The following is a 62,996-nucleotide window of genomic DNA, read 5'->3' on the forward strand; positions in this document are numbered from 1 at the left end:
ACAATTCACACTGAGTTATAGCAGTCAGCAGTGATCGAAGAAAAAAAAAACCCAACAGACTGTTTTTAAAAAAAGGTGCTTGATAGACTGATTTGAGTACTACCAGTCTGCTCATAGATGGATCAAAATTTTGATAGTTCCTGCTGAACCGGCCGAATTCAGATCCATCTATGAACAGCTGTAGTCTGTGATAAAGTCTGTGTGAGTGTAGTCACCTTGCTGTATGTTAGTAAGTAAATCTATTTATTGCAATAGAGTTCATACACATCTCTTTTTAATTTTAGTTAACCCTGGTCTGGGATTCAATAGCTCAGGGTTTGGCAGCCAGTCAAACCCAATCTACCTGTCGACCACGGGTAGGTGACGAGTAGATCAGGTTTGAGTCCCTACCTTGCCAACCCTCAAGTGCTCTTTCTGAAGAGTGGCACAGGGAAACGTTGAGCATGCTCGTCACCTGGGCTCACAAGTCTGGAAGCTGTCAAAGAAGATCTCTACCCCCCAAAGGTTGCCTATCCCTGTTGTAGCTAGTTTTAGCTCAGGGCTCAATAACCAGCATAGGCTAGAGCCAGGTTAGGCATCCGACGGCCACGTCATACTTAGAGAAAGATTAGAAGCTAGCTACAAAGGACTAGTCGTGTTTTTCGCGATGTGAAAAATGTAATTTTTTGTCATGTAAAAACGATCGTGTGTGGGCTCCAGAGCATTTTTCACGACGTTAAAAACGGCCATTAAAAATTTGGAACAATCTCTAAATTTTCGCATAGTTTTTAACGTTGTCATTTTTAACGTCTTAAAAAATGGTCGAGTGTGGGCTTTAACGACGTGAAAATAATGCGCATGCTCAGAAGCAAGTTATGAGACAGGAGCGCTCATTCTGGTAAAACTAGCATTCGTAATGGAGATAGCACATTCATCACGCTGTAACAGACTGAAAAGCGCGAATCGTCTCTCACCAAAGTTTAACTAACATGAAATCAGCAAAAGCAGCCCCAAGGGTGGCGCCATCCGAATGGTACTTCCCCTTTATAATGCCGTTGTACGTGTTGTACGTCACCACGCTTTGCTAGAGCATTTTTTTTCACGATCGTGTGTAGGCAAGGCCGGCTTAACAATAAACGGGTTGAAAAAAACATTGTTTTTTCTAGACCATTAAAAATGGTCGTGTGTACGCGGCATAAGACACAGAGTAGACACAACATTAGTAGGCTGACTCTGAGTTCCAGTATCACACCATGGTTTCTGCTGGTGGGAAACTGTTTCAGGCTGGTCAGACAATGGCTGGAGGGTCTCCACATCACAGGTCATTTTCTCAGGTCTCCAACACCAAGACAAAAACTGCATCATGATCATCCTCAGGGGCCCCTGTAACTGAACTTTGCAGCAACAATTATCTGAAGGCATAGTTATTATTAACTATATATACCCAGGTATATGTGCACAAATCCATCAGGACTCTTGTTGGGCCCTTTGATGATAATACCTATTTGTACATTGGATGTATGTACTATTATTAAAGAAGAAGTAGGGCCCAAGTTCTGTAGGGGATCAAAGCAGTACACTTCCTTCTGCACTCCTGTGACCCATGTTCAGCTGACAGTGGGCTAAAGTCCGAGTGTCGGCAGACGTCACTCTGGAGGGATCCCGACTTTAATGACAGGTTACACCCAAATGCCTGACCATCAGCTGGCTCGACCTTTAAGCATGTGGTTAAGAGGCTGAGCCCATCGCTCCCACCCTCTCCACAGTTCAGCACTCCAGTGAGCACTGGAGGGACAGAGCAGAAAGCTGGTGACTGACTGACCCCCGAAGTATCTTTTCGATTCTCAAATGCTTAGCCGCTTTCTGTTTGTTGCAGAAATAATAATTAATCCAATCCACTTATGCTGATATTTATTTATATGTGTTTTTTGCACATTCCTCACATCAGTATTGCATATTGCATAACATGGATTTAGTGTCTTTAAGGTATATATCAGCAGGGAATTGTGCTGTATCACTGTGCATGCAAAGTGAAGAATCAGTAAGAGCACATCAATAGAGCTCAGGGATGATTCACTAGGGAAGAATGTGGCCGGCTTGTTTTCTTCTGTATACTGGAAGGGGAACGGCCAATTCTGTGCTCCAGGAGGCATGAATAATTCACACTAACCCCTTCTTCACTGATTATGTTTGACACGCATTGCCAGTCTTTAACTAGGAAAATATAGAAACTGTACTGTGCAATTATCAGCAAATAAACGATAATTTTTCACACTGTCGAGTGTAAGGTTGTTCAAAGAGCATAGGTGCGGAGAGCAGCACAATGCAGTAAGCAGCAATAATACACACAAAGAAGATCAACTGTCATTGGGTTTTTGGGTTGTTGTGTATCATCCTCGCCCTTTGCACTGCTTACATATGTTCAACAAAGACAGGGAAATCTCTAGACAAACTGGCAGGCTCTATAACCCTCCACACCTTGACTAACATTGTGGAAACTCTTGCATTTAAAGATAGAGCATCAGAGTATTCATCAGTCACTGTACGCTGCTCAGCCTAGATTAAAGAGACCCTGTCACCATTGTGCACCAGTGGCGGCTGGTCCGTCACCAGCATTGCACTTACCTGCATCTCCTCCTCCTCTGCGTCATAGTGGCTTCCCCTGTGTCTCCTCCCTCCACCTCCTCTGCAGCCAATAGGATTGTTTCTCCTCTCATGACCCACTTCCTGCTTGGCCAGGTGGAGAATATTGAATATCAGTGGCGTCACTAGGGTTGGTGTCACCTGGTGCGGTAAAACATGGTGTTTTTTTACCAAAAAACACTGCATATAATGGCAATAGTAGTGCTGTTAAAAACTATAAAGCAACTAGCCGATTTAAATAACAATATGAAAAAAATTATAAATTCCCCCAGGAAATAACAACCCATAGGATCAGTGCCAGTATCTGCAAACAAAAAATCCCCAGCATTACCATCAGTTTCCGCAATAATGATCCCCAACATTACTGTCAGTTTCAGCAATAATAATCCCCCAGCAGTGCCCATCAATTGCAGCCACTGTGCTCAACAAATGCAGCCACTGTGCTATCTAACGCAGCCACTGTGCCCATCAATTGCAACCACTGTGCCCATCAATTGCAGCCGCTGTGCCCATCAAATGCTGCCATTGTGCCTATCAAATGCCACCATTGTGCCCCCCACCTGCCTGCTGTCTGACCGGCACTTACCCCACCTTGGTGGTGGGTCAGGCAGTGGCAAGATGTGTCCTCCGTGTGTCTCATCTTCCTGCTAGGTGTCCAATAGCAGCGCCTGTCCTTACAGCCAATCAGGTGACAGATATTAGACCCGCGCTACCTGATTGGCGGAGAGGCGGTTCAGTATTAGAAAATCAAAAATTATTTTGCTTTTCTAACACACTTTGGTGGACTCTGAGTGCAAGTCTGCGCTCAGAGTCCACCTTTTTTGAAGCCTGATCAGGTGCTTAAAAAAAAAAAAAAAAAACCCCACTGTAATTCAGGCGCCCGGTGTCCTAAAAGGGGCCGGACGCTTGAATAGGGAGTGGTGGCGGCCAAAGATAGATTCATGCAATGCATGAATCTATCCATTTTACATGGAGGGAGTGGCTGGAGAGAGGGGGCAGTGTCCATGCGCCCTTAGGCTGGATTCACACCTATGCAGTTTTAGTGCTTTTTGCATTTTTCAGATTTGCACTACAGTTCATTTAACATGGTTTCCTATGGAACAAGTTCTGTAGTGCAAATCTGAAAAATGCAAAAAGCACTAAAACTGCATAGGTGTCAATCCAGCCTTAATGGACACGCCACTGTTGACCCCAGCACTGATGTCAGTTTCCACAATAATAACCCAACAGCATTTGTGCCAGTATCTGCAATGATCCCCAGCACTGGAGCAGTAGCTGCAATAATAGCCCCCAGCATAGATGGTCAGTGGCATTAGGCTATTTTAAATCCTGCAGCATGAAGGGGCTAATTAACACTGGCCACTAATTCGGCACAAGGGGGTTAAATAACACTGCCATTGATCATTAATGCAGTGGTGGCCAGTGTTAATTAGCCCCTTTGTGCTTTATTAGTTGTCAGCGTTAATTAACCACTTTGTATTACAGCATGAATGGGTTCATTAACACTGGCCACTAATGCAACACAAAGGGGTTAATTAACTGCTACTGGTCACTAATGCATTAGAGATCAATGGTAGTGTTCATTAACGCCTTGTGCTGAATTAGTGACCAGTGTCAGTACCTTAACCCCTTCATGCTACACATTACTGGCTAATGGCAGTGTTAGTTAATTAAACCCCACTGACAAAACCCACCACAGTTATCAAGACAGTAACCAGTCCAGTCAGTGCACTGGAAAAGTGCTGAGTCACTGCAACATTACACATACAACATATATTCTGCTCTTCCTGTCACTGCTCACTTACCTAATCCCAGCATCATGCACGCTCCCTCGCGGTGCCTCTCTCTCTTCCTGTCCCAGCCTCTGAATGACATCATGACAGAGGCGGGGACTAGAAATGATCTGTTCGGCAGAGTTCACTCCTGATAGAGAAGTGTATGTAATGGATGTCTACTAGTGCCGAGTGCAGGAGGCACACAGGGAGCTTTCCTGCACTCGGCACCTCTGCTGCAGCTCTGCAAGGGCACTTTGCAGGGTCTGACTTCGGCAGTGATTTGTGTACCGATGTACATGATGTTAAACGGCCATCGGGCAGACTTTAGCCGGCACTGCCCGCACACACTCATCTCTTCACGCCCCCCCCCCCGTCCTGCACTTGGTGTCACCCCTCTGGCGGGTGTCACCCAGGTGCGGCCCGCACTCCCCGCACCTAGTTAGCAACGCCTCTGGTGAAGATTAATTTGCTGTTGTCACACAACTGGGTAGTCTCAGGTCGCAGTGCCCTGCGCCCTGAGCCCACTCTTTTTTTAAACCAATTAGAGCCTCAAGCTTTAATCATGAGCTTCTAAAAGAAAAAAAAAGAAAAAACATTGGAATCCATGCATCCGGCATCCTGCATGTAGATTAGGGGCCGGGCGCATGGATTGGATTAGGGGGGCGGCGCCCCTGCGACCTGTATGAACGGGCCACCACTGATGTGCACCAAACTCACTACCTCACATTCTTTTTTTTTTTTTTTTTTTACAACTTTTTTTTTACACATTCTTAGCACACAGTACTCACCTACCTTCACAATGCTCTCTCTCTTTCTCTCAGTTTTTTCCTCTGTGGCAATAACTGCTATATAGTCGTCAACTCCATATCATCAATATCATATTATGCATTATCAGATACATGCGGCCTCTTCCCATCATGCAATGCTGACCAATCCCTAGTTCCATAATTCTACATATTTCAGCCAGGCTTGGATAAGTAGAAAGACCACAAAACCAATGTCCAAAGGTGGCAAAGTGTCATAGGATGGTGTGTCGTGTTATTTACAATTTTATATTTGTATAAGCTAAAAATGAATAAAGAACCGTGGTTCAAACGATAAAAACAGCGCTAAAAAAGTTTTAAGGTGATTAGCCCCAGATAAGAGCTTAAAGGAAGAAGCAGGGGTGATGTGTTTGGTGATCAGAAAACAAGGCGTCAGTGCACCCTATACCTTTATTTAAGATTCACCAATAGACGTGATAATGCTCCCTTATGGGGTGCAGGCTTACCACTACCAGCAAGAGAATAAATTATCCCCTTAGGCACATCTTCCACTGTTCTTACACTCTGCGACGGTCATTCATATTGGAGGTGCATGTAAGCAAAATGGAAACACTCAATGGTGAAATATTGTTAACCAATAGTAGCTAAGATGTAAAGGAGAACAATCCCCATATGCAAATGCCCGTACAGAAAATACACAAGGAATGAACAAAAATAGCAAGCCTGTAATTCCTGTCGTCACTGCCGTCCTCTGGACACCAGGGGCCGCACAAGTGCTTGTAACGCTGATGAAGCAATGGATGGCTGTGGAACGCAGGAAGGCTTCCGTGTTGCGCTGTTGTAGCCACGCCCTGACGCGTTTCGTCACTTCCGACTTCGACAGAGGGCGTGGCTACTCAGCGCTGTCACTATCCCTTTGTACCCCATCAGCTACAGCTATTGGATGTGAGCAATCCGCCCTTACGGTCATGATTGGTGCAAACCGGACCGAGAGGAGGGGCGGACGTCAGCTGTGCTGTTTGGGGCTAGCAGGGAAACGTAGACATGTAAAATGCTGCACTTTTAATCGAGAATTATATCTCTGAGGAACAAAACAAAACTGGATGCATCTGCCATCTGATAGCAGGGGGAATTGTTTGTAAACAATTCAAGCAATCCACGATATGTTATTCGATGACGTGTAAGTAAGGGAAAACTAAAAAAGAATAACACAAAAACTAGGGAATTCGACGTAGCAGCCAATCACGTAAGACCTGGGCGGGTAATATGTAAATCAATACACGGGCCGTGTACTACACATCCACAGACTGTGCATCCTGCAGCCAATCATTATAGACTAGGGCGGGGATTACTGCACAACAAAGAACAAGCTAAGGCCATAGATGTTATAGAAAACACAGACCCGACGCTGCAGGTATAGGTTTGTGCTGTTACTAATAATAGTAAAAGGACTAGTTCTGATTGACTCAAAACATCAAAGAAAAATGATAATTATGAACTCGCTCTGGAAAATCTGTATAAAAGCTATTAAAAATAGTGAAAATCTATATATATATCTAAAAGTTATATGCCTTAAAAAATGTCAGAAAACAGCGACCGACTTAGAGGTCATGTTCAATACACATGATATATAGGAGGATGGTTATGCGCACTCAGTGTTTGCGCATTGTCATGCAATTGGACCATAAACAAACGACTTCATATTATAGAGCGCTTGTCTGCATGCACATATGAGTTAATAGCTGACGGGTAGGTGTGGTTTCTTATATGCTATGTGTCTGGGTGCATTACTCCCCAGACATCTCACCCATGAATAAAAGCAAAATAAGCATATATAGAATCACCCAATAGGGATCAAGGGTGATATATGGGTTGATGAATGCCAACCATACAAGATATCATAAATGGGTAGATATGGTCGAATCGAGTATGATGGATTCGCCAGAGTACGAGAAGAAGGTGATGGGGCAGTAGAAGCGTACTGCAATAATGTATCAAAAAGGACCAACAAATAAATATATGTATATGTACATATATAAAATTAAAAATAAGGAGGAGAAGGATACAAACGATATCCATAAATATTAATAAATAAATGAATAGTAAAAAAACAGTCTATAGTGAGGACATTCTGTAATCTTATAGGTAAGACCAGAAAAGTGAGGGATATGGAGGACCCAAAAGGGACTGGCAAAGTGACCTTAAAATAATTAAAAACATGCCGAGATAAAAGTGGATTATATGGATCATCTAAAAAGATTAAAAATCACTAATAAAACAATTTATATCAAGCTCCACGTTCAGGCCTTTTGGCAACAACGTATCAACAATGTAGATCCACTCAGTTTCACGTTTTGAGAGTTCTCTAACAAGGTTAGAGCCTCTCCATGCTGGTTTGATGTGGTCAACTCCCCAAAACTTGAGGCCTGCCGGATTCTGGTTGTGATGCTGTTTGAAGTGGAGCGATACACTATGGTCTTTGTATCCAGACTTGATATTTGCCACATGCTCGGCAATTCTGACTTTCATGGCACGTTTAGTTCTCCCAATGTACATCAATTTGCACGGGCATTCTAACATGTAGACTACATGTGTGGTGTTACAGGTGATGAAGTCCTTTACACTGAATGTCAATCCATTTGATGTGGAAACAAAAGTTTCTACAGGTCCTCTCGACCTGTCTGCCTCTCTGCAGGGGAGACATTTCCTACATGGAAAGAAACAGTCCTTATCCCAAAATGAGGGAGGTTTCTTTGGGACATCAAGGACTTTCTTCACGATCTTATCACCAATGCTTACAGCCTTTCTGTAGATAAATCCAGGATTAGAAGGAAGTACTGTACTTAGTATACGGTCCAAAAACAGTACATGCCAGTGGGTTTTAAAAATTCTTTCCACTTCTTTGTACTGGCTATGGTACCCTGAAATAAAACTCCATTCATGTATGTTTCTAGTGTTTGTGAGCTTGGTCTTGAGAAGACAGTCTGCTCTTGGTATCAGAGATAGATCTCTGATAGTTTTTTGCAAATGAGCATCTTTATATCCTTTTTCCATGAATTTATCTTTTAAGATCAAGGCCTGTGAGATGAAGTCAGTGTCGTTTGTGCAATTCCGTTTGACCCTCATAAGTTGACCTTTCGGTATATTCCTGAGCCACATCGGATGATGTCCACTGTGTATTGGGAGGTAGCTATTTGAGTCAGTGGGTTTGAAGTAAACTTTGGTTCCCAATTTATTGCCATTCCTGAAAATATTCAAGTCTAAAAAGTGAATGCTCTGCTGGTTATATTCACTAGTTAAAACTATGTTGCAGGTATTGGTATTAAGATCACATAAAAATTTCTCCAACGTTAAAAGCGAGCCCACCCATATAAAAAACAAGTCATCGATGTATCTTCGATAAAATAGTAACTCCTTGGGTCTCGCATTAAAAATAGTCTTATCTTCCCACTCTGCCATGAATAAATTAGCTATACTGGGGGCAAACTTGGCCCCCATGGCAACGCCATTCTTCTGGGAGTAAAAGCATCCATCATACCAGAAATAATTATGGCTTAGGCAGAAATCAAGGCAGTTACGTAAAAAAATCTTCAGAGTATGCGTGATATCCTCTCTTACACAAAGTGCCCAATTTAGTGCTAAAAGTGCGTCATCGTGTTGTATCACCGTGTAAAGTGAAGACACATCCGCTGTAACCAAAAAAACGTCATCTTGTCCAGGGAGGTCTATACCCTCCAATTGGATGAGTAGGTCCTTTGTGTCTTTAAGATACGCTTTTGTGACCGTGACACTTTTTTGTAGGTAGTGATCAAGAAATTGGCCCAAGCGTGATGTTATGGAACCAATCCCGTTTACTATGGGCCTTCCAGGTGGATTTTTTATATCCTTGTGTATCTTGGGTAACGTATATATCGTTGGTATCCTACTACTGCTAGGTAGTAGGTATTTTCTTTCTTTATTTGAGATAGCGTGTGAACGGTACCCTGCCTGTACCAAGATCTGTAGATTACTTTCATATTGAGTTGTGGGGTCACACTTCAATTTTGTATAGGTTTCAATATCTAACAGCATACCCATCATTTGGTTGTGATAAAAATCTTTAGTTAAAATCACTACACCTCCCCCTTTGTCTGCTGGCCTTATTATGATGTCATTGTTCTTCTCAAGTAGCTCAATACCGTCTCTCACATATCTTGGGTTAACGTTCTTCTTTGGTTTTAAGGCTTCTAGATCACGTAGAAGTAACCCTTTAAAAACCTCGAGTGGTTGGTTTGAGCTAAGGGGAGGATTAAAGAGTGATTTATTTCTTAGGCCACTATCCGTTGGAGGCGCTGATGTTCTACTGCTAATGTTTAAATTCCTATTAAGGAAATATTTTTTGATATTAAGTTTCCTGATGTATTTATGGATATCGATGAACACATTAAATTTGTTTATTGGTCGATTAAGTCCACACTTCAGGCCTAGGTTTAAAATATTGGTCTCTTTATCGGTTAAAACAGTGTCTGTGAGGTTAAAAATGCCCCCTACTCGTAATCCCTGACTCTTCTTCTCTTGTTTCCTCTTGGTCCGTTTTCCTCCTCTACAACCTCTTGTTCTCTTCTCCAATGTCCCGTTTGAGGTGCCCTCTCTTGGTCCTGATAGGGTAGGTCTCTCCATTGAGGGTCCCTGTAAGGTGGTCCATGTTGAGGATCTCTGTATTGGACATTCTGTGGAGGGTATACTGGGGCTCTCCCCCTGTGCCCCCCTGTCCCTCTGCCCCTTTTCTGTCCTCCCCGGCCTCTCCCTAAAAAAGGACGGGGTGACTGGTATCTCATTCTGTTTTCTTCTTCTTGTAAGGATTCATATCTGTTGTGGACTGGAATTAGGTAATGTCCACTAGTAGTTGTTGGTCGTTGGTTATAGTTGTTTGGTGCATGGTTTCTGCTCCTACCCCTTGTTGGATAAGACTCACTTGTTCTCACAGGGGTGGAATAATTGGGTGGTATATAGGGAGGTCCCGAATTTCTACCATTCACTGGTTGTTGATTAGCACTGGCGGTTGGTTGTGTTCCATCAGTGGTGGTAGATTGTTGGGTTTCCATAATATCACCATCATTTACCCTTGTTTCAGTGTTCATGTCATCGAATAACATATCGTGGATTGCTTGAATTGTTTACAAACAATTCCCCCTGCTATCAGATGGCAGATGCATCCAGTTTTGTTTTGTTCCTCAGAGATATAATTCTCGATTAAAAGTGCAGCATTTTACATGTCTACGTTTCCCTGCTAGCCCCAAACAGCACAGCTGACGTCCGCCCCTCCTCTCGGTCCGGTTTGCACCAATCATGACCGTAAGGGCGGATTGCTCACATCCAATAGCTGTAGCTGATGGGGTACAAAGGGATAGTGACAGCGCTGAGTAGCCACGCCCTCTGTCGAAGTCGGAAGTGACGAAACGCGTCAGGGCGTGGCTACAACAGCGCAACACGGAAGCCTTCCTGCGTTCCACAGCCATCCATTGCTTCATCAGCGTTACAAGCACTTGTGCGGCCCCTGGTGTCCAGAGGACGGCAGTGACGACAGGAATTACAGGCTTGCTATTTTTGTTCATTCCTTGTGTATTTTCTGTACGGGCATTTGCATATGGGGATTGTTCTCCTTTACATCTTAGCTACTATTGGTTAACAATATTTCACCATTGAGTGTTTCCATTTTGCTTACATGCACCTCCAATATGAATGACCGTCGCAGAGTGTAAGAACAGTGGAAGATGTGCCTAAGGGGATAATTTATTCTCTTGCTGGTAGTGGTAAGCCTGCACCCCATAAGGGAGCATTATCACGTCTATTGGTGAATCTTAAATAAAGGTATAGGGTGCACTGACGCCTTGTTTTCTGATCACCAAACACATCACCCCTGCTTCTTCCTTTAAGCTCTTATCTGGGGCTAATCACCTTAAAACTTTTTTAGCGCTGTTTTTATCGTTTGAACCACGGTTCTTTATTTATGATACTTTGTTTTATATATCTTTTAGTGGGTTTCTTTCCCATTTTTTAAAATAGCTGCTTTTTTGGACTTTTTATCAATTTTAATTATTATTGATATTTCCACCACATCCCTTTTACATCTATTTCTTCACTTGGGATCAGTTGATTTATTGATCTCTGGCGCCGGAAGTGCATTGTAGGTTTCGTTTGTCTGGTTTATGCACCTCAAATTTTATAAGCTAAAAATGATGAAAATAATATTTCTTTGCTAGGGAATTGCATTTATGTATTTTATGAATGTGTACAATCAAACTGGTAAAGTTTTAAGGCTACCCAAAGATCTTAAGCTGACCATGATAGATGGATCAAAATTCAGCTGGTTCAACAGAGACTAGCCAAATGTTGATTCATGTGTGGCCGTCCCCACTCGAATGGGTATGTTGGAAAACTTTTGTCGTGTCATTGTCAATATCTTCTGAAAGTGGAGAGTCCCGCTGTTGGAATACATAGCCCCCGCAGTGGGGGATTCCTTCATCCAACTCGCTTGTTTGGCTGGAGGAATACGTTTTATAAAAAAAATGTTTAGAAAAGAAACAATCCATTTATAGCTAGCTTTAGGCACAATTGTCCTTAAAGGGTCAGTAAAGGAAAAAAAAAATTGGCTGAAATGACTGTTTACAGGGTATAGAGACATAAAAGTTAACTGATTCCTTTTAAAAATGATTAAAAGTAGATAAAAATCAATCATATAATGTGCCTCTAGTTTCACTTTCACTTTTAAACTGGCTTCATGTTTCTGTGAAGTAGAGAGACACACAGAACAAAAACAAACAAATCCAGGGCAGTGTTTTGTTTTTAAAATGAATCTGATTGGTTCTGGGAAGTTTTAGACACACAGTAATGACAGCTTAGACCACCGTGAGAAAGCTCCCAGTACTGTGGTTCTAAGGAGCCAGACAAGCAGGAAGTGTGGAGATCACAGCAGAATTACATCAACTTCAAAGCAAAAACAAACAATGAGGACATGAAACCAGTACTGCAGTAAGGTAAAGGAAGCTATTTAGCTAAAAAAAAAAATCCTTTAGTGACCCTTTAAAGCAAATAAAGAAAAAATAATATAGCATATACAATTGCAATGCAAGTCATATTGTAATTGAATGTTATTAAAAATGTCCTTTCCTTTTCAATCTGCAGCTCTGTAATTTTCTGAAAATCCAATGCAATATGGTAACCTAGAGGTTTTCTGTACACAGAATGTGAAGAGTTGCAATGTAAACGTTACGTACCATGTTACTACAAAACTTTGCTTGATGAATGTTGCATTTAGGAGGGACACCGTTGAGCCTATGCCCTCTCCACCAGTCCAGCATGCCTCTGCCACCTCACTCCCAGTGACAGACTGGGGTTCGGCCGCGCACAAAATGCGGACCTAATGCATGCACAAAATTAACTCCTTTAGCTCTTTTGTACCATGTGGCTAGGTACATGGGGTCTCCGTACCACAGATTTGGTCCATTTTACTTTTGGGGAATCAACCTCTAGGGAGGGAGCCAGAGCACAACCCCCTCACTACCAGAGGACCTGTCACCCATGCCCTCCTCACTATCTGGTTGCTGTTCACTCTCACCAGTTCATGGTTACCCGTGACAACTACAGGCATACCCCACTTTTAAGTACACAATGAGACCAGAGCATGTATGTAAAACGAAAATGTACTTAAAGTGAAGCAATACCTTTTTTCACTTCTGGGGTGTCAGGGGCTGTAGTGGGGGTGTCAGAGGCTGTTGAGGGGTGTCAGCGACTATAGTGGGGGTGTCAGGGACTGTAGTGGGGGGGGGGGGGTCAGGGATTTTTTTCCAAGTAGCAGGGAATCTGAACTATCCGTGCATGGATTACTCAGCTGCAGCTTTTAGCTTGAGAGCCACTTTACATACACTCACGGGTATGTCCTTACTAGCGAGTGTATGTAAAGTGAGTGTACTTAAAGTGGGGTATGTCTGTATTCTACTCCTCCTACTCTCTTACCGAGTTCACCCTTTGTGGTGGCTTTCCTTTTGTACCCAGTGTGTGGCTCTGTTCTGATACACCATATACTATCATGTACCCCTTTAAAGTAACTTCAGACCAGGCTCAAAAGTGGTTAATGAAACTTTACTAGAAGGCTTTGAAACAGTACAGTCCATGAACAATTAAGCCCCTAACTAGCTATTCTTAGGCTGCCCAGGCATACCTTTATAGGTAGAAGTCCATGCATGGCAAAGTCCTTAGAAGGTAGGCTTCCTAAGGCCTAGTACACACGAGAGGATTTATCCGCGGATACGGTCCACCGGACCGTATCCGCGGATAAATCCTCTCGAGGATTTCCACGGATTTGGATCCGATGGAGTGTACTCACCATCGGATCGAAATCCGCGCCGAAATCCCCTCGCGATGACGTGTCGCGCCGTCGCCGCGATGATGACGCGGCGACGTGCGCGACGCTGTCATAAAAGGAATTCCACGCATGCGTCGAATCATTACGACGCATGCGGGGGATCCCTTCGGACGGATCGATCCGGTGAGTCTGTACAGACCACCCGATCGATCCGTGGGAGCCAATTCAAGCGGATAGATTTGTAGACATGTCTACAAATTTTTATCTGCTGGAATTGGGAAATTTCCGCGGATAAATATCCACAGGAATGTACACACCATAGAATCTATCCGCTGAAACCGATCCGCTGAGATTTTTCAGCGGATGGATTCTATCGTGTGTACGGGGCCTTAGCGTGATAGAGATCGTAGGTTACTACTGCTTATAGCCTCTTGTTGTACCTTCTCCTCTTTACCATGTGGTCCTTCCCCGACTCCCACCTTCCTCCCTTTTTATAACACCACAGGAAGAAAAGCAGAGTCCAGAAAAACCCAGGAAACCGGCAGACCTATAACTAACCCTTCCCCACCTGGGTAGCTCAGACTCCCTATCTAACAACATTACAACATGTAGGTACGTGCCTACAAGCATGTTGCTTTCATGAGGCATCGACACTTGTCAGCCGCCTTCATTAATTTAATTGAGAATACTCTGTAACCACACTTTAACAGCACCTATAGCATTTACGCATGTTAGTGAAGCATTTGTAAAATGTTAGCTGAGCATTGGGGGAGAGGCCTTTGAGGTTACTGTATCCCAGAATGCACTGGAAAATAAGAGAAAGCTAAGACAGAGCAGCTCCAGTCACTTCCTCTTTGCAAAGAGAAGCCATGTGGTAACACCATTTTCTTCTGTGTGCGGGCAAACGCATTAGGTCAGCCACCAATGCTGACAGTGCCAGGCAGAAGCAGAGCATTGAGCATTATTGCCAGTGGCAAAGCTTTGTGTTTCAGCAAAGTTGAGCTGGACCAAGTCAAGCGTCAAAGAGATCAAAGTATACAAATCCATCTAGCAGACAATTCACAAAAATGTCTGCTATCATACCACCATACATACCTAAACACACCTCAAAGAAGATAATTTCCTCTACATAAATTCCCCTTTAAGCAATTCACACTAGAAAAGCAACACTTTTAATGTTGATAAATGTAAAGTTATGCACTTGGGAGCTAAGAATATGGATGCATCATACATACTAGGGGGCATACAACTTGGGAAATCAATGATGGAGAAGGATCTGGGTGTACTGGTAGATCATACGCTTAAAGTGATTGTAAAGCTTTGTGGTTTTTTTTTTTAAATAACAAACATGTCATACTTTCCTCCACTGTGCAGTTCGTTTTACACAGAGTGGCCCCAGTCCTCCTCTTCTGGGATCCCCTGGCGACTCTCGCGGCTCCTCTCCACATCGTATAACCCCCTAGGAGAAGCGCTCTTCTGGGGGGCTACCTTGCACTCCCGAGTCCAGCAGACGCCGAATGTAGGACTCTGTCCCGGTCTCCGGCACCCGCATCATTGAATTTGATTGACAGCAGCGGGAGCCAATGGCTGCGCTGCTATCAATCTATCCAATCAAGAGCTGAGAACCCCGGGCAGAGAGGTAGCACGTCTTCACCGAGGGATGGAAGGGGGTCAGGTGAGTAAAATGGGGGGCTGGAGGGGCATAGGATGCATTAATGTGTAAAAACACAAGAGTTTACAACCGCTTTAATAATAGTATGCAATGCCAAGCTGCAGTTTCCAAAGCAATCAAGGTCCTTTCTTGCATTAAGAGAGGTATGGACTGCAGAGAGAGAGACACACATTAATTTGCCCCTGTAAAAATCATTAGTAAGACCTCATGTGGAATATGCATTTTGGTTTTGGGCACCAGTTCACAAAAAGGCTATTGGGGAACTGGAGAAAAAGCAGAGACGGGCAACCAAACTGCTAGGAGGCATGGAGGAGCTCAGCTATGAGGAAAGATTGTAGGAACTGAATTTATTCTCTCTTGGGAAGATAGATTAACCACTTCAGCCCCGGAAGGATTTAACTTTAACTGACAATTGTGCGGTCGTGCGATGTTGTACCAAAACAAAATTAGTTATAACAAGGGGATAGATTTATGGCATTTGTATTAATATTTTACTAGTAATGGTGGTGATCAGCGATTTTTAGTGGGACTGCAACATTGCAGCAGACAGATCGGACACTTTTGACACTTTTTTGGGACCAGTGACATTTATACAGCGATCACTGCTATAAAAAGTCCAGAGAGATTGCTGTTCCTAATCACTAGAAACAGACGATCACACTGTACTCCCCTGACAGAACGGGGATCTGCTTTGTTTACATTGGCAGATCCCCGTTCTACCTCTCTGCGGAGCAATCACGGGTAGCTGGCAGACATCGCAGCCACTGGCCACGCGCATCGGCTCCGGTGCCAGGCCCACTGTATCTAGTACACGAAGCTCCGTTCTGGTACGACGATTCACGCAATAGAGCCACCCTATAACTATAACTGTGGCGACTGGGGGGATATGATCAACATGTACAAATACATAAGGGGTCCATATAGTAAACTTGGTGTTGAGTTATTCACTTAAAGGTCATCACAGAGGACAAGGGGGCACTCTTTATGCCTAGAGAAAAATATATTTAATCTTCAAATATGAAAAGGTTTCTTCACAGTAAGAGCTGTGAAAATGTGGAATAAACTCCCTCCGGGTGGTTCTGACCAGTTTAGTAGATTGTTTTAAAAAAAGGCCTGGATTCTTTCCTAAATCTACATAATGTAACTGGATGCTAACATGTATAGGTTAAGTTGATCCAGGGAATATCCGATTGCCTCCTGGGGGCTGTAGTGAATAGGATCATACTTTGCTTGTTTTTTCCCTACCGATAATGGCCACTACCCTACTTTTATACATTCAAAAAGTTAACATGCACTACGTTTAAAAGAAAAAGGACCTCTAAAAATGTATCCTGCTTATTTTATCCAAACAAACTCAGTAGGTGGCAAAAGCACCATAACTATCAAGACATATAGTTTTTACCAACCAATCTATTCACCCCACAGAGAGAAGAGCCTTCAAATAACTTTCAATTCAATTGTCCCTGCTGCCTAAGTGGTGGGACCTGGAGAACTTGTATTCAAATCGCCGGGAGCCATAGGCCCCGTACACACGTCGGAGGAACTTGATGGGCAAAACACATAGTTTTGCTCGTCGAGTTCATTGTGAAGCCGCCGAGGATCTAGGCGAGCCAAGTTTCCCCGTTGACTAACGAGGAAATAGAGAACATGTTCTCTATTTGGCCCAACGAGATCCTCGTCGGTTTCCTCGGCCGAAAGTGTACACACGGCCAGGTTTCTTGGCAGAATACAGCTCCGATCGAGGTTCTGGCTGAATTCTGCTGAGAAACTCGGTCGTGTGTACGGGGCCATAGCCTGTGAAATTACTTTGCATAGTACCCAAAGGTAATCAAAGAGTCCCCTCAGGCCCCCTGCTGAAATGATGGGGCCCGGGTCCAGTACAGGAGGGATGAATCTACCCCCCCATCAGCAGCTCTGCATACATGCATTCCAACAACTGCTGCAGGTCAATTCTCAAAGTCAATGGCTTTATAGTTACAACATTGGAACACCCCTGTGTAATGTGTGTTGTAACCATTTGTAGTCTCCATTGGGAGGGCATTCAATAGAGTCACAAAGCAGGAGAACAATTGGTAGAAAGGGATAAAGTGGTGCCACCCTATAACAGCAAATGTCTGAACAAGGGCCTTCATGGCAGGATCACCTCAGCCCCGCTGACACACCAGGTTAAGCAAATGAATACTGCACTGCTAGTGGGAGCAGGTTCAATATCAAAATTTAATATTACGCTGGTTGGTGCTAAATGAACCAAATATATTGTCACGTGTTGTAATAAATAGCAGTATGCACATCAACGAGTAATTAAAGATTTAGTTTAATCAATAGGTTCACTAGGTTATTGCAGAATTGAATGAGGTTATATGCAGCTAAATTAGAGTAAAAAAATCACTGATCGCCGCCATTACTAGTAAAAAAAAAATATTAATAAAAATGCCATAAAACTATCCCCTAATTTGTGTGAAGCCTCGTACACACGATCAGTCCATATGGTCTGAAGGACCGTTGTCATAGGTTAACCGATGAAGCTGACTGATGGTCCGTCGTGCCTACACACCATCAGTTAAAAAAACGATTGTGTCAGAACGCGGTGACGTAAAACACAGCGACTTGCTGAAAAAAACGAAGTTCAATGCTTCCAAGCATGCGTCGACTTGATTCTGAGCATGCCTGGATTTTTAACCGATAGTTGTGCCTACTAACGATCGTTTTTTTCCCATCGGTTAGGAATCCATAGGTTAAATTAAAAGCAAGTTGGCTTTTTTTAACCGATGGTTAAATAACCTATGGGGCCCACACACGATCGGTTTGGACCGATGGAAACGGTCCATCAGACCGTTATCCTCTGGTTAAACGATCGTGTGTACGAGGCCTTAGACGATCGCGGGTATCCCCACGGCGATCGTGCTCGCGGGACCCGCGGTCGGGCTCCACAATGCTGCTTTCTTAAAGGGGACGTATATATATATATATATATATATGTCCTTCTTCCCAGGAGTGCCATTCTGTCGACGTATAAATGCGTGCGGCAGTCAGCAAGTTGTTAATTACCACCTTAATTAGCCAAAGAACCTGTGTCATTCATATGTGTTCGGTTTTAAAGGGATGAGGTGCCAACCCTAGTTCTAAGTCACATACTGTACAATGCTCAGTAATTTCAGGAAGTGCACAGATGGAAAAATGTGTTGAGAACCAACATTTAATCATACACTGTAGACATGTCATTCACAAAAACCTCTCCAAACCTTATCAAATCTGTTTGGCACCCCTCTGCTAGAATACAGGATGTAGCTTTATATAATGGTAGAGTTTTATAGAGCCTTCCTGGAGGAAACAGTAGAAGCTACAGGTTTTTTTCACGATAAGATAATAATTTTCCTAGTATAATAAAATAGCAAGGAGAGCAGGGTACGTATCACTTTCTTAGGAGCTAGAGAGTCCACCAGGCCCAGCAATCTGTTGTTGGTTACTGTGGGCTAGTGGGCTTTGGTCATTGCTTTTTAGTTAAATGTAATTTTATTAGGCCACACACAAACAAACAGAAAAGAATGAAAGGATGGGCCAGTACAAAAGGCTTTTCAGTCATTGAGTATCCAGAGCAGATTGTAAAATGAGCATACCAGACCATCAGAAATGTGCAAAACTGTATTTTTGTGCCAGAGGCAATATCGCTTCTACGGGGTTGGAATTTTCCAGTGTGACTGGTCCACCCAGCCTCTAGGGAACAGAAAACAATGCTGCTCAAAAATTAATTCCGCCACTTGTTGATTATCACATTTACGCAGATGCCATGGTCTGCTAATATGATGATGTTTTGCTGGAGGGGGTTTAAGGAGGGGCATCCTGAACAAATAAAGGCACATCACCACTGTCTCCTCTCAACAGAGAACAGTTTTTTTTTATTCCCAGAAGCATCGATTTAGATCTATTCAAAATTCGAAAATGTCTGGTTTTAAAAAAGGTGGAATTGATCTAAATACTTCCAACATAGGTAAGAAATGATATTTTTGTTATATTATATTATATTTAAACTCATATTCACTACTCACTAGATCCCTTACACCTGTCAACTAGGGTACGCGATGTACTAACAAATGTATAACAAGCAAATATTTGTTGATTTATTAACCTGTTACAGATACTGTCAAGTAAGACTGGCCATACACCTATAGATTATCTGCAGATTTTCTATGGTTAGATGGAAAAAAGTGCAACAGATTTCTCCATGTACACTAAACTGTGTGGATGGAGGAATCTCCCACTTTTTCCATCTGACCATAGAAAATCTGCAGATAATCTATAGGTGTATGGCCAGTCTTATTTTCATGGGTTTAAGTACACTTTTACTTTGTTAGACAAAGGCAAACCAATACACTAATCATGAGGGCTGTATTATGCATATAGGTAAAGAAATTTATAATTATGCTCTGGGCAGTACATACTGACCTTTGTTAAAGGTTTGTTTTTTATTTTCTAAATAGGTTCCTTTAAGCTAGTGCATTGTTGGTTCACTTATCTTTTCCTTCCATTTCTCTTCTAAATGTTTTTTTTCTATGTCTGAATTTCTCACTTCCTGTTCCTCCTCAAAAAGCCCACATCATCCTTGACGTTCTGGCTGGGGGTTAGTCAGCTTGCTCGCCCCCTGCTGCGAACGTTCACAACATCTCCCCGCAGTGATGTAGTTCCAAGGGAGGGGGCGAGCACGCTGACTAACCCCCAGCCAGAACAGCTCAGATAATGGGGGCAAGCTTACTGAGGAGAAACAGGAAGTGAGAAATTCAGACAAAGAAAAAAAACATTTAGAAGGGAAATCGAAGGAAAAGGTAAGTGAACCAACAATGCACTAGCTTAAGAGCCAGTTCACACAGGGGCGACTTGTCAGGCGACTTAGCCGCCTGAGAAGTCGCGCCCTGTTCTGTTCGCTCCGACTTAGAAAAAGGTTCCTGTACTAATTTGGGACGACTTCAGGGCGACTTGCATTGACTTCAATACAGAAGTCATTTTGCAAGTCGCCTCTGAAGTCGTGGGCAGATCGCCTTGCCGAGTCGCTCGGCATGTCGTGCTGTCCCTGTGTGAACCGGCTCTTGAAGGAACCTATTTAGAAAATAAAAAACAAACCTTTACAACCCCTTTAATTTAAGCCCCTTATCTTATAATTTAGCATTATTATGAAGGATACTGGAACATGGGAGAAGCTTGGAAAAATAAATCAAAGCCACATAAAAGGTGCATGTACTGTATTTGTAGAGGATTCACGTGTACAGTGTAGAAGTCTACGTAGTCACTCTTGTAATTGCTCACAGCTTTGTTCTGACTTCATCAAAGCATGCCAGAGCAGATCTGTTGGTTTCCCTTATGCACATGTAAAGGGGGGGTATACACTATGAGGAAATCAGAAGAAAAAATCCATACGAAGCACAATCATTCGATTTTCGTATAGTGTGTATACAACTTTTGGCATCCTATTCCGACTTTGCATACAAAAAGGAACAAACTTCAAAATGTTTCTTGTATGTTAACACAACAAACAATTTTCATTTCATGTGTACCGTTTTTGTCCGATTTACTTATTACAAGAAATATCAGATACAAAATACTTTGCATGATCAGAAACCAAATAAACTACAACAACAACAAAAAGTGCTGTCGTACGAGAATTTTCATACATTATTTCTATCCTTGGTTCAGGATTTTCTACGAGGGCCAATTCACACCATAGATTGCACAGGAACGCGCTGTGCGTTCCTATGCGATTCACATGCGATCCGGGTGCAGTGAAAGTTCAGCCCATTCATTTGAATGAAGAGAAATCATGCCAGAAGGCACAAAAAAATTTCCTTTATAGAAACATAGAAAAGTGACGGCAGAAAAATACTTTTTTTTTCTTTCTTTCGTTGACACCCACACTGACACTGACACCCACTGCAGATCTTAAGTGTTGTGCCTTTTGAACACAGTGCAGGAAATATGTATGGAACGGGTTTCCCGCATTGCATTCTGGTGTAAATTGGCCCTGAAGGAAGATCTTGGCAGCTTGCCATCAGTTTTTTTTACATCCATTACCAATGCAAAAATGGATAAAAAAAAACTGTTTGTCAGTTTACATCCGTTTTTCGTCCGATCAGTTTTTTTAACGGAAGAAAAATAGAGCTTTGATCAGTTTAAAAAAAATGGATGATCATCCATTTACATCTGTTTTCCATAGAGATGCATTGATGTGCATTTTTCATCCGTCAACAGATGGCTGAAAAACGGACAAACGGTCCACATGTGTGAAAGGGGCCTTAACAAAGAAAATGAGCCACTACACCTAATGATTGGTTTAATACCTCTTTAAATAATAGGTCTTCGATGCCATGAGTGATTTATGACTAAGACCCCTTTCACACATGCGGTCCATTCGTCCGTTTTTCATCTGCCCGTTGACGGAAAAACGAACATCAATGCATCTCTATGGAAAACCGAATGTAAGTGAATGATCATCTATTTACATCCGCTTCAGTCAACATGCATTTTTTTAACCACTTCCCATCCGCGCTATAGCCGAATGACATTCACGCACTCGCGCGCCACCCCAGCAGAGTGCGCCCGGCGTGCGCTGTGATCACTGGAGTCACTGAGACTCGGGTGACCACAGATCCGAGTAAGGGGCCGGTCCTCCTTTCCACATGATCAGCTGTCAGCCAATGACAGCTGATCACGTGATGTAAACAAAGCACGGTAATCATTTTTTTTTCTCCTCACGCCGACAGCGTGAGGAGAAAAAAAAGCCGATCACTGGCTTAAGTGCAAGGGACATCGGCCCTAAAGAGGAAGGAGGCACATCTGTCTCGTGTGCCAATGTAAACCCCCTGCTAGTGCTACCTACTAGAGCCACCTGCCAGTGTCCACAGTGCCCACCAGTGCCACCTATCAATGCCCACAAGTGCCACCTATCAATGCCCACCTCCATTGGTGCCAATCAGTGCCTCATCAGTGCCACCTAGCAGTGCTGCCTATCAGTGTCCATTATTGCCACCTATCAGTGCCCATTATTGCCACCTATCAGTGCCCATCACTGCCACCCATCTGTGCCCATTACTGCCACCCATCACTGCCAGCTATTAGTGCCACCTATCAATGCCACCTGTAAGTGCCATTTATTAGTGCCCACCAGTGCCGCCTATCAGTGCCCACCAGTGCCGCCTTATCAGTGCCCATCAGTGCAGCCCATCAGTGTCTATCAGTGCAGCCTCATCAGCGTACTTCAATGAAGGAGAAAATTTACCTGTTTGCAAACTTTTATAATAACATTTTAAAAAATATAATCTTTTTTTTAAATTCAGTCTTTTAATTTTTTTTAACAAAAAATAAAAACCGCAGAGGTGATCAAATACCACCAAAAGAAAGCTTGATTTGTGGGAAGAAATATGATAAAATGTAATTTGGGTACAGTGTTGTATGACCGCGCAATTGTCATTTAAAGTGCATTAGCGCTGTAAGCTGAAAATTGGTCTGGGCAGGAGGGGGGTCTAAGTGTCCAGTAAGCAAGTGATTAAACTGATCAAAGCCCTTTTTTTCTTCTGTTAAAAAAACAGATCAGGTGAAAGACGGATGAAAAATTATAAATGGTCCCTTTTCCATCCGTTTTTGCATTGGTAGTGGATGTAAATAAAATGATTAGAAACTGATAGAAAACCAATAAAAACGTAATCCGTTTTGACTGAACCAATTAAACGAATGGCTCGCATGTGTGAAAGGGGCCTAATTTTCAAGTTCTTCCAGGTCATATGATTCCTCACATTCAATTGTGGAAAGCAGAATGCACATCTAGAGGGACCTCCAATGTCGTTTTATTCTCAGTGTTGATCTGCCGACATGCTGCTGTTGAAACAATGCAGAGCAGACTGCAGACAGGCTGAATGCAAACAAAGAAATGTTTACAGTCATCTGGCTTTCAGTAAAATAAATTCAGAGGATCTAACAGCATGTGAAATTAATGTTCAAATAATATTCTTTATAGCTGCAACTAATGATTATTTTCATAATCGATTAGTTGGCCGATTATTGTTTTGATTATTCGATTAATCGGATAATAGCCTTAAAAAAAAATGCATTTTTAATTTTTTTTTGACCAATTTGTTGTTGGGCAGATTACAAAACACAAATTTGCCGCAAAAACACATTACATGCTTTTCTGCAGCTTCTCCATTGAAGTATATTGAACCAAAAAAAAACAAAATAGCAAAGTTTTGCGTTAAAAAGTCCTTGCCCTTTCCAAATACGCAGCAGCTGAAAAAAAAATCACGGATGTGAACGTGTCCCATAGAAAAACATGTAAATGAACTGTAGTGTGTTTCTGCAAAAAGCACCAAAAAACAGAGGTGTGAACCCAGGCCTGAGATGTTTAGTAACATAATGGGGTTAAAAAAAGAAAAATAAGTACAAAAAGAGCAAATAATCGCTACTGTAAGGGGTTCATTTTTTTTACTGTGGGACAGTGAAAGTAATATTTACAGTAGCGATTTGCTTTTTTGTACTATAAAAGGCTAATTTTAGTTTTTTTTAACCCCATTATGTTACTGGCCGATTAATCGATTATAAAAATTGTAATCAATTAGTTTCATAATCGATTAATTGATTAGTTGTTTCAGCCCTAATATTCTTTAAATATTAACAAAGGAAAAAGAAGTTGCGCTGATGATTAATTAATCTAAACAAGGATTGATAAATGTGAAAATTAAACCAGTGGACCCAAATTAATGGGAAGCTGTATGAAATAGTCTCAATATGTCTGCACCAAATAAAGTTCATATGAAGGTGAACAAATATTAAAAGGCAGATGAAACAGCCACCACCACGATATGATAAAAATTGGAGGCTTACCCCAAGGCAAGCAATAAATGCTTGCGGCTGCAAACCCCAGCCAGGGCCTTTAAACGATCCTCACGAAGGGGAAGGGGGGGGGAGAAGGATGTTGAACCCCCAACCGAGTCCACGATTCGTTGTAACGTGTTACAAAGAGAAACACTCAATGGTGAAGTATATCATGGAACAAACACATAAATAGTGACTTGAGAACCACCATCACCGACACCCTATAAATCGGAGGCTTACCAGAGTTTTAAGAAATAGTCAGCATGTGGCTAAAACCCTAGCCTGGGCCTTTAGGGTCCTGGGATATAGTGACAATCACTGGAAATCCTCCGTGTTCAACAGGTGTATAAAAAGAATAATAGAGCCCACATGGTGAAGTACATTTAGGCTAGAAATTTTAATGGATAAAAAATACACTTACAGAATCATAAGCAATTAAAAGCAGAGAGATAAGCCGGCCGGCTCGGAACAAACGCCCGTCCACTCTGAACACCACGTCCTGCGTCAGCACGCTACCTTCCCGACGCGCGTTTCGTCATAAAATGACGCCATCTGGGGCACGGGCGACGTGCTGACACATCGCATATATATACACCAGCTAAACCAAGCCTCGATCTGGATCTACGGGCTAATTGACCGCTCATGGTGGCCACGCTGGGACAATTTTAAAAGAGAAAATCCAAATGAAGATTAAAATAATAGAGGCCCTCTTGTGGTCAGATTGTAAAAAACAACCAGGGCCAGAATGGACATAAAATGTGTTAATACTATAGCGACATAGCAAATTCTTTAAATATTTTTAATTCTTTAAATATTATCACAGCAGATAATGAAGCAATCAGCACATCCAAAGTATTTCATTCTAAAAATCTTCTTTATTGATTTGCAACAATAAAATCAACAGTAATGCCGCGTACACACGATCATTTTTCGTGTTCTAAAAAAAACTAAGTTTTCAGGCTCTAGAAAAAACGTTGTGCTTTTCAACTTCATCATTAAAACGGCCTTGCCTACACACGATCATAAAAAAAAAAATGCTCTAGCAAAGCGCGGTGACGTACAACACGTACGACGGCACTATAAAGGGGAATTTCCATTCGGATGGCGTCACCCTTGGGGCTGCCTTAGCTGATTTTGTGTTAGTAAAAGACGATTTGCGTTTTTCAGTCTGTTACAGCGTGATGAATGTGCTTACTCCATTACGAACGGTAGTTTTACCAGAACGAGCGCTATCGTCTCATAACTTGCTTCTGAGCATGCGCAGATTTTTTTACGTCGTTAAAGCCCACACATGATCATTTTTTACAACCCAAAAAACGACAACGTTTAAAACGTCGTTAAAAAATAGAGCATGTTCGAATTTTTTTTGGCCGTTTTTCAGAACCCGAAAAAATGCTCTGAAGCCCACACACGATCATTTTACAACCCGAAAAATTATCGTGTGTGCGCGGCATAACACATTTCATCCTGCCTGGTTTTCATCGGTCAGGGCCTGGGGTAACAGTTTTTGAAGCACAAGCAAAAAGAACAGGTTTCCAACATTAGGTCTTATTCATGTAAGAAGTAGCGTAGCTCATTATGCTGCAGGCATGTACTTGTACTTCAGGAGCGCACACCTTATTCCATGCCTCTTTTGGCAACTCTGCGGAACCTCAAACATGAGTAAAATGTGCATACACACGCCTGTCCATTTCACTTTACTGCAAGAGCATTGTAGTACAAAACAGTAAAGCTCCCATTTCATAACAATGTTTCAGACCACATCTAGCCCTTTATTAACCACTTGCTTACTGGGCACATAAACCCCCTTCGTTCCCAGGCGAAATCTCAGCGTCCGGCACTGCGTCGCTTTAACTGACAATTGCGCGGTCGTGCGACGTGGCTCCCAAACAAAATTGGCGTCCTTTTTTCCCCACAAATAGAGCTTTCTTTTGGTGGTATTTGATCACCTCTGCGGTTTTTATTTTTTGCGCTATAAACAAAAAAAGAGCAACAATTTAAAAAAAATATATATTTTTTTTACTTGTTGCTATAATAAATATCCCAATTTTTTTTTTAAAAAACTATTTTTTTTCTCAGTTAAGGCCGATACGTATTTTTCGACGTATTTTTGTAAAAAAAAAAAAAAAAAATCGCAGTAAGCGACTGGTTTGCGCAAAAGTTATAGCGCCTACAAAATGGGGAACAGAATTATGATTTTTTTTATTATTTTTTTTTTTACTAGTAATGGCGGCGATCTGCGATTTTTATTGGGACTGGGATATTGCGGCGGACGTATCGGACACTTTTGACACAAATTTGGCGCCATTCACATTTATACGGCGATCAGTGCTATAAAAATGCACGAATTACTGTATAAATGTGACTGGCAGTGAAGGGGTTAACACTAGGGGGTGAGGAAGGGGTTAAATGTGTAGCCTGGGTGTGTTATAACTGTGTGGGGGGAGGGGGGTGACTGGGGGAGGGGACCGATGCTGTGTCTCTATGTACAAGAGACACAGATCGGTCTCCTCTCCTCTGACAGCACGTGGAGCTCTGTGTTTACACACAGAGCTCCACGTCCCTGCTGTCACCTGCCGTGTCACCGACGATCGCATGTACCCGGCGGACATCGCGGCCGCCAGGTACACGCATCGGGTCTTCGGCGATGCGTCGGGACAGTTTTTACCCGCCGCGCGCCACCCAGTGGCGCGCGCGGGTAATGCACATAAAGGCCGTTTTTAAACGGCCACTTGGCACTTGAGAGCCGCGCTGCGGACGTATTTCGTCTATAGCGCGGATCTCAAGTGGTTAAGCTAGGAGCAAACTGCCCACTAAAACGCAACCACCAGACACTCCCCGACCAAAGATCCATCGCAGTTTTCCTGTCGGGAAAACCGGCCGTGTGTAGGGGAAAGACTGCCCAAGCAGGTTCTCGGCTTTCCCCTCTGGATTTCCGACGGGAATTTTTCTCTACGGAAATCCTTCCCATCGGAATTCATGCACGTGTGTACGGGGCATTAGACCCCAAACACAGGATTAGATTTTCTGCAGATTTTTGTCTTCAGATTTACCAAAAATATGTAGTACAAGGCCTGCCTGATTGCACAAAAATTGAAACTCTTAGGCCCCGTACAGACGACCGAACATGTCTGCTGAAACTGGTCCGTCTGTACACCCGAGCGGACAGGATTCCAGCGTACATTTGCCCGCAGCGTACATTCCAGCGTACATTTGTTTAGAAACATGCCCGCTGGAATCCTGCCTGTCGGACATGTTCGGTCGTCTGTACAGACTTACCGTACATGTCCGAGCGGCCGCCTTCCCTCGCATGCGTCGAATGACTTTGACGCATGCGTGGAAGCATTGAACTGCCAGGGCCGCGCACGTCCCCGCGTCATCGGCGCGGCCTCGTCGCCGCGTATCGTGTACGCGCGGATTTCTGTATGATGGTGTGTACAGCCATCATACAGAAATCTCCGGGCGGGCATGTACGCTGAAAACGGTCCCGCGGACCGTTTTCGTCGTACATGTTTGCCCGTCTGTACGGGGCCTTAGGGGTAGATTCACGTAGAATGGCGCAACTTTGTGCGGGCGTAACGTATCCTATTTACGTTACGCCTCCGCAACTTTTACAGGCAAGTGCCGTATTCTCAAAAAAAAGTTGTGGCGGCGTAGCGTAAATAGGTCGGCGTAAGCCCGCCTAATTCAAATTGTGAAGAGGTGGGCGTGTGTTATGTAAATCAGGCTTGACCCGACATGATTGACGTTTTTCCCGAACACCGCATGCGCCGTCCGTAGAATTTCCCAGTGTGCATTGCTCCAAAGTACGCCGCAAAGACGTCATTAGTTTCGACGTGAACGTAAATGACGTCCAGCCCCATTCACGGACGACTTACGCAAACGATGTAACTTTTTCAAATTTCGACGCGGGAACGACGGCCATACTTAACATTGGTACGCCGCACTTACGCCACCATATAGCAGGGGTAACTATACGCCGGGAAAAGCCTAACGTAAACGGCGTAACTGTACTGCGTCGGCCGGGCATACGTTCGTGAATTTGCGTATCTAGCTGATTTACATATTTTGACATGTAAATCAGCGTACACGCCCCTAGCGGCCAGCGTAAATATGCAGTTACGATCCGACGGCGTAAGAGACTTACCTGTCGGATCTAATAGATATCTATGCGTAACTGATTCTAAGAATCAGGCGCATAGATACGACCGGCCGGACTCAGAGATACGACGGCGTATCTGGAAACACGCCATCGTATCTCCACTGAGAATCTGGCCCTTAAGGTTTTAAATCATATTATATGTTTTTGGTAAATCTGAAGACAAAAATCTGCAGAAAATCTAATATTGTGTATGGGGCTTTAGGCTTGGTGGTCAGTGGGAGGAAAGAATTGTGCCCCATCATTGATGTCAGTGGCAGGAATAGTGCCCCATCATTGATATTAGTGAGAGGAATAGTGCCCCGTAGTTATTATCAGTGGGAAGAACAGTACCCCATCATTGGTGTCAGTGGAAGAAATAGTGCCCCATCATTGGTGTCAGTGGAAGAAATAGTGCCCCATCATTGGTGTCAGTTAAAAAGATAATGCCCCATCGCTGGTGTCAGTGGAAGTAATGGTGCCCCATCATTGGTGTCAGAGAAAAAAATAATGCCCCATCGCTGGTGTCAGTGGAAGGAATAGTGCCCCATCATTGGTATCAGTAAAAAGGATAATGCCCCATCGCTGGTGTCAGTGGAAGGAATAGTGCCCCATCGTTGGTGTCAGAAAAAAAGATAATGCCCCATCGCTGGTGTCAGTGGAAGGAATAGTGCCCCATCATTGGTGTCAGTGGAAAGAACAGTGCGCTGTATCACTTGGAGACCACTGACATGAACAAAAGAGATGGGATTGGAAAATAATCAACAGAAAATGATCATTAGCCCTGTTTTGTATTGCCCTGCTTTAGTAATAAAGTGAGAGAGCTTGTAATACAAAGACTGGCATGCGGATGTTTTTGTGTACTTGTCAGAATCATTGTGGTTTGTTTCCATTCAGCTCGGTCCTTCACATCATAGGTAATAAAAACACATCTACAATGAACATTAACAAAAAACAAAGCAAATGGGTTGTGTGGGAATGTACAGTAGCTTAATGACATAAAACCAATGGCATTTTTAGCTCTATGCTGAAAAATAAACGTGAAACAGATGATAAAAGCAGCACAGCCTTTGCAAACAATAATGGATACAATGTCTTTTTTTGTGTATATCATTTAAAGGGGAGTTCCAGCCATTAGTATGTTTATTAAAAGTCAGCAGCAACAAAAAGTGTAGCTGCTGGCTTTTAATAAACAGGCACTTACCTGCTCCAGCGCTCCAGTGACGCGCCGGCCGGGGCTCCGCAATTCCCCCCCCCCCCTCCCCGGCCGGCGTCTTCATTTTCAGTGTGGGCACCCGTTCGTGACAGCTTTCGGCTTCACGGCCCGGGCACCCACTGCGCATGTGCGAGCGGCACTGCGCATGCGCGAGCGGCGAGTGTAATTGGCCAGGAGATCGCCTAGGACCTGTGACGTGTCCTAGGCGATCGCCTACAGCAGCCACTTCCTGAAGGCGATTAAGGATTAAGCTTAGTCGCCTACAGGAAGGAGGAAGTGGGACAGGAAGTCCCACTCGTGCTGAAACCCCCACTCCCCCCCAAAAAAAATTACATGCCAAATGTGGCATGTAAGGGGGAGAGGAGTGGGTTAAGAGGAAGTTCCAAATTTGGGTGGAACTCCTCTTTAATGCAGTTAATACAAATTACAAGTATAAATACACGAACATCACTTATCAGACTTTTGTAATCTGTATAGCAGTACTTAGACAGGGAGAAGGTGGGAAAACATGTGAACATTAATGGTATCCCAGTCTTAGTCCGTAGGGTTCAATATTGAGTTGGCCCTCCCTTTGCAGCTATAACAACTTCAACTCTTCTGGGAAGGCTGTCCACAAGGTTTAGGAGTGTGTCTATGGAAATGCTTGACCACTCTTCCAGAAGCACGTTTGTGAGGTCAGGCATTGATGTTGGATGAGAAGGTCTGGCTCACTCTATTTCATCCCAAAGGTGTTCTATCGAGTTGGGATCAGGACTCTGTGCAGGCCAGTCAAGTTTCTCCACCCCAAACTCGCTCATCCATGTCTTTATGCACCTTGCCTTGTGCACTGGTGCGCAGTCATGTTAATCAGAAAGTGGCCATCCCCAAACTGTTCCCACAAAGTTGGGAGAAGGAAATTGTGCAAAATGTCTTGGTATGCTGATGCCTTAAGAGTTCCCTTCACTGGAACTAAAGGTCCAACCTCTGAAAAACAACCCCACACCATAATCCCTTCTCCACCAAATGATTTGGACCAGTGCACATAGCAAGGTCCATAAAGACATGGATGAGTGAGTTTGGGGTGAAGGAACTTCACTGGCATAAATGGAATGAATTAGATGGAGACTGTAAGCCAGACCTTCTCATCCACATCAGTGCCTGACCTCACAAATGCGCTTCTGGAAGAATGGAAGGCGTCCCAATACTTTTCGTAATATAGTGTATGACCTGCATCCCGGGACGATCACTCACATGTAATCGCTAGTTGAGAGATTACATGCAAGTGGGCACGATTAGATGCTTTCAATGGGGCTTCCTACTCAATCGCAGAAACCCTTGCTGGGGTTCTCACAGATAATTACAGCCAGGGTATATTCCCAAGTGTGAATGCACCCTAAATCATTTCAACTGCCTGGCTGAGCTGTCTGCCAGGGGCATGTAAATCAGGACTTGGTGGAAAGAAATACATATCCTTTGATAAAAAAACTACTACCATATATGCATTTAGTTTGCGTATTTAGCTGTTTACAATATAATAAACAACACAAAATCTGCGCTTAAATCCACCTTAGATTGAAGAAACAATGTGAAATCCTTCAGCTACTAACACAATGTCCTGACACAAGACATACAAAATATAAATAGAAAAATGCAGCATGTACAATATGTATGTGATGCCCTAAACAGCTCCTATGTGATATATCAACATAATTGAAACATATATGAAATACATATATGTGACTTCACGTGTGACGAAACGCGTAGAGAGGAGCCTGGTCGTACATCACGACGGCAGCCATCTTGGATATTGGTGCATAGGAAATTTCTCACTGTATACAGTACTGTGGATTGCAATTTATGTAGTAAGTGTAACTTTCGGCAAATACAGTTTTTACATTTGTGGTTTTACACGATGGGGAGTCTGTCTATTCCCCTAAATGCCCTACATGTGAAACCAAGGTCTGGGAGTCGGTGATAACCTGGGTGTCAGGATTCACCAACTGGGAGACCAGATACACGTATACACACAGAAACTGGGACCAGACCATGTATGTATATCTTCAAAGTGAGATGATTTATTTACAGTGAGCAATAACCACACACCAACAACAATAAATAACCACACACCAACAACAATAAATAACCACACACCAACAATAAATAACCACACACCAACAACAATAAATAACCAACAACAATAAATAACCACACCAACAACAATAAATAACCACACACCAACCACAATAAATAACCACACACCAACAACAATAAATAACCATACATCAACAACAATAAATAACCACACATCAACAACAATAAATAACCACAAACCAACAGCAATAAACATAAGAATGTGTGAAAATCAAAACTGAACAGCCAAAATGCAGAAACCTAACAACTAACTAAATATACAAATATATACACAGGGCAGTGGCGGCTGGTGCTTAAATCTTTTGGGGGGGGGGGGGGTGCAAACAAACTGACAAAAAAAAACAATAACAAATGCCACCACTGTGCCCATTAAACACAGCCAATGTGCCCATCAAACGCCGCCAGTTTGTCCCCTCAAATGTAGACAGTTTGTGCCCCCAATTACAGCCAGTTTGTGCCCCCGAATGTAGCCAGTTTGTCACCCTAATTTCCGCCAGTTTGTGCCCCAATTTCCACAAGTTTGTGCTCATTGAGGCAAGGAGCCATAGCATGTGGAATTTAAGTACACTCCCAAGAGGTGTGGCCAGGTGGAGCTGAATATTGGAACCTGCTGATTGCTGGGAGACACCTGCTGGTGGACACTGGAACTGCAGCAATTGGCCCAGAGCACCACAGTGCCACCAGCAGGCGAACATTGGGAGATCTGGTGACACTTGCTGTATGGTGCTGGGAAACTAGAGGAGCTCAGAGCCAAGGAGGATTTGTGTAAAGAAAGATGTTTTTTATTTTTTTTGCTTGGATGCTTGTATCACAGCCTAGCGTAAACTGACAGTAGTGACAATATGAATAGGAACTTGTCAACGGTACACTCTGCTGCCTCTGTTTAGGGTGTGCCTTCAGGAATCGGGCTTTGCTATGTCTTGTGCCGTTCTCTCTGCAGGTGTGGCCGCACCCAGATCTAGGTGATGGCATTGGCTCTTCATCCTTCTACCCATGTCATACATGCTGGAACTCACACTGGCTCTCACCACACCTAGATGTACTACTAAAACGTTCATGATCTCACCTGTGCAAGCTTCACAGACAGCACCTGCACCGGTAAAAACTAGCAAGACAGTTAATACTGACATATTTGCTGAACTGTATGTCTTTTTTATAACACTGGTAAATTAAAAAAGAAAAAACAGAATATAGATTTAAAAAAAAAAAAATCTTTTTTCTGTAGCAAGGTCCCAGTGCCCCAAAGGCCTAATGGTGACCTCAAGGTTTAGGGAGAGCTGACATGCTTCCTTGTAGAGTGGGTTATCAGGCATGGTGGGTATGAGGCAAGAAGAAATGATGGGTGCCAGTCACTTTTGGATGCGAACAAGAGATTTATTGTCTCATAAAGTGATTGTAAACCCTATGAGGAAAAAAAAACCCGCAAGACAAAGTCATAATGAGCTAGTATGCATAGCTAATTATGAATTACTAACCTGAGATCAAAGCCCCTAAAGCCGTCCTTGTACACCGCTCCGGCTGCCGACATCGCTCCCGGAGTTACTTCCGGGTATCGCGGTAAACCTTATTATAGGCTTACCTGTAGCAAAAAGTGTGTTGTAAGGGTTTACAACCACTTTAATAGAACTGTGGGAGAGAGGGTTAGGGCCAGGACACCCTTGAGTAGATGTAATGGTAATTGTCAGACTCCAAAACTTCTATAGGTAGACAGCTATAGAGTGGAAAGCCTCAAGCCGGATAACACTTCTGTATAGGTAGGACTGCTTGCTCCTATGGCAACTAATCTTTTAACAGTTACTAACAGAAGTACATAACTCTTGGTAACAGAACAGTCCTTTACTTATCTCACAGTATCTCACTGTAGATCTTCATTTATTGAGCTCCCAGTCTCTTACTAGACTTCCAGATCCCAATAGTCACTGAGCTCTTCCACAACTATCCCACTGTATACTCCTCAAGCATTACCCCCAGTATCCTGCTGGGTCCCTGGTTTGGCACTTGCTGATGCTTTCCCACTTCTTTACCTACCCTGGCTGGTGAGAAGCCTGCTAAGGTACTTTCTTCAGCTTACTCACAGTAGTCTCCGGTAACAAGGTAGATGCTCCTTTAGTGGTGACAGCTTCCCCCCTACCTCCTACCATAACTGTCCCTGTCCAGCTGAACCTTCACAACTCCGTTGGACTACAATCCTGCAGTCTCAACCCTATGCTGCTTCTCCTGCTTCTAGATAGGCCTCAGGCAGACTAACAGCCAGATGTCCCGAGAATAGGCCTCAGGCTTCCGGCCTGGCAGCCCGGGGGAACATAACACAAGTCCACCCAAGCAGCCGTCCAGGTGGCACAGAACCCCGATAACCTGACTCCACCCAAATGATAGGCTCTCCCAGCAGGCCAAGGGACTTAAAGAAACACTTGCCTATTGGCTGAGACACCCCATTCATTTATAATCTTTCCTTGCTATGCCCTTGTCTTAACGAATGTCACCAGCTACAATGCCACATAGTGACAGAAGAGAGAAGTGCAGCAATTCCAAAATTAGGGCGATATCAGTAGATCTCCTAACAATTAGCCAGGACAATAACTACCTGGCAAACTAAATTAATTAGCAACCCTGCCTAAATACCAGGGTGCTACATTTCTATAACAATTGCCAGCTCCTAAACATCAACAAATTCTAGAATAATGCAAAAACAAATTTAAACTGAAGTTTCAGTGCACACATACATCATTCTACAGTCTTGACTTCAGTCCATGTGTGCATGGAGATTGCAGTGATCTGAAAGGATTGGTGGTCAGCAGAGTAAACCTGTCATAAAAGTCATTTTGGGACTCCCATCAGGGAGCTCCTGATAAAATTGGTTTAATTGATTCACTGAAGGTCAGCACAGCATCCAGGAAACTTGCATTTTCAAAGCAGGGGGTAGCAGGGCATTGTGTATGTTTGTATTACAACAGGTTTCCTTTTTCTTTTATAACTTGAGAACCAAACCCCAGTATAACAATGAATGCACCTAACAGAAGCTCTCTTTTTTATAGATAGCTATTACAGTCCTTATTTCGATTATGAAAAATGCCATAAAAACATGTTGTACATGTTAAATGCAGCTATAGCTTGATGCACACAGCTGTATTTAACAGAAAAAAATTGTAATTGTGTTCATTTTTACTTAAAATTGTATGTTTAAAGAAAAGTGAAATTATATTTGCATAAATGGTCCTTATATTCTTGTAGTGAAACAAGGAACAGATGCCGCAAAGGAAACTGCCCACCAGTGTGCAGAAGAGGGCCAAAAAATTGCTCAAGAAGGTAAGTTATTTCTAATATAACAACTTAAAATGATCTGAAAGTGGATTTCTGCATAAGCATATCAAAGTGGATGTAAACTCTCCATACACCCAGTGAAGTGAACAGCCTCAGATAATACACTGAGATGAAACAAATCTCCCTACATAGGTTTTACACTCATATCTTCACATTTATTTACTGTTTAGAAAGTTCAGATCGTGTTGGGACATTTTCTCTTCCTGTTTAACTGTGTGATGTCTGGGCAAACAGCCAAGACAGCTAAAATTGCTTATTGGAGGAAAGGCACACACCCCCTCTCATCATAGGCAGAGACTCTCAGAGGTGTTTTGTAACAGGGCCAGCTGCCTGCTAATCTATTTATAGCAAACTTCCAGGACAGAAATTTTTTAGGCTGCTTTTATCCGAAATGTCTGAGAATTTGTCAGAGTTATCTGGCTGCTAACAGAGGAACCGGTCAGGAGAGAGCTATGGGACTTAGCTCTTTGAAGAGAGATAACAAAACACTGCAGATATATGTGCCCAGCTCAAATTTCATGAATTGGGTTTACATCCACTTTAAACCTGTGTGTGTGTGTTTAAATTATTCCTAGAAACAATTTGTCTGTACCTACCCAAATATCTTGTACCCCCTCACTATCACCACCAAAAAAATAGCTAATAGCTCCTTTTACACGTACCCGTCATGGTCTCTACATTTTAAAGGGCAATTTTTGCCTTGTTTTATACCACAATTTAAGTCTTTAACATAAGTCTTTACCATATTACTTCTAGTAAATTGTAAATAGTAAATTGTTTTATACAACAATTTAAGTCTTTGCCATAGTACTTCTATACCAAAATGTTGTTTTATAATTCTATAGTTTCTAGTGTGTTGACACTTGACTAACATTCTGAAAACACTTCCTCCCGGTTTGTTAAAAAAAAAGAGAGAGTATGAAGTTAAGCTGCTCATGCACTAGTAGTTTTTTTTTTATTAAAAATTCTCATCATTCCATACAATGACCTGATGGATGTAATTTGAATGTTTGCTTTTAAGATTTGTTTTTAGAATTAAGTGGATTTTCCAGAAAGAAAACCATGTCCACTGTTAGAAAAGTGATCATTAAAAATAAATCCACAAAATGTATGGTTTGAATTCCCCATGACATAGTATATTCAGAGGTGTCTACTTGATTCCATAATCTTTTGCACATTTTTATTGCCCAATGTCCCTTGATATGGGTATGGGGGGGGGGGGGATTCAGTGTATGATAGTAGTCAGCATTTACCACTAGGTGGTACCTTTGGCCAAACTGAAACACCAGCATTAGTCTGCCAGCTGTGGGTAGAATTTAAAAAGAATTGATGGTATCTGGTACAAATCAGTGATGATTTTGTAATACCCATCTCCTGATATTTACTGCAGATAGATGCCTTATGGGTAAAAAACAAAACAAAAAAACATAAGCTCTGGATTTGGACACTAGTCAGAGCAGGCAATATTTTTCCAATCTTCTATTTCCCAAATTTGGTGAGCCTGTGCGAATTATAGCCTCAGTTTCCTGTTTTTAGCCAACAGAAGTGGCACCCGGTGTGGTCTTCTGCTGTTGTAGCCCATCTGCTTCAAGGTTCGATGTGTTGTGCATTCAAAGATGGTATTCTGCATACCTTGGTTGTAACATGTGGTTATTTTAGTTACTGTTGCCTTTCTATCATCTCAAACCCGTCTGCCCATTCTCCTCTGACCTCAACAATGATTTTTTTTGTCTACATAACTGCTGCTCACTGGATATTTTCTCTTTTTTGGACCATTCTCTGTAAACCCTAGAGATAATCCCAGTAGATCAGCAGTTTTTGAAATACACAGACCAGCCCATCTGGCACCAACAACCATGCCACATTCAAAGTCCCTTAAATCACCTTTCTTCCCCATTACAGTGCTTGGTTTGAACTTTAGAAAGCGTCTTCACCACATCTAGATGCCTAAATACATGGAGTTGTTGCCATGTAATTGGCTGATTAGCAATTTTTGTTATCAAGCAATTAAACAGGTGTACCTAATAAAGTGGTTGGTGAGTGTACTTTAAGGTACCTCGTCCTTAGTTTGTATGAACAAGCTAGGAAGCCACTTCTCGCAAATTAAAAGGCCCACGTGCACAAAGATTGCTGTTGTGTTTGTTCTGCCTTTGGTCACATATACATTGCACATGTCTGCCATTAGACAGATCAGGCAGAGCTTCCTGCTTACTGTCAGTAATACTGTCAAAAATAATGAGATCTTTGAAAGCCTTAGGGTGCTGGATGGAGGCCTAGAAAAGATTAACTAGGCCTAAAGTGTAATTCCACTGTTACAGCCAAATTGGAATAACACCTACTTTATATTTGTTACATGTTCCCATTCACATACTATAACATAACTTTTAAAAATTTATATTTAGATGCTCTATTTTGGACCCTCCAGCAAGGAAAACTCCCGGATAGTTCTCTTTGTTTATTAAGGGGGATGGCCAGCTGTGTTTGTCATAATTAACCCTGCCTGTACTGTGCAGGCAGATTGTCATTAACAATTGTAACTAGATTTGATTACTAACAACAGGCTAAAGGTTTAGCACTAGGCTTATTGCATAGTATGTTAATAAAGACAGACTTGGGACAGACTCTGGCCCAGATTCAAGAAGCTATTGCGCCCGTGCAACCATAGGTTGCGCGGCGCAATAGCTGTTTTGCTCCCGCGTAGCGAATGCCCCTGATTCAGGAACATCGCTACGCGGACTGCAGCCTAGGATATGACAGACATAAGCCTCCTTATGCCTTCATATCTCAGGCTGCATTCTTGCGTTGGCCGCTAGGGGGCGCGGCCATTGTGATCGGCGTATAGTATGCAAATTGCATACTACCACCGATTCACAAAAGTTGCGCGGGCCATGCGCACGCAAGGTACGGAGTTTCCGTACCGCGACTTTAGCGCAAGGTTGCTCCTGCTATAGCAGGGGCAGCCAATGCTAAAGTATAGCCGCCCTTCCCGCTCGTGAAATTTAAATTTCACGTCGTTTACGTAAGTGATTCGTGAATGGCGCTGGACGCCATTCACGTTCACTTAGAAGCAAATGACGTCCTTGCGACGTCATTTGCCGCAATGCACGTCGGGAAAGTTTCCCGACGGAGCATGCGCTGTTCGCTCGGCGCGGGAGCGCGCCTAATTTAAATGATTCCCGCCCCCGGCGGGATCATTTACATTAGGCGCCCTTACGCCGGGCTATTTAGCATATCGCTACTGCTCCGTGAATCGCGGGCATATCAAAATATTTGCGTGGGCGCAGAGCAAAAATCGTTGCCCTTTGCCCACGCAAATATTGCGCGGATCTAGCTGAATCTGGCCCTCTGACATTATTAAAAAAAAAAAAGACCTGCTGAGAAGGCTATGTTCCATGGACTGTAACAATACAATAGTGAAAACAAGACATTTCATCTTTTATATAGTAGCCAACAAAAGAATGGGGTAATGGGAAGGAGAAGAATAGGTTTGGGGGAAGGGAGGCAGTATCAAGGACTTAACAGGATAAGCTTGAGGAGAGGGGAGCCGACAACCTGTGTAGAGGAGAGTGAGGGAAAATAGGCATTGGAGACAAATAGAAAGAGAGAAAGGGGACTACTGAAAAAAAGGAAGGTGGCAGCTGTGAGAGTGTGCAGAATCTAAGCACTCAAAGAGGTTCCCAACAGCCCTTTCTGAGTTTATACATTGTTCAAATATTCTTGAGAGAGAGAGCGTGTTGGATTCGGATCCAATACTACCAAATTCTTGTGAATTACTCTGTTTTGCCCCTAAGGGTGGAAGTAAGGTTTAAGGAAGTAACATAATATCATTTACCATGGTAAAACATTGACCCAAAATTGGCATATTATCTTCCAGCTTTTGCTGCACATGGTAGATAAATATGTATTTTTTTTTGTCAGCTACAAAGAAATTTTTCCTGGGTATGTAGACGGGAATGTGTTGGTAAACTAGTGTATGATATTGGTCAGAATTCACCCCCAGGATGTATCTTTGGTCAAGTTGAAACGCCAGCATTGGCCTCCAAGCTGTGGGTTGATATTGAAAAGAATGGATGGAATCCTGTACAAATCAGTGATGATTTTGTAATCTTAATCTCCTGATATTTACTGCATATAGATGCCTTATGGGTAGAAAAAGTAGTGCCTTATTTTTTTAGTCATTTGTAAGAGTAATGTGCAGGTCTTTTTCCCACTATCAAAGGAATGAGGCCGCGTACACACGGTCGGTCCAAACCGATGAAAACGGACTGAAGGACCTTTTCATCGGTCCAAACCGATCGTGTGTGGGCCCCATCGGTCAGTTATCCTTCGGTCAAAAATTTTAGAACTTGCTTTAAAATTGAACCGATGGACGCCTAACCGATAGGTCTAAACGGATGGTTAGTATGCATGCTCAGAATCAATTTGACGCATGCTTGGAAGCATTGAACTTCATTTTTCTTTGCATGTTGTTGTGATTTACGTCACCGCGTTGGACTCGATCGTTTTTTTAACTGATGGTGTGTAGGCACATCAGACCATCAGTCCGCTTCATCGGTTAACCAATGAGAACGGTCCTTCGGACCATTCTCATCGGATGGACCGACCGTGTGTATGCGGCCTGAGAGTTCCAGCAAGAAGTTAGAGTGCAACAGAAGGTAGTAAAATGTAGAGAGTGACTTTTGTATGGAACCTCACACCTTGCACAGCTCCTCAAATATAAAGACAGTTCTAAGAAACTGGTAAAGTTTTGAGTGGGAGTGGAGCAAATGGGTTAACTGGGGTTGCCTCCAAAAAGTTAGAGAGGTCAGGGATGGTGAGGAGTTTATCTAAGGTTATCCAAGTACTGGTGGTAATGAATTTGTCTGCCCACATGTATCCTCTACATGTATCCTGTCTTTGATAGGAGGGTTCAACAATAAAACCTGATGTGGTTTCCAAATATTTTTCACTTCAAATGTTCAATTTTAATTCATTAATTTATTGGTTTTGTTTCGTTCCGCAACTCTGTTTGATTATATATTGGTAGTCACCCAGCCTCTGTTAACCCTGTTTTTTCTTTCCCTCTCTAGCTATAGACAAAGGATGTCAGGCTGCGAAAGATGCTGGTGATAAGGCAACAGCAAAAGTGAAATGTGGCTTCAAGAAGTGAATCTATGTACAGAGCTGGCATTTTGTTGTTTAAATGATTTATCAAATTAAACCATTTTAAATATATTTCCTTTGATTAAATGTACAAAATCCCAAATCAAGTATCATGATGACTTGCAAATAAAGCCTTAAGTCTATTATTTTTCTTGTGCGATTCTTTAAACCTGACCTTTAGCTTATACGTGATAGGTTGTAAGTCATACTTTAGCACTGTTTAAAAGCAGCATGGATGTAACTGGTGGGAGTAGCGTTATCAAGCAAATGTTTTACTTTAGGTCCGGTTCACACAGGGGCGACACGACTTTGGGGGCGATTTGCCAAGGCTATCTCAAGACGAGGCGACTTGCAAAATGACTTCTTTATTAAAGTCAATGCAAGTCGCCCCAAGTCACCTGCAAAGTCGTACAAGAACCTTTTTCTAAGTCGGAGCAACTTGAGTCGCTCTTATTAGAACGGTTCCTTTGAACAGAGCAGAGCGCGACTTGTCAGGCGGCTGAGTCGCCTGGCGAGTCGCCCCTGTGTGAACCGGCTCTTCCAACAAAAGGTTGACAGGCAGCTCAAAATGTTATACAAACATACATACAGTACATATAGTAAAATAAACTGAATCATTGTTTTCCTTTTTCTTTAACATCAGCAAAACTATATAAAATTGCATTAATTAATGAGATATGTAAAGTACATTCCAAAATACATACATGACATGCTGTAACAACATAGAAAACATCTAATGCCGCGTACACACGAACGTTATTCATGTCATGGAAAAAAACTACGTGATTCCTCTCAAGCCTGCCTTGCATACACACGGTCGTAATAAAAAATGCTCGAGCAAAGTGCGGTGACGTACAACACGTACAACGGCACTATAAAGGGGAAGTTCCATGCGAATGGCGCCACCCTTTGGGCTGCTTATGCTAATTTCCCTGGCCCATATTCTCTCTAAAAATCCGCGGGCTGCGCTTAAGGCACTTACACTCCGCTGTCCCAACTTACAGGAGCAAGTGTTGTATTCCCCAAACACTTGCTCCGTAAGTTGGGACGGCGGAGTGTAAATGCCCCGGCGTAGCCTGGCAGATCTCCAAGGGGGCGGCTTGTATTCAAATTAAGCGCGCCCCCGATTCTAATGAACTGCGCATGCGCCGGGCTTCAAAAAGCCCAGTGCGCATGCTCCAGTTCTCGGCGGAAAACATCAATGACGCTGACGTGTGCGTCATTGACGTAAAGTCGTATTCAAGAACGACTTACGTAAACGACGTACCTGACGAAAAAACACGACGCGGACCCGACGCCATCTGTAACATGGCCTACGTGGGACTTGCGGAAACTTACCCCTCATATAGCAGGGGTAAGTTTCCGCTTACGCAAACGACGTTAGCGACGGTTACGCGACGCGAACTCGTTCGGGAATCGGCGTAGAAGGCTCATTTGCATAAGCAAATGAGTCCTTCACGTAAATGCCATCTAGCGGCGGCCGGCGTCATTACATTTAAGATCCGCCAGTGTAAGTGACTTACACTCTTAAGTGTATCTATGCGAAAATGATTCTAAGAATCAGTCGCATAGATACACTGGCCAAAAAAGGGAGTTACGATGGAGTATCCTGAGATACTCCATCGTAACTTCACTGAGAATATGGGCCCCTGTCTCATAACTTGCTTCTGAGCATGCGCGGTTTTTCCCCCTCGTAAAAGCGTATACACAACCGTTTTTCACGACGTGAAAAACGGCAAGGAAAAATAGAGCAGGTTCTAAATTTTTAACGGACATTTTTCTCGTCGAGAAAAATGCTCTGGAGCCTACACACAACCGTTCTTCACAACCAATTTAAAAAATGCAATTTTTCTCGCAATGAAAAACGGTTGTGTGTACGCGGCATAAGGCACAATTTTTCCGATGTTATCACTAAAAATGATAGTCTCATCTGTACAAAATACTCAATATGTAAACTTTTAAACATAGTATGCACAAATCAAAAAAATCCCTTTATAATCTAGTCTACTGCAACATGAATCTGAAGATTGCTCTACTTGAGCAAATAGTTCATAGACCTGTAATTGCTGTGATAGGCCTGGAAATGGTAAAATACTGAAACTGTGAGCTGAGATAATAGAAAACGAAGTTTGGAGTCCTAAGCTCTGCTATCCTGGAACTGATGACCTTTCTACACATGACTGCAATATATTTTACCCTTGTGCCAGCTGTGTCCCAGGGACAAGTAGGTCTATGAACTACTAGAGGCTGAGGTTCAGCAACCACCGATTCTTCCCTGTTGCTGTAAAGCTAAGCATCCCAACATGTATGAAAAACGTTTCTTTTGTCTAGGTCAGTATTGAACGATTGGGTCGGAGTGTCTGTAGGGTGGTGGTCATTAAAAGTGAGCAAAGGAGAAAAGAACTAAAAGGTATCCAACTCCTTTTCTTTGGGCATATGAAATAAGTACAAATAACAAAACTTCAATTTAAAGCAGTTTCCAGCTTTGTCAGGGACAGTCTCTGAGTGCCCTAGGCCAGTGGTTCTCAACCTCAGTCCTCAAGTGCCCCCAACAGGCCGTGTTTTCAAGTTTTTCTTTACTTTGCACAGCTGCTTTAAATCAATATCAATGACATGGTATTAATAAGAGCTAAGGGAAGTTCCCAAAACATGGCCCGTTGGGGGCACTTGAGGATTGAGGTTGAAAACACTGCCCTAGATATCATAAAGACTTCATAGTTTAATTGAAAACAACTGTAAACAGATTGCAGATGGAAGCCCAAAAGAACAAAGTTCTCAGTTAACATCACACATGAGTTATGCACAACACATACTGTACATATACTATATACAAATGTGTTGTGGCATTTCTGATAACATGACAACCTTGGATTACTGGTTACTGGTTGGATTGGTGTGAATTCAGATTGTATAGTGAGTAAATAAATTATTGTATTAACCACTTAACCCCCGGACCATATTGCTGGTCAAACACCAGAGCACTTTTTGCGATTCGGCACTGCGTCGCTTTAACTGACAATTGCGCGGTCGTGCGTTGTGGCTCCCAAACAAAATTGGCGTCCTTTTTTTCCCACAAATAGAGCTTACTTTTGGTGGTATTTGATCACCTCAGCGGTTTTTAGTTTTAGCGCTATAAACAAAAATAGAACGACAATTTTGAAAAAAACATTTTTTTTACTTTTTACTATAATAAATATCCCCCAAAAATATATAAAAAAACAATTTCTTTCCTCAGTTTAGGCCGATACGTATTCTTCTACATATTTTTAGTAAAAAAAAAACGCAATAAGCGTTTATTGATTGGTTTGCGCAAAAGTTATATCGTTTACAAAATAGGGGGTCGTTTTATGGCATTTTTATTAATATATTTTTTTTACTAATTACTAGTAATGGCGGCGAACAGTGATTTTTTTTCGGTACTGCGACATTATGGCGAACACTTCGGACACTTTTGACACATTTTTGGGACCATTGGCATTTTTATAGCGATCAGTGCTAAAAAATGCATTGATTACTATAAAAATGCCACTGGCAGGGAAGGGGTTAACACTAGGGGGCGGGGAAGGGGTTAAGTATGTTCCCTGGGTGTGTTCTAACTGTAGGGGGGGTGGACTCACTAGGGGAAATGACTGATCGCTGTTCATACATTGTATGAACAGACGGTCGGGCATTTCTCCCCTGACAGGACCGGGAGCTGTGTGTTTACACACACAGCTCCCGGTTCTCGCTCTGTAACGAGCGATCGCGGGTGCCCGGCGATGATCGCGACCGGAGTCAGGAGCGAGCGGGGGGCGCGCTCGTGCCCCTAGTGCCCGCTTCGCCTGCCGACATAGAGCTACGGGCTCTCGCGGAGAGCCGACCTGCCGCCGTAGAACTGCGGCGGCTGGTCGGCAACCAGTTAATACAAAATGAATATAAAATAATACAATACTTGATCATATTAAAATGTATGATGATGAACAATCAATGTATATCACCAGCATAAAGGTCCCCAAAAGGAGAGGATTCACGGTAAACATGTCTCAACTAGTTTTGCGGCCTGAGAGCCGCGCCCTTAAGAGAATATCTGCAATTTGATTAACAAACAATCAAACAAACTCAAATTGATTGTTTGTTAATCAAATTGCAGATATTCTCCTGAGGAAGCGGCTGTAATGATACATCCATATCATAACAGCACAGTTACACAAATACAGCACAATTAAGATCACTATTCAAATAGAAAAAACTATTGTGGGGAGCTTTTTCGTTCCAGTACCTAACCTCAGGATTTTTTAATTAGCTTTGATGTGGCAAGACTGGAGACAGAGCAATGTTTTTTGGCTTCCTTAATGTATACCCTGTCGTATCTATTAGCCGCAAGCTGTGAATTGTAAATGTAGAGCTGTAACTCATGATGTGATGAAATGTGCTATTCTATGATTGTGTTATAATGTCTGTTAAAGATAAAGAATCATTCGTCGGGATCCTTTATATAAATTGTACAAAATTGCATGGTTTATTTATATTAACAAATCATGAACATGCTGCATAAGGTTAAACATCAGCGAATTTCCAGAGTACACTGATGTGACCTCCAAAAAAACGAAAAAATAATGCCAAACAGCTACCTATCCCTTTGATAGTAAAATAATGCTGGATAGGCATCTTGAATGACGTAGAAGCTTTATACAGGCAGCTTTTTACTACACCATAGTCATCATAACTAGGGATGGGCGAAACGATTTGGTCCGAGCATAAGTTCGGGCCGAACTTTCGTTGTTCAGGCGTTCAGCCAACATCTGAACAAATGGGCCTCGAAACGACCACAATGCATTACGACGCTGAACAGTGCATTGCAAGCCCCGATTGGCTGAAGCAGTAAAAGCTTCAGCCAATCAGAGCACAGAGCAATGTCAGAGTCATGATTGGACACTGTCATCATGACTTTATCCAATCATGGCTCATTCCTGCCCCACAGTATAAAAGTATTCTTTCAATGGCAGACATTTTTCGGCATTGAGAGAGATAGAACAGGGCTCTGTTCAGTGGTATTAGTTAGTGTGCTATATGGTGCTATTTTGCTTCAATTGTCAGTGTAGAATATTAGTTTAGTGTCAGTCTAGGGATAGTGTGAGTGTAGTGAGGAGGACCATCAGTCAGCTTTGCATTGTGTGCAGCTAGATTAGGGACAGCTCAGATAGTTTACTGTAGTATAGTGAGACCGTGTTATTCATACATACAGTAGTGTAGAGTAGGGACTGTAGTGAGACTATGTCAGTAATCTTTACATTAGTGTATAGCTAGAGTAGGGACAGTTCAGATAGCGTCAGTGTAGTGATGGCTGAACACTGTCTATTTGATTGTGTCACTGCCAGTTTAACGCCATTTACTTCTGTGGGCAGAACTGCCAGTTGAACACCATTTACTTCTGTGTGCGTTACTGCCAGTTTAAAATCATATAGCTCTGTGTGTGTTACTGCCAGTTTAACGCCATATAGTTTTGTGAGTTACTGCCAGTTTAACGCAATATAGTTCTGTGTGCGTTACTGCCAGTTTAACGCCATATGGTTTTGTGTGTTACTGCAAGTTTAACGCCATTTACTTCTGTGTGTGTTACTGACAGTTCAACGCCATATAGTTCTGTGTGTGTTACTGCAAGTTTAATGCCATATAGTTCTGTGTGTCACTGTACGTTTGGCACATTATATTGCAGTATTTTATAGTGTATCGGTGGAGTGTATCTGTGTAGTGTGAGTACTCAAATTAAAGTGCACCAAACACCTCTTTACATTGATTAAAGTGCATCTACGTAAAGATTTCCATCTTTTCTTTACATTTGCTTCTAAACACCGCCCCTCCCTCCCTCCCAATAATGTCTGGGAGGACAACAAGGAGCGGCAGCTGTTCCTTTGGCACTGTAAGGGGGCCAGCAACAAATGTATCCACAGGCAAAGTCATAATTTCCTCTGTTTAGTGAGTTTTCTCGTGCTATCCAGCCACAGCATGCAGAGGAGGTGGCGGACTGGCTTAATAAACCTTCCTTACCCTCTGTCACGCAAGCAGAGACAAGTGTGCAGTCCCCTGCATTACCAGAGTGGATAAACCTGTCTCCTTGTCCACATCTATTCCTGCCATAGCCCCAACATTAGCCATGGAGGAGTCACCTGAGTTATTTGACCACAGCGTCAGCCACTTGCTCCTTGATGATGCCCAGTCATTACTGGATTCAGATGTTGGTTCTGAGGTTGAGGACGACAAGAAAATGAACCTAGAGAGAGGGGAGAACACTGGTAGACAAATAGGCATTCATGTTCAATCAGCCGCAGCGTATTGCCAAGTTGTCTCCAGTGGTAATGATAATGATGAAGATAGAGGAGATGGAGATGATGATGATGATCACCTGCTACTCTTCAGCAAATTACACTCCCTTGACCTCCATGATTCTGTCGTATCCTGGTTCTCCTCCTACCTATCTCAGCGCACTTTCAGTGTTACTTACAACTCCATCTGCTCCGCTCCTCTTCCTCTTTCTGTTGGGGTACCCCAAGGCTCTGTCCTTGGGCCTCTCCTATTCTAACTCTATACCTCTTCCCTGGGCCAGTTGATAACCTCGGCTTCCAATAACCCCTCTATGTCGATGACACCCAGGTCTATCTCTCCACTCCTCAACTCACCCCCTCGATCTCCTCATGGATCTCAAACTTACTGAATGACATATCGGTATGGATGTCATACCACTTCCTCAATCTTTCTAAAACTGAGCTTGTTATATTTCCTCCTTCACGGTCACCCCCCCTGTGACTTCACCATTAATATCAACTACACAACCATTGGTCCCTTCAAGCATGCCAGGGTCCTGGTTGTAATCCTTGACTCTGACCTCTCCTTTAGCCCTCATATCCAATCACTGGCTAAATCCTGCCACCATAACCTCTGCAACATCTCCAGAATTCGACCCTGCCTGACTAATGACACCACAAAGCAACTTATTCACTCCTTGATTATTTCCCGCCTTGACTACTGCAACTCTCTCCTTAATGGCCTACCCTTAAGTAGGCTATCCCCTCTTCAGTCTATTATGAATTCTGCTGCTAGACTAATACTGCTGCTCTTCTCTGCCAATTCCTTCACTGGCTTCCTCTACCCCACCGTATAAAATTCTAAATGCTAACCATTATATACAAGGCCATTTACAGCATCGCAATCCATCTACATCACCAAACTCATCTGCAGATATCGCCCAAATCGCCCCCTCCGCTCCTCCCAGGACCTCCTGCTCTCTAGCTCCCTTGTTACCTCATCCCATGCTTGCCTTTAGGACTTCTCCAGAGCCTCTCCCATCCTCTGGAACTCCCTTCCCCAGTATGTCCGATCAGCCCCTACCCTGTCCACCTTTAGGATATCCCTGAAAACTCATTTATTCAGGGAAGCCTATGCTACACCCACCTAACAACTGTCCCCGAGACACCCCCATCAAATCATTCTCTGCAGCTATTACCTTTTGTACCACCTTCCCCTCCCTTTAGAATGTAAGCTCTACAAGCAGGGCCCTCCTGTACCTTTTGTATTTAAATGTACTATAATTGTGTTGTCCCCCTATACATTGTAAAGCACTGCGTAAACTGTTGGCGCTATATAAATTGTGTATAATAATAATAAATAATAATAATAATAATGATGATTATGATAAGGTCACTAATGCGACTTGGGTGACAGATAGAACAGAGGAGGTAACTAAAGGTGAGGCGGCACAACCCCAAGGAGGCCGCCAACCAGAAAAAGTAGAGAGCAGCCACCCTATTCCATCACATTCTGCAGCTGTTATCTCCCGGCCCACTCCCCAAAGCTCAGCTGTCTTGACCTTTTTCAGTACATCGGCAGCAGATCGCACTGTTGCAATCTGCAAACTGTGTCTCAGGCACATAAAACGTGGCAAAAACACCAGCTATTTGGGTACCAAGGCACATATAGGTAGATTCACACACATTTGCCTAACTTTAGGGCAGCCTAGCCTAGCCTGTTTAGGCTACACCGCCGTAAATTAGTTAGGCTAGTAGTGATTCACAATCTACTTACCTGCTAATCTACGGCGGTGTAGCCTAAAACGAGCGGGCGTAAGGGCGCCTAATTCAAATTGCTTGGAGGGGAGCGTGTTGTATGGAAATGAGGCTTGACCTCACGTTTTTTTACGTTTTTTGACACTGCGCATGCGCCGGGCGACTACATTTCCCAGTGCGCATTGCGGCTAAGTACGCCGTACAGGCCTATTGATTTTGACGTGGACGTAAACGACGTAACTCCCGATTCGCGGACGACTTACGCAAACGACGCAAACATTTCGAACCTCGCGGCGGGAACGGCGGCCATACTTTAACATTGTTATTCCACCTCATAGGTGGAATAACTTTAGGCTGCCTAAGGCCTTACGGAAACGACGTAATGCGACGGTGTAGGCCTGGCGTACGTTCGTGAATCGGTGTATCCCCTCATTTACATAATCTACGGCGGCCGCAATGGAAGCGCCATCTAGCGGCCATCAGAAACATTGCAAGCTAAGATAGAATGGCGCAAGCCGGCCTATCTTAGCTTTGTTTAAGTGTATCTCTGTTTGAGAATACACTTAAACAAACGCCGGCGTAGATTCAGAGTTAGGTCGGCTTATCTACTGATAAGCCGGCCTAACTCTTTGTGAATCTACCTATTAATGTCCAACCACTCAGCTTGTTGGCAAGAGCATCTGAAAGCCACACAAAAGGTGCACAAATCTGTCCCTCCTCTTCCTCCGCCTCCTCCTCACCCACTTCAGTCTGCCCCTGTTATACTGAGTCATTACCTCTCAGCAGCCTCCACTGACAGGAATAATGGTATAGCACAGGGTGTCCTAGGTTCTAGCAGCACATCTGACAGCAGCACACCACCAGCAAATTTCTCTGCCCCATCTGCTGCAACAGACAAAAAAAATAAAGTCCCTGCCACCCACATGCCCAGCGTCTAAATGCAAGCTTGTCAAAGCTGTTGGCTCTCCAACTTCTGCCTTTCAGCCTGGTGGATTCTGCCCCCTTCCGTGAATTCCCACAATGTGCTGTACCGCAATGGCAAGTTCCCAGACGCTACCACTGTTCACATAAGGCTGTTCCATCTCTCTACCATCCCGTGGAAGGAAATGTACTGCATCACTGGGCACGGCAGTCAGCCATAAAATCCACCTTACTGCTGTGCTGACACGTGGTCCAGAAAGCATGGGCAGGGACAATATATTTTGTTCACAGCACACTGGGTTGCGCTGCTTACAACTCAAAAGGATGCAGGACAGGGCTCAGTGCTGCAGCTTGATGTGCACCCACGTCTCCATACAGCTGGTGGTGGTGATGCCAGACCTGTGAGCTCTATCTCCTCCTCCTCTTCCTCCTGCTCCTCCTAAGCCACCTCCATGCCCTCCTCTGCAGAATTGTCCTATGAAAATCAGGTACCCCCTAAGTGTTCAAAGGGCTATTTCATGAGCTGGTGTGTTTAGGGGACAGAAACCACACCGGAGCAGAGATTCTTGCAGCTCTGCAGGGAAAAGCCCAGAGGTGATTCACACCATGCCAACTGGAGCCAGGAATGGTGGTGTGTGATATTGGCTTAAAACCTGTCCGCCCTTAGACAGGGAAAGTTGACACATGAGCCATGCCTGGCACATGTCCTCAATTTGGTGGTGAAGCGTTTCCTAAATACGTACCCAGGGTTGCAAGATTTGCTAAAGCTGGCCAGAGGAGTCTGTAGCCATTTCAGGCAGTCATACACAGCCAGTGCTCGGTAGGCTAAAATTCAAAGGGAATTCCAGCTGGCCGTAAACCGCCTGATTTGTGACATGCCCACCAGGTGGAACTTGACTTTGGCAATGCTGCAGCGGCTATACATGCAGCAAAGGGCCGTCAACGTGTACCTGTGCGAGTACGGCATGACAACACGCTCAGGCCGCCTCAGCTTTTTTTCCACATGCCAATACCTGATCATTAAGGATGCCTGCACTGTATTGTCACCATTTGAGGAGGCCACAAGGAAGGTGAGCTGTGACAGTGCATGCATCCGTGACACAATTCTTGTTGTGTTCCTGCTGGAGTAGACTCTGAGTGGCATTATGGACAGGGCATTGGAGGCAGAGCTGCAGGAGGAAGAGGAGGACGTCCTTTCCTTTCAAGGCCCACTTTATCTAGACACCATCATTCCTATGTCACAGAACATACAGGAGGAGAGAGGGGAGGCGGATGAGGAAGAGGATTCTGGCACTTTCATAGGCTTTGAAGAGGAAGACATGCGTCAATCTGTAAGCAATGGCATTCCAACCCTAGGACCCTTGGTAGTAGTACGTGGCTGGGAGAAGAAAGTTCCAGATGCTGTCATCCTTAGTGACCCAGAGGAGTCTGCTTCTCAAGCCTCAGCAAATTTGAGGAGCATGGGCAACCTCATGCTTCAAAACCTGCGAAAGGACCCAAGAATATGTGGCATAAAGGAGAAGGATGATTAATGGTTGGCAACCCTCCTTGACCACGGTTATAAGGGGAAGGTCTCAGAACTTATTCTGTCCCCACAGAGAGTGCAGAAGATAAAATCTCTCGAGGACACGTTAAAGAGGATTTTATTGAATATTTTTCCTGTCTCTAGTAGGTTACAGTGTTGTGGAAAACATAGTTTTGAGTCTTCTGTTTTCAAGAGAGGAGCATTGGAGAAGGCGTCCGCCTAAGTGAGGCATTTCAGAATTATTTGAGTCCTTGTCGCCCGGGGCTGTTAGCTTCCACATCTCAAGGGCAGCGTCTGCATCACATGGTGGACGATTACCTCAAGACCAAAACAGAGATGGAGAGCTTTCCAGCTCACGATCCACTGACTTACTGGGTCATGGGAATAGACCACTGGCCAGAACTTGCCCAGTATGCTATTGAGTTGTTGGGCTGCCCTGCATCCAGCGTGCTTTCAGAACTGGCATTCAGTGCTGCAGGAGCTTTTGTTACTGATCATAGAACAAGTCTGTCCATAGACTCCATGGACCGTTTGACTTTTATAAAAATGAATCAGTCCTGGATTACCAGCTATTAACACACAATTAACACCCAAAGACCGATTTTTCAGCACCTGTTTGACAGGTGCATATGATTGCAATTTTTTACAGCAAGGTCAATTCTTGCTTTCATCAAGAGTACCTCTATAGGGTTATGGTGGGAAGGCGCAACTGACACCCAAAGACCAATTTTTCTGCACCTGTTTGACAGGTGTATATCATTGCAATTTTTACAGCAAGGCCAATTCTTGCTTTTATCAAGATTACCTCTATAGGGTTACGGTGGGAAGGCGCCACCGACACCCAAAGACCAATTTTTACGTACCCGTTATTTCTCTTCAAAGCCAAAGTGACACCAGATTGTATCGAAACAATCTCTAATCTTGTTCCCAGTGCACTACATTGTGGCCTCATCATACACACTGGCTCCCCAGCTTTTCAGAAAAACAAAGGCAGCTTGCAGGGAAAATGTGTTTTTTTTGGGGGGTTATAAATGCAATTATTGCTGCAGCAGATTCTAGAAATGGTACAGATCTGCAACTTTACAGGTAGACTAAGGGGACCCCCCCAGACACTATATTGGGAGGAATTTTTCATTTTTATGCTTTCACTTTAAAAATAAAAATAAAACACGGCTCATTTAAAAATTAAGTTTTTCAAAAATGTATTGATACATCTCCCCCAGGGCAGGACCCGGACCCCTATAACCATTGAATGCCCAATTACTCGCATATAAGCCTTCAAAATGGGCACTTTTGATTTTTGATGTTCGGGTCTCTTGACTTTAATGAGGTTCGTTATTCGGGTCCGAACTTTTGTGGTGTTCGAAAGTTCTGGTGCAAACCGAACAGGGGTCCATTCGGTCTATCCCTAGTCATAACTAGGTCATTGGAATAATTACTGTACAGTTAATAGAAAATAGAGCACCAAAAAATATTTGGTTCAGAAATCTAGTCCACAAAGTTCATATAAAAATGCCAATGTGTTTTCATCAGGACTTGAGATTCCAAATCTGAGGATTATCTGGACACATATAGGTAGATTCAGAAAGAGTTAGGCCGGCTTATCTACAGATACGCGGCGTAGGTGTAAATATTCACCGGCACGCTTTTGTTCCGTACCCACAGAACAAGATACGCCTGAAAATAGGCTTTCTCCGACCGACGCAACTTTTCTAAGCCGGGCGCATATTTAGGCGTAACGCATCTTCCGCTTGCATTGATTTCCTATTTAAATATGCAAATTACGGAGATACGGCGATTCGCGAATGAAAGTGCGCCCGACGTAGGCTAAGCCCGGTGCGCGCAAGTGTTACGTCAGGCCTAAAGTTATTCCACCAAAAAGGTGGAATAACTTTGCACCAAACGGACACAGGTCAGCTGGAGAGCAGCTTCAGCAGCAGCGTTTCGGACGAGCTGAGCAAGCCGAGCACCCACACTTGCAGGACAACACATCTGTGTGCCAACATGCCAGGGGCAGGCGTGGTCCTAGCACTACTAATGGGTCCACAGACTCGTAGGAGGGCACGGGAGCGGATCTACCGAACGTGCATGAACGTCTTTGCCATGGGGGAATCAGAGGTGTATCGCATCTACAGATTCAGCCGTGAAGCCATCCTGGATTTAGCCAGAACCCTGCAGGATGACATCACCAGCAAGACACATCGTGCACATGCAGTGCAGCCACTGGTCAAGGTATTAGCAACACTGCATTTCCTTGCCAGTGGATCTTTTCAGCGCACAAGTGGAGCTGTGGCCGGGATGTCACAAACCACCATGAGCAGATGTGTGCACCAGGTTGTCCCCGCAATCCTCAGATGCATGTCCCACCACTTCATCAGACCCACCCAGTAGCATCTGCAGCAGAAGGCAATGGAGGATTTCTATAAAATTGACAGATTCCCACGCACCGTGGGGGCCATTGATTGCACACATGTGGCACTACGGCCCCCCCGTGAGACAGCACATATACCGCAATAGGAAGCACTGGCATTCAATCAATGTCCAGGTGATAGCCGATGCCCAATGCCTCATATGGCACGTCCGTGCCAAACACCCAGGATCCAGCCATGACAGCTTCTTATACCGTCAAAGCGACATCCCAACAGATTTTGACCAGAACATGTATGGGGACAGCTGGCTGGTTGGTGAGTGACATGGGTGTCAGGCAGGACTGTCCCCCCCCATGATGCAGACATCATGAGGGGCACATGCACGACTAACAACCTCCTGTCTTTTCCCTTCCAGGTGACTCTGCATATGCACTTGGACCCCATCTCATGACTCCATTCCGGAACCCCCAAACCCCAGGAGAGAGAAGATACAATGAAGCACATGCACGTACCCGTGGAGTGGTGGAACGCACATTTGGCCTCCTGAAGTCCTGTTTCCGATGCCTGGATAAGTCTGGGGGTACCCTGTTGTATGCCCCAAACTTTGTGTGCCAGATCATCGGGGCATGTTGCATTCTGCACAACTACGCCGTGAGAAAGGGCCTGCAGATTGATCTACGTGATGACCTGACCCCTGAGCCACACAATCCCCCCCTAACTGAGGATAACCCGTCTGCTGTGGGAGCCGCAATCAGAAGACGCCTCACAGAAGAGATATTTTCACATTAAAAACACACATTAATCATGGCACAAGTAGAATGCATGCATGCACACCACTGGGGTCCCTAGCACAGACACATTTCATCCTCATCTAATTGAATTAGACCAAAGTACACCGCACGGGACTTTGGAGCAGCAACGCCACGCCAAGGCTCCAATTATGTCACTGTACAATCATACACCTTTCACACGGCAGAGGGTGACACCTCTTTGCCAGCAGGAGTGACCCCCCCCCCCCCCCCATTCACACACCAGTCACACTGAAGCAGCACTCCTCACCGTGTGCTGGCAGAAATCAAAGGAACTCATCACCTGAGCAAAGAAATAAATAAAAAGCTCATCACCTGAGCAAAGAAATGAATAAAAAGCTCATCACCTGAGCAATAATAGAAAATAAAAAACTCATCACCTGAGCAAAAAAAAAAGGCTTTTATTTATCCTTCCTTTGGCTGCGCCTGGTGGCAGCTGATTGGCTCCTCAGCTGCCTGGGCGGAGCCTGGGGTGGTTGATCGGGAGGTGGCTCATCTGCAGGTGGCCCACTCCTGCCAGGTGATGGCTGCCTGGCCTCCAAGGCAGCGGCTATCCTGGTGAGGACCAGGTTTGTCTGGGCCTGCATCCTCAATTGTCTGGTGAGGTTAGCCCTCTCAGTCCGCTGCCTCCGTCTCCCCTCCTCCTGAACCGCAGTGGTGTTTGCCTTTACTGCCTCAATAAGGCAATCCACCTTGGTTACAAGGTTGGCCGTGGTGGCCTGCTGGTCAACCATGCAGGTGGCTACTGCCGAGCTGTTACAGCTCACCTCTTCAACTGCCTCCCTCAGATGACCAGCATCCTCAGAAATCTTCCGCAGATGGCCATCAATATCCCCCATATGCCGGGTCTGCATGGTTTGATCCTGGGCTATCTGGTCCTGGACATCGCCCACTACACCCCTGGTCTTCCTGGTTGCCTTCCTGGGGCCAGAAGAGGCGACTGAGCGGGTGTATGGGGAGGTCCTGGAGGTGGTTGCCCTGCTGGTGGGTGAGGGGCTTCCTATCATGGGGGTGGAGGTGGTAGAGGGCCCAACCATGAACATGGTCTCCTCGATAATCAGCCTGATCTGGGCAAGGTCCACTGATTCATCCAGCACCACCTCTATAGGCGTGGTGTGGACAGTCCCCTCCACCACAGTATCTTTGGGGTCTTCCTGTGGCTCCTCAGATGATGTGGTGGGCCGGCCACTGACACCAGATGTGCCCGCCCCTTCCTGCACATCTGTGGATGACATAAAGCAGTCACATGTTGGGGGACCCACACACTTGTCACCTTCCCTTCCCCCACCCACACATGCTACACACCAGATAGGAAATATAAAACACACTTACCTGTCCCCAAGCCCTCTTGCCGGGAATCAAACCCCTCAATACCCTCCACCTGCTCCCTGTGCAGACACCGGGCGATCCCCTCCTCCTCCGGGGTCAACTCGACATCACAGAGTGGTCCACCCCCAGTGCCAGTCCTGTGCTTATTAATTTTTGCGAGCTTCTCCTGCACCCGAAGCCGCATATCATTTATCTTTTTTAAGATGTGCTTGGCAAGGCAGGGGACATTGCCAAGGGCATTGACCCTAGTGGAAATGTTCTCAAGGATCTCCTGCCTCCTGGCACGTGTGGTATTCCGGCTTTCAGGGCCATGGAGGGACTCATGAAACTCCTCCATCCCTGTGATGATAATAGCCCTCTCCTGGGCAGTAAAAAAAAAAATTCTCTGGGTGACAGGAGCAGCCACGGGAGCAGCCATCATAAAGGGAAATTAAGAAGCCAAGGGCAAAATTACCAAGCTCAGGGGGGGGAAAGCAGGATGTAATTTTGCATCGGACGGACGCATGTCTGGGCGTATTTATACGCTCGACGCAAGCCAATAGGCCGGCGTACAACAGGAAGTTCGGCCGACCGAGATGCGCGCATGCGCACAAGAAAGTGCTCCGGCTAAAACATCACTGCGCATGCTCCGTTGAAGTTAGGCCAGGCGTAAACCACTGCACCACGCTCAGACAATCATTTGCATAAGTTCACTCCCACTTCCACTTACACCGGCTTAAGCCTCCAACTTTAGGTTCGGCCGGCGCACATTGGCGCGCAAATGCTTTGTGAATCATCAACTTTGCTCTCCGGATTATGCCGGCGTAGCACAAGTACGTTGCGTTACGCCGGCCCAAATATGCGCCCATCTACCTGAATCTACCTAATAGTAGACATTGTGAACAAATAGTATCAGAGGAACGTGTAACCTGTTTGGCTCACTAGTTTAGCAGCCACATTGGTGGTCAATGGTGAAAACCAGAGATCAAAACAGGTTACATGTCTTTCTGATATTACATGCTCAAGATTTCAACCCTGTAGCCTTGTACACACGGCTGGGAATCCCGCCAGGAAAAAAAAACATTGGTTTTCCTGATGGGATTCCTGGCAAGCTTGCCTTGCAAAGCCGTGTATACAGACGGCCACTCAAAAGAACCACCGTTCTTTTGAATGGCAAGAATGCGGTGATGCCATCGACTACGGCAAGCCAGTGTCTCGTCACATTCGATGCCATTGCGGCCATCTTGCTACACCCTACACCAGTGTTTCTCAATTCCAGTCCTCAGGCCCCCCCAACAGGTCAGGTTTTCAGGATTTCCATTATTTTGCACAGGTGACTTGATCAGTTTCACAGCCTTAGTAATCACCACAGCCTTTTTATCTGAGGGAAATCCTGAAAACCTGACCTGTTGGGGGGGCCTGAGGACTGGAATTGAGAAACACTGCCCTACACTAACCTTGTATGCTACCGCACATGCGTCAAAGTGTTATTGAGCATGTGTGGTTTTTCACCGCATACAGAAGACCGGTTTTCTCAGCTGGAAACACTCTGCTGGGAAACCCGACGAGAAAATAGAGAGCAGGGTTCTCTATTTTCCCGTCGGGATTCCCGTCTATTTTCCTGACGGGAAAACTGCTAGGAAGCATACACACGGCCGGGATTCCCGGCCAAAAGCTCTCCTGGCAGTTTTCCGGTCGTGTGTACGAGGCTTATGTCCAGATTCTCTTCAATTTTGGAGTCCCAAGCCCTGATGAAGGGGGGGAGGGGGCATAGAACCTTGGAATTTTAAACACATTTGTGTGATCAATAGTCTCTTTTTGGACTAAAAATATTTTGGCTATCCATCTCTGGCACTGATAACAGAGAAATGCTCTCTGCTATACACTACACCTACAATATTCAGAGTATATGAGTGAATCAAATGAAAAACCTGTGAGACCGCCAACTCAGACATTCTTTAGTGCAGATTCACATGTCAATACGCTAGTAGTCATTCCCATGTGGTCAACAGAAACATGCTAAAATCATGATAACCTTGCCAGTATTATTGCCACACTAAATGTGCTCAACAATTCACTCTCCATCTAATGTCCTGCAATGAAGCATGCTAGCACATTATGCTATTGGGAAAAGTTTTTTACTTTATACAGGGGGAAGTTTTTTTTTTTTTTTTTTTACTGCCACGGTTTACAGCCCCTTTAAATGATCAGAAGTGTATTCCGCCCCTTAGCAAAAGTTGAGTACCACATTAAAAAGTAATTATTTGCACTGTAGCGTCTTTGTTTCCCTCAAATCTTCCTTGGCAGAAGGATAATATTTTTGTTAACAATACAGATCAGGTACAGTGGTTTCTATATACAATGCAGCTGAAGGGCGTTTTCTACTTCAGAACCAGGTGTGGCAATGGGCTAGACCTTCATAAACAAGACATGAATTCTGTTGCTATTCATAATTAATTCATCTACATCTGAACAAACAGCCTTCGGGTACAACTAGCTTTTGTCACACATAAAGTCCTATTATCGGTGTCCATGAAACGTAATGCTACAGACTAGGAAACCACCAGAAGCCTAAAGAATTAGAACAATGGATGAGGTCAGATCAGATATTTTACATCTACTTCTAAATGAATACTGCAAAGATTTTATATATAAATACAGAGCTCAGCCAAACTACAAAAAATCCCAGAAAAGTGAAGATATATATATATATATATATATATATATATATATATATATATATATATATATATATATATATATATATATATATATATATATATATATACATATATACATATATATACAATATATACAGTATCTCACAATCGTGAGTACACCCCTCACATTTTTATAAATATTTTATTATATCTTTTCATGTGACAACACTGAAGAAATTACACGTTGCTACAATGTAAAGTAGTGTGTGTAAAGCTTGTATAACAGTGTAAATTGGCTGTCCCCTCAAAATAACTCAACACACAGCCATTAATGTCTAAACCCCTGGCAATAAAAGTGAGTACACCCCTAAGTGAAAATGTCCAAATTGGGCCCAAAGTATCAATATTTGTGTTGCCACCATTATTTCCCAGCATTGCCTTAACCATCTTGGGCATGGAGTTCATCAGAACTTCAAAGGTTGCCACTGGAGTCCTCTTCCACTCCTCCATGACGACATCACAGAGATGGTGGATGATAGAGACCTTGCACTCTTCCACCTTCCGTTTGAGGATGCCCCACAGATACTCAATAGGATTTAGGTCTGGAGACATGCTTGGCCAGTCCATCATCATTACTCTAAGCTTCTTTAGCAAGGCAGTGATCATCTTGGGGTCGTTATAATGTTGGAATACTGCCCTGCGGTCCAGTATCCGAAGGGAGGGGATCATGCTCTGCTTCAGTATGTCACATTACATGTTGGCATTCATGGTTCCCTCAATGAACTGTAATTCCCCCAGTGCCGGCAGCACTCATGCAGCCCCAGACCAGGACACTCCCACCACCATGCTGGACTGTAGGCAAGACACACTTGTCTTTGTACTCCTCACCTGGTTGCCGCCACACACACTTGACACCATCTGAACCAAAGAAGTTTATCTTGGTCTCATCAGACCACAGGACATGGTTCCAGTAATCCATGTCCTTAGTCTCCCTGTCTGCTATCTCTGGATAATTGAACACAGGAGGCACAGCAGACAGCAGCATTATCACTCCTGCCAGTGTTAAGTGGTTTTGTTCTCATCTGTGCAGGGCCGGACTGGGAATAAAAACCAGCCATGGAAATAATTTCATACCCGCCCCATAGCGTTATTATACCAGTCCAACAGCATAACGTCAATATTTTCTTGTTCATAAAAGGGAAAACCATGCATTTTAAAGCACATTTGAAGAGCGTATTATAAATAGATAAGACAGATATGAAAGCACATATGGCTATATATATATATATATATATATATATATATATATATATATATATATATATATATATATATATCAGCAAATTTAAGTTAAAAGTGATAAAAGTGGAGCAATCGTCAATGGGGACACCTGGGACTCTGGGAATGTGTGTGGGGGGATGCTGGTGACCAGAGACCACCTTCCGCAGAAAGAATACACTAAGGTGGGGGGATGGTCTACTGATATAGGGGGAAACCTTTATATCAGTACCCCCTTACATTATTGTATTTACTCCCCCCTTACATCAGTGACCCCCCCCCCCAGACTGGCCTGGCGACGCTGTCATTGGCCTCCTCTCCGGTGCACCATGCAGGGATCATTCAGTCGGGTCCAGCTTGGTGGCTCTGGTTTTCCTATAGTCTCCTCTCCACAGTCCACACACATCTGACTTCTTCCATGACCCCCATCCCAGTGGTGCTCCCACTCTTGACTCCTCTCCAGACTCCCTCAGAGACTGCAGACACCATATAAGACAAGAGATAGTCAGAGGTTGCGGACATGGTACAAGAGATGGTTAGAGGCTGCGGGCATGGTACAGGAGATGGCAGAGGCTGCGGGCATGGTACAGGAGATGTGAGAGGCTGGGGGTATGGTACAGGAGATGGTTAGAGACTGAGGACATGATACATAAGATGGTAAGAGAATGTAGACATGATACAAGAGATCAATGCAGTCTGACTGTGCCCACCATTGCAGCCTCAATGTGCCCAGCATTGAAGCTTCACTGTGCCCATCATTGCAGCCTCATCGTGCCCATCATTGCAGCTTCACCGTGCCCAACATTGTAGCTTCACCATGCTCATCATTGCAGCTTCACCATGCCATCATTGCAGCCTTATCGTGCCCATCATTGCAGCCCCACGTGGCAACCATTGCAGCCTTACCATGCCCATCATTGCAGCCTTACTGTTCCCACCATTGCAGTCTTACCGTGCCCACCATTGAAGCCTTACCGTGCCCTCCATTGCAGCCTTACCATGCCCACCATTGCAGCCTCGCCATGCCGACCATTGCAAACTTACCATGCCTACCATTGCAGCCTCACGTGCCCACCATTGAAGCCTTGGCTTACCCACCATTGCAGTCTTACTGTGCCCATCATTGCAGCCTTACCATGTTCATTATTTCAGGCTTACTGTGACCATTATTGTAGCGTCACTACACTGACTTTGCCCGTTCATGCAGGCAGCCTCAGTAGTCAGTGTCTGGATTATGCACAGCGGGCATCTCCCACTGTGTCACGGAGTTGAGTGTGTGAATCGTTCTGCCGCGCTGTGATAAAAGTCCCGCCCTTCTCCTAAACCAGCTTGTGTGATAGACGCGGTGTTCTGTCTATCACACAAGCTGGTCTAGGAGGACGGGACTTTTATCACAGCATGACCGAACGATTCACACACTCAGCTCCGTGACACAGCGGTCTGCCGCTGTGTGAAATTACACGAGAGGATGGAGTGGAGCGCTGCAGCCACAGCAACGCGGCCACAGGCAGGCAGCCTACCGGGAAATGTCCCGGTATTCCGGTAGGCCAGTCCGGCCCTGCATCTTTGTAAATTCATCATTTCTGCTCGAGAGGTTGTGCTTTTGAAAAACAACAGACTTGCTGGCTGGAACACCAGATAGATTGCTTTAAGAAAGGCCTGGATACTTTCCTAAATGTACATAATATAACTGAGTACTAAGATTTATAGGTAAATTTGATCCGGGGAATATCCGATTGCCTCTCGGGGGATCAGGAAGGAATTTTTTCCCCTGCTGTAGCAAATTGGATCATACTCTGCTGGGGTTTTTCACCTTCCTCTGGATCAACTGTGGGTATAGAATTGGGTATATGGGATTGTATGATATTATTTTTTTTTTTTTGTGGTTGAACTGGATGGACTTGTGTCTTTTTTCAACCTGACTAACTATGGGCCAGATTCAGGTACATTTACGTTACGCCGCGACGGCGTAACGTATCCCAGGTTTACAGCGTAAGTGCCTGATTTACAAAGCTCTTACCTGTAAACTTGCGGCGGTGTAACGTAAATCCGCTTTGCGCAAGCCCGCCTAATTAGGCGCGTTAATTTAAACTATTTAAATTTAAATTAGGCGCGTTCCCGCGCCGAACGTTCTGCGCATGCTTCGTTAGGAAATTTCCCGACGTGCTTTGCGCGAAATTTCGGCGCCCCAACGTTTTTTTTGAACGGCGACGTGCGTTACGTCGTTTCGTATTCCCGGACGTCTTACGCAAAAAAAAAAAAATTGAAATTCGACGTGGGAACGACGGCCATACTTTAACATGGCTGTTCTAAAGATAAGCCATGATAAAGCAGGCATAAGTTTGCGATGGGAAAAACAGACTAGCGACGACGGTGTAAGTCAATTACACCTGTCGGATCTTAGGGCTATCTATGCGTAACTGATTCTATGAATCAGCCGCATAGTTAGGACGGGCGGATCACAGAGATACGCCGTCGTATCTCTTTTGTAAATCTGGCCCTATGTAACTACCGTATTTATCGGCGTATACCGCGCACTTTTTTTTCCCTGAAAATCAGGGCAAAATCGTGGGTGCGCGATATACGCCGATACCCGCTTTCCCGCGCCGAGTTTGAATACTGCACCGGCATATACCGAGCACAGTACACTCGTGTATAGTCGGGCAGTATCGGCTCCTCCCGCGCTCACGTCCTGGACTACAGGACGTGAGCGCGACAGTAGCCGAGCCTGCCCGAGTGTACTGCGCTCGGTATATGCCGGCGCAGTATTCAAACTCGGCGCGGGAAAGCGGGAAACGAGCAAGGAGGACGCCGCAGAAGGACGCCGGACCCGACGAAGAGGACACCCGAAGCCGCAGACGGACGCCGGACCCGACAAAACCGCCGATGGACGCCACGCAAGACACCAAAACTGTAAGTACAAAATCCTTTTTTCCACAGGAATTTCTGGCCAACTTTAGGGGGGAGCGCGCTATACCATGATAAATACGGTATGTAGGAAATTGGTAAGCTGCAATATAATAAAAATGAGCTTTTGAGTTTAACACAGCTTTAAGTGCTTACCTAAACAATACATTCAGGGCCGGATTCAGAAAGGACTTGCGACGATTTATCTCCAGATACTCCGTCGTAAGTCCAAATGTGCGCCGTTGTATCTTTACGCGTATTCTGGAAACAAGATACGCCTGAATTTTGCCAAGATACGACCGACGTAAGTCTCCTACGCCGTCGTATCTTGGGTGCATATTTACACTGGCCGCAAGGGGCGCTTCCGTAGATTTACGCGTCGAATATGCAAATTACCTAGATACGCCGATTCACGAACGTACTTGCGCCCGTCGCATTTAGCTACGTCGTTTACATAAGGCTTACGTCCGACGTAAAGTTACCCCTGCTATATGAGGCGCAAGTAATGCAAAGGTATGGACATCGGAACAGCCGTCGTATTTTACGTTGTTTACGTAAGTCGTACGTGAATGGGGCTGGGTGTAGGTTACGTTCACGTCGCATGAATGGACCCAGCGTATCTTAGGGAGTAAATTCAACGTGATTCTGAGCATGCGCGTGCATGCGCCGTTCGTTCGGCGTTTCATTTACATGGGGTCACGATTCATTTAAATACAACACGCCCACTGCCTTGCTACTTTGAATTACGCGGGCTTACGCCGGCCCATTTACGCTACGCCGCCGTAACTTAGGGAGCAAGTGCTTTGTGAATACTGTACTTGCCTCTCTATGTTACGTTGGCGTAGCGCATATGAGATGCGCTATGCCCGCACAGAGATACGCCGATCTCTCTGAATACGGCCCTCAATTTCTAAATGCCCATTTAATATAGTTGTTGGCAGATTTTGAAAAAAAGATTGTGCAATCACATGTATTGTGAGCATTAGTTACCACCAAACCAGGAATAGTCTGTATAAGGGAGCACAGGTATATGAGAATATATTGTTCTTTTAATACAGGATAGGCAGGTTTTCTTTTAAGAAGCCAAGGAAATACCCGTGATTCCTCTGCAAGTAACAACAACCATGAGTAGAACACAAAACATATTTTACTATAATCAGGTTTAGCGGTAATAATTAGTGATTCAGGGTGGAGAGCACAAAG

General features: G+C 44.1%; 1 long non-coding RNA gene across 1 annotated transcript; it reads left to right on the forward strand.

The window, feature by feature from the left end:
* Positions 1 to 18,992: 18,992 nt before the first annotated feature.
* Positions 18,993 to 40,120, forward strand: LOC120909011. Its single transcript, XR_005741211.1, has 3 exons — positions 18,993 to 19,165; positions 34,746 to 34,820; positions 39,905 to 40,120. It is a non-coding gene; the product is annotated as an uncharacterized LOC120909011 (long non-coding RNA).
* The last annotated feature ends 22,876 nt before the right edge of the window (positions 40,121 to 62,996 follow it).

Source organism: Rana temporaria, chromosome 8, assembly GCF_905171775.1.
Source record: "Rana temporaria chromosome 8, aRanTem1.1, whole genome shotgun sequence".
Classification (NCBI taxonomy): Eukaryota; Metazoa; Chordata; class Amphibia; order Anura; family Ranidae; genus Rana; species Rana temporaria.